Source organism: Saccostrea echinata, unplaced genomic scaffold, assembly GCF_033153115.1.
Source record: "Saccostrea echinata isolate AGI-Se365-2 ecotype Australia unplaced genomic scaffold, CSIRO_AGI_Sech_v1 ptg000006l, whole genome shotgun sequence".
NCBI lineage: Eukaryota > Metazoa > Mollusca > Bivalvia > Ostreida > Ostreidae > Saccostrea > Saccostrea echinata.
In genome coordinates this window covers 12,521,228-12,593,316 of record NW_026889755.1, presented here as the reverse complement: position 1 = coordinate 12,593,316, position 72,089 = coordinate 12,521,228, and the positions used below count along the sequence as shown (strand labels likewise).

The 72,089-nt window shown below is 33.5% G+C and overlaps 2 protein-coding genes and 1 long non-coding RNA gene across 3 annotated transcripts; all 3 read right to left on the bottom strand.

The window, feature by feature from the left end:
* Positions 1 to 23,163: 23,163 nt before the first annotated feature.
* On the bottom strand, positions 23,164 to 43,398 carry LOC133180400 (uncharacterized). Its single transcript, XM_061314935.1, has 24 exons — positions 43,389 to 43,398; positions 42,649 to 42,761; positions 42,303 to 42,537; positions 42,158 to 42,201; positions 41,206 to 41,334; positions 40,560 to 40,656; positions 39,678 to 39,719; positions 39,402 to 39,508; positions 38,609 to 38,712; positions 37,387 to 37,657; positions 36,936 to 37,021; positions 34,248 to 34,296; positions 33,884 to 34,012; positions 32,956 to 33,201; positions 32,665 to 32,842; positions 31,745 to 31,904; positions 30,828 to 31,105; positions 30,133 to 30,214; positions 26,873 to 26,906; positions 24,872 to 24,937; positions 24,619 to 24,673; positions 24,184 to 24,255; positions 23,444 to 23,533; positions 23,164 to 23,242 (listed from the first exon to the last, which is right to left on the bottom strand). The coding sequence occupies exons 1-24, from the start codon at positions 43,396 to 43,398 to the stop codon at positions 23,232 to 23,234; spliced, it is 2,688 nt and encodes an 895-aa protein (XP_061170919.1). The 3' UTR covers positions 23,164 to 23,231.
* An 18-nt stretch (positions 43,399 to 43,416) lies between these two features.
* On the bottom strand, positions 43,417 to 44,839 carry LOC133180286 (uncharacterized). Its single transcript, XR_009720317.1, has 3 exons — positions 44,754 to 44,839; positions 44,318 to 44,415; positions 43,417 to 43,479 (listed from the first exon to the last, which is right to left on the bottom strand). It is a non-coding gene; the product is annotated as an uncharacterized LOC133180286 (long non-coding RNA).
* A 426-nt stretch (positions 44,840 to 45,265) lies between these two features.
* LOC133180399 (uncharacterized) lies at positions 45,266 to 71,623 on the bottom strand. The gene is made up of 15 exons (XM_061314934.1): positions 71,573 to 71,623; positions 70,385 to 70,423; positions 65,813 to 65,887; positions 65,610 to 65,697; positions 63,712 to 63,948; positions 61,920 to 62,091; positions 60,767 to 60,864; positions 59,801 to 59,983; positions 58,330 to 58,409; positions 57,019 to 57,268; positions 56,257 to 56,428; positions 49,114 to 49,208; positions 48,916 to 49,001; positions 45,581 to 45,674; positions 45,266 to 45,315 (listed from the first exon to the last, which is right to left on the bottom strand). Exons 1-15 carry the CDS (start codon positions 71,621 to 71,623, stop codon positions 45,266 to 45,268), a joined length of 1,770 nt encoding a protein of 589 aa, XP_061170918.1.
* Positions 71,624 to 72,089: the final 466 nt, after the last annotated feature.

Here is a 72,089-nt window from a genome sequence, read left to right as displayed (position 1 = left end):
GATCATAAATGCAATAACATACACATTTAATATGTCTTCTGTCAGCTTCTGCCTGCACTGAGGGGATAATATCATAAACTATATCCTTGAATTAAGTCAAACGAAAATGATTGATATTCAAAACCTATATCCAATGTCAATTCATCACTTCAATAAAAATGACTATTGGCAGTATAGTATCACATTGCTATAGATTCACTGTTAAATTCAATGGTACATGCACATGTTACTGTTAAATCCAACAGTCAAATATATCACAATCTCATTTCCTGGTAGAAACGAATACAAAAGAACTGCCACCCTCAGTACCGCCGGACAGCACCCTCAGTCAGACATCTTTGTCAATCCTTTCCCCTAGAGGGAAATAAGGAGTCTATATCTGTATTACATGAACTTTCACAACAAACTTTATGCTATCATTGCTAATAAATGCAAGCGTCCTTACACTGCCCAAAAATGCAAGCGTAACTTTACTGCAAAAAAATGCTAACTCCACTTTTTTTGTCACAAAAATACCAGTGTCACACCACCAATGCTAATGATGCAAGTGAATCTCTTTAACCCTGTTACCCATTACTGTTTATAGTTACATAACTTGAATTACCTACGTACTGTGAAGTCGCCAATTACAAACATATATGTATTTTATGCCATATAACTTAAACTGAAGCATAAAGCAATCAATTGATACACTGTTCACGAATAACTTTCTGCAATCAATAACATCAACATTAACTATTTAACAGAAAAATTATGAAACACACATTGAAGACAGAGATGTTTCTGCCTCAATGACATTTCTTTCTTGTTCTTTGCTAATATAAAAGTTGTCAGTAAACAATAATAGATGCATAGCATACCACTTGCATTCAGTTATAAATCAGATATCATTCACAATGATCAATTAAATTAATACTGATTAATAAATCAAACTGTAGCAGTGTTTCCAATCGCGGTTAACGTACCTCATGACACGGAACATATCAAAGCAAAACCTGCTCGATATTCAAAACCTTTTATTACCTTTTTTAAACTTAGAATTGTCAATATACTTTACTATGGCGGGTAAACGTGTTCAGACATCCAGACTTGTAAGTTTGTAAATCCGAACTTGCAATCGTATCAGCTTCATAGTCTACATATGCAAGTAGGTAATTTGACATCTTAGCATGTTTGGAACGTACAGATGCGTTGACTTTTGAGTTTATTCTATGAATGTGTGTATTTTTGTTGTAAACTTTGCTTCTTCGGTATGGATGCTTCACTACTGGAGGCTTTTGGGGGGGATCGCTTCTTGTTCGAAGATGTACCTATCCTGTTTCTTTCAGGGTGATTATACCTAAATGTATCTGTGTATAAGACACATTATTAATATAAATCATTGTCATTGTCTATATTTCTTTTAAGCTAAGGTAAACTGTAAAGTAAACAAAACTTTTCAACTTTGTCTACATACATAGGCGTGAATCCAATAATTGCAACTGGGTTGGGAGCACCCAACCCGAAGTTCTATTGTCTGCAACTCCACCCCCCTCCCCCCGAAACACTTGGTCTCATCCTCAAAGACAATTGTCTTGACTTGATACCTCCTGATTACGCGCAAGGCGTGGGGAAGGATACCTCATGGGTCCTAAGGACCTAGGTTGAAAATCCCCATTGCTTGCAATTGAGTTTGCGTCTGGTACATAGAAAGATATCATTATAATTAACACAAAGCTTGTATACAATTCCTATTCAAATAAGAAATTAAACTTCTACAATTATCTTTAATTATTTACTGTTGAAAAATATACAACTGTATATGGAAAAAGTAGTGTCCAATGCAACTAAAATTAAGTAACAAATTCTTTCTTAAATATCTTTGTTGGAAGTTGTTGATTTCAATGTAAAACAGTTCTTACCTCTGCCGGAAGCCCTGGTTCCCGTATACATACCGATTGTTAGAGTTTGGTACATGGTCACCGACTCTAACAGGTGCCCTGGTAACAACATGGAGCTCGTGTGCCTCTATAAATGTGTTACAGAGGTAATATAAATGTGCAGTAAATTGCCGAAGTTTTATTTTATTGATTTATACACACTTGTCTTAATACAGCTTAAAATTACAAAACTTGAAAATCAAGGTGTTTTTCCTTCTGCCAAGAATCTTGATGAGGAGAGACTGGAAGTTTCTCTCCCCAGCTTAACATTTAAGGATTTCAGGGAAACCACCACTTTCTTAGGAACCTTTCCTACGAAGGTTCAATTTGATGACATCACCAACCAAGTTTACACAATGCGAGAACTTGCCAAAGACGAACAAGAAATGTATATAATGGGAAAGTTAAAAACTAAAAGTATCGGCGATGATCTGAGTAAAAAAAAAAGAGGCAAAGATCCGTACACAATAATGACGATCGCGAAATATGCAAGAAGGATGATTGTTTATCTACCACATTGTGGGGAAATGATCATAAAACATTGTTCAGCATTTAAAGAAAAATGGTCCTGTTCCAAGGTTGCATGTCAACAAAGGCAAAAAACTTAAGCATGCTTTGAAATTCCTAGATATTAACGGAGTAGTAAATTTTATTTTGAGATATGGCGAGGAAAATGGCATACCATTGCTTGCTGTACCACATGATAATGGTGCTTCGGAGATACCTATTTTACTAGCAGCTTCGACGAGGAAAGCAGACATCCATATAAAATACAAAGCAGTATGTGAAGAGAGACAGGTAAGAGCCGTAGTACTGTCATCATCCAAGGGGATATGGCTTACTTGATTACTTACTTACTGACAAAACATCAGAGATACTCAAGCTGTAGAAAATCAACTAAGAAGTGTCATAAATATTAATCAAAGTACTGAAAGCCGGGCTTTAATAGCTTGAGTATATTGTCTAATGCGAAATGAGAACATATTTCAAAATCTTCCTCTCTGACCATTGATGTGTAACAGGATGATAAGTTACTTTTCAGTCCCGAGTATAACGAGATTCCGAATCATGGTATAAATGAATACAAAAACTTTTATTGAATTTAAATAAGATTTATTGATAATAAGAATCAACAAAAACAAAAACAAAAAAAAAATAGAAAAGGAAGTGCAGTGGAAATTACCTGTAGACTTTGTAGATTATTGGAATTAATTTCAGGAATCAAATTTGGATGGCAAAATAGGTGAAATATACGCTATAATTAAGTTTTCAAAGAAATTGTATGGAGTCAAGCTCCTGCAAAAATAATGACGACTATATTTAACTGCAAACAAAACCAGACTGCGGCAGACAGCGTCGGGAACGCCCTGATCCTAGCGGAGGAGTACCGGTTGTCAAGGACAACCCCACTCCGCTCCTAGGATCAAAGAAAGATAACCCGCGTAAACGCTAGGTGTCTTCACTACAGATATTTAGCAGGCTGAGTTTGTATGATTATAATAATAAAATCTCTACCAATATTCAAAATTAACGGTCCCGAATTTAACGCTTAGACCCTAGACCCTATGGATAGGACTCGGTTGATCATATTTTTATTCATTCATTCATCATTTATTTTCTCTATTACAGATATTTTTTAACATGACAAATATAACAAATAAATTATGAATCAATCAAAGTGTGAGGAGAAGAAAGAATACATATTATAAGTAATGAAAAAAGAAAAGAAAAAAAATCAAACAAAGAACAAAAATACGCAAAACTGCGAATGCAGAAAATAATATACATATATTACACTATTTTGTGGTAAAGGGGGTGGATATGCGTTTGCATTGCCTGTTGTAGAGTGCACAGGAGGAGACGATGTGTATGGAATTCAGTTTTTTAAATTCGATTTCTTTTTTGCAGTCATGACTGTTTGTGTTGGTCTTCCAAGAAGAATGTTGAATAATTCGTCTTCTGGAAGACCGCTTAATTCAGCTTCAAGATGAACGGTAAACGATTCAGATAGAGAGTTCCACCATATGTTTTGTTGATTCGAAAGGGCTGGGCAGGATAATGTAGCATGGGAAAAAAAACGTCAGTAACAGGGTGACCACATAACACGCATGCAAACGGATTTTGAGCGGGTTTTGATACAATGAGTTTACAGATGAATTTAAAGTTTTGAATTTCACTGAAAGAATCTGCAATTTTCCACATGTTGATAGGCTTTGATATACAAAATACTGCATTAAATCTGAAAAAGTCCGGGTCAAACTCAGTTCTATCGGTACGTTGAAGAGTATGGCTTTTGTAAACTGTTGAACGCACTATAGATTTCCATGATAATTTTTATGGGAACGATCCAGAAGAAAGCCAGATATTCAAGTAATGGGAAAGTTGGTACGTCTGGAGAAGAAATAATACATCCGGGATGAATCCCATCTGGTCCTCACTTAGTTGATAGAGGAAGGAGAATAAGCGCGAAGTAAAGATCTTTTTTATAAGACAGTTGATATTTAGTCTACAAAGTCTGCCAAAGAAAAGAAGTTTTCTGGTATGAATTTCACAAGTATCAGATCTGGTAAGTTTTGGAAGGTTCAAAACTTGTTTGCATATGCCGTGTTGCAGGGTGTTAAGGCGTCTTATATCTTGGTTCACCGTATGGTCCACAGTTCGCAGCCATAAAGAACAGATGGCATGACTACAGTTCTGCAGAGATGAGACATCGTCCTTGGGTTTACAAGAGATATATCCATATCGTAGAATGATTTCCATCCCCTGGAGCAAGCATTAATGATTCGAGATCTTGATTTAGTATTACTGCTAATAGGTATTCCTAGATGTTCGTATACTTTTCCGTATTGTATTTTAGAGTCTCCCAAGTTAATGTCTTTTTCTGCAGGATGTCTTTCGCCTTTAGCGCGGAATTGCAGAATGCTTGACTTAGAAGCGTTGTATTCAAAGCGCCATAGACAGGCATTTCGATGCGCAATATTCATCATCGACTGCAGAGATGAGGGAGAGAGTGCAATGCATGCAATGTCATCTGCGAGCGCTGGAGAGTGGTAATTGTTATCGAATATAACACTGTGGTTTGAGTTCGGAGGTTGTAGCTCATTTAAGACGTCGTTAATGAAAACAAGATGGAGAAAAGTCGAGAGACCCCCCCCCCCCCCATGCCTGACACCTTGTTGTACGGGAAACCAACGAGACATAGTTTGATTAACAATTACAGCGCTTTCAGTATTGTAATGACAGTCGTCAATTATTTTCCAGATTTGACCTGAAATGCCTAATTTATGTAATTTGAACATCAAGCCTTTTCTCCAAACAGTATCAAACGCTTTGCTTGTATCTAACAAACTTATGTAAACATTACCTCCCATTTCAAGGTTGTGATACAGAGTTTCATGAAGATTAAATGAGGCTGTAAGACATCCTTATCCTTTCTGAAAACCTTGCTGTTGTATATTTGAGAAAGGTTGAGACAGTTGCAAGGAAGATATTTTGACAGATATGATTTTTTCGAATATTTTGAAGAGGCAAGGCAATAGGGCGGTAGCTGTTACATGAGTGTTTAGGTTTGGAACCTCCTTTATATATGGGGGCGATTAAACCGCGTTTCCACTGTAAGGGGACACATCAGACCCTTATTACAGCGTCGTACGGTTTGCTGAGACAATCAGCTATGGAGTTGCCAGAATGAAGAACATGTTCGTTGGTAATGTAGTCGACACCTGGGGCTTTTCTACGCTTGAGAGAGGATATGTCGGCAATGACGTCATCATGCGAAAAGAAGATAGAGTTATCGGAGTTGCCGCACTCTGCCTTAATGCGCATGTATTCTGAGATTACTAAATCTTTGAATTTATTGTCAAAATTTTTGTTCTCGCTGTTTCTATAGATATTTTCATAGAAATCGGCAAAGGCATTTGCTATGCCATCTGGCTCTGAATGGATTTCTCCGGAAGCTTCACGGATTTCAGGAAAATAGCTGGAAGATCTTGAGCGTCTTTGCTTGACTAGTCTCCAAAATAGACGCAGGTCAAGATCTGCAGCTTCGTCTATTTCACGGTATGTTGACTGGAGAAAGATGTCGTATTCTTTATCGTGGGCATTTCTGAAAGCGCGTTTAGCTCGCTTATATTCGCGGTATGAGTCGAACTGCATACCTCTGGGTCTCCCATCTTGGATCCAGCAGTGGCGCTTAGCTCGCTCTGTCGCATGAAATTCTTTGACAGTCTTCGTCCAACCAGGTTTAGTATGTGGGTTAAACTTGGATGTAGGAATACAGCGAGTTGAGACAGATGATAAAATGTCTATCACTGCCTGATTGAACTGTTCAATATCGTCAGCTGAGTGAATGTCGGTATTGGATAGTCTTTGCAGTTCAACATCAGTGCACAGTTTGTATTCCGTCAAAGCTTCTGTGCTAGCTTTATGCCATGCTAGGAGTTTACTGGTAGAATATATAATGATTAATGTCACTGACGTATGGTAGATAAACACAAAAAACATAAATAGGGGTGTTTTGCTGCAACATGACTTGTATACCAGCAAGACATTCTCTTTGAATACCCTCTATTTCTTTTACTGAAAACCTTAGATCTTTTTTTGATTAGGAGAGCTACACCCCCTTTACCACGCACAGGAGATAAAGATACATGCGATTGATTATCACTATGAAGTTTAACAACACTAAAGTAGTTTGCATGAATACTGTCAAGGTAAGTTGCAGAATAACTGTTAAGTTTATGTTAAGATATTATAGCAACATCGCATTGAGTTTTGTCTAGTACAGCACAGACAGGTAAGGTAGACGAAACAATACCTCTGACATTCCAAGTTAATATTTCAAACATTGGAAATGATAATAAGAGCAATAATAATAACAACAAAATATATGCTGTTAACAAGATGAATGAAAGAGTCATTTTATTTGTTTTCATTGCTGTATTGGGAGTCCCAGTCTTCTTCGGATGTGCGCTCTTCACAGATTTTGCTCCAATCGCGAATACTATGCCGTTTTCTGCAGCTGATGCTCTCTGGCCAGAAATCGGGTGCATCGACGATTGAAGCGTGTTGCGGGGACACATTGACTTTCGCCGATCGAATAGAGAATCTACCTTTTGGTTTAAATAGTGTCAGGTGTGTTACGTGCACACCTTTCTGTTGAAGGTAGTTTTTTATTCCATCATAAGATGTTTGTTTCTTTGTGCCGGAAATGTAATATCGCGCTGCCCGTTTGTAAGTCACCCTTAGGAAAAATCAGCTGATCCATGGTCCTTACTATTGATGCATGGTGCGTCGTTATTCGCCGGGCATGCAGGTTTGTTACTTGATTTCGTAGGTTTTGGATGAACAAATGTAGGAAGCGGATTCGACTGTGTGTTCCTGTCTTCCCTCGAGCTGTCCTTGATCAGGTGATCAGACTGTACGTTGTGTCCATTCAGGCATGAAGAACCGTTATACAAGTCTACCTGGACACTTTGCGTGACGCATTGGCGTGGAGGATCCACGCGGGTGGATTCTGTATTTATTTTCGTAGAAACGAGCTTTTGAAGATTACTGCACGTTTTGAATAAACGGTTAAGTTCACTGTTCATTTTGTTATCTTTCACTTGGCTTTCTGTAAAGTCGAGACCCTGGAGAGATTTCAACTGTAATTTTGAAGTTTTTCGAAATGCATCGCAAGAACTTGTATGAGAATTATATTCGGCTCGAAGTTTTTCAAAGTCAGCTTTGAGTGATGAATTCAGTGATCTCAAGTCGGATACTGATTTGTTCAAACATTGAATTGATTTTTCATTTTTTGACTGAATGTTTGCCAATTAACGAACTTTCTGAAGTAAATTCTGTATTGTAGATCTTAACTCAATGATAGGCGGTTTGGGTACCGTTACTTCGGACGTAGTATTGTTGGGCCCAGTTTTTGTTTGTTATCGGCTTTTCTGCCTTTCAGAATTATATCGTCAATTTTTACGTTTTCACCTTGCATGTACATATGTAAAGCATAACAATCAGATGCATATTTGGCTATGCTTTTCGAACTGCTGGTTGTTCGTCTCGTTACTAATGTGTAAGCGCCGGGCTGAGGTGACTGCACATTTTGTTGCATTATTATTGTGTCTGCCAGATAAGATCTGTAGTTAATGATACATTGCTCCGATTGTTCAGATATGTCAAGTAATTTCTCAACCTATAATTGTTTAGGTAAATTCTCGAGACAATGATAAAAGCTTTTATAGTTATACTGTGAGCCGGGTGAACGGAGTTCAGGTGTATGCAGATTGCATTCATCGTCGGTGCTTCCTTGCACTGAATCTAAGTTTATGATTGATTGATTGATTGTATATTGTTTTACGTCCCATTCGAGAATTTTTCACTCATATAGAGACGTCACCATATACCGGTGAAGGGCTTCAAATTTTGACTATTACTCGGCACTCGGGGCCATTGAGCAGTGAGGGATCTTTATCGTGCCAACGCCTGCCGTGACACGGGGCCTCGGTTTTTAAGGTCTCATCCGAAGGACCCGCAACTTTCACTTCAAAGTGCCGAGCGCATGGCGAAGGAACAGTTGCTATCTATTTTTTTATCGACTTAGGTCTGTCGCGGCCGAGATTCGAACTCACGACCTCCCGATCACGGAGCGAGCGCTCTACCACCTGAGCTACCGTGAAAGGTTCTAAGTTTATGAAATAGCCTGAACTGATGTTATAAGTGTCTAAATGCATCAACTCACTTACTGCATTGAGCTCAGGAATATTTGGTTGCACTTGATCACCAAGAATCTTCTCGACCAGAGAAAGGGACTGGACACCTTCCGCCATTTTTAATTGAACCCCCGCCATATTTAATTGAACCCCCAAAAAATACATTCATACTTTATTTTTTCCTTACTTAAAGACATTAAGCCACAAACTGTCTGCATTATGCTGAACATCAAATTTATAATATTCCTTTCCGTTTTAGTATGTTAGTTATTCTGATCATTAAACACACTATGGGTGTGCATGATGACAGTGAATTTTGGGTGGGTTTTGCTTATTATTTCAGGCACATAATATCGGAGGGGCTGGGGGCAGCACTCACCCCCCCCCCTCCCATTTTTTAAATCATAACCATTTACTATGGAAAATTAACATAAAAAGCTGACTGGCCCCTAACAATCGAATTTAAATCAGAACTTTTATATCGCTCTTGGTAAATCTCTTTTTCACGAGCGACAGACATACTTACTAGGAGCGAGACGAAAATATAATTTTTAATCAGATTGCCCCCACCCCTCCCTACTTTTGTTTTAGCATAGTTAAATGACAGTTATTAGGTAATGTATTAACAAAATTCGGATGTAAACGTAAGATTGAACTAAGGTCTCCTCCTTCTCCTTTCCCCCACAAAACAGGACTATTCGAGTTTGAACAATTTTTTCTTTCTGTTTTTTTTTTTTTTTTTTTTTAGACTTGTCAAAAGTTTTTCAGCAAAGTTTTTTTTCCTGCCCCCCCCCCCAATTTTCAAAACGATACTACGTGCCTGTAGTAATAAGGAAAATATTCCTTATTTTTGGACATCAAGGAAACCAGCTGCACGAACATGTTAAGTATGGCTCCGTGTAAAAATCATGCAGGGGGTGATACATGGGGGGTTTCAGAATTTTTTCAAACTTTGCATGTTTTTAGAGTATGCTAAGAAACTACAAAAAATAAAATGATTTTTTATCAATTCTGTGTCTGGTTGCCATGGCAACAGTTAAACTGTTTTCGGTAAAATATGGCTGAAATTTCCTCTAAAAATAGGCAAAAATATCAATATTTCAGATGAAATTAAAAGAAAATCAGACAATAAATCACATTTTTGTTTATTTCTCATTCAAATACAGCTCAAGTAGTAACTTTTCATAATTAATCAAAATATGTCCATGTCCAGTAAAATGTTCTAATTTTAAGCTGAAAAGGGGAGATAATCCATATTGACAAAAACAGCAAAATATCAATTTTTTAAGGATTTTCAGCTATCAAAAAATTAAAAAAAAAACCAACAGCCAAACCAAAAGGCCATGCTAGTTTCATAGACACCATACCCTATAGAAAATAAAATAATCAAAACATTTTTGTGCAAATGATTATTTTCCCAAAATGATTGACGAGTTTCATACAAAAAATGGCAATTTCCCTTTTTTTGTCACAGTCCAATATATGCCATATATGTATGCATGTAAAAGGAAATTGACATTTCAACACAATTTCTTTACATTTCCAAACTCAAATACAACACAATTATTTGCCTATCTTAATTAATCTAAATATATTTTCATGACCAGTAAGATGTTCCAATTTTAAGCTGAAAAGGGAGATAATCCATATTGACAAAAACAGCAAAATATTAATATTTTGAGGATTTTCAGCTATCAAAAAATTAAAAAACCCAACAGCCAAACCAAAAGGCCATGCTAGTTTCATAGACACCATACCCTATAGAAAATAAAATAATCAAAACATTTTTGTGCAAATGATTATTATTTTCCCAAAATGATTGACGAGTTTCATACAAAAAATGGCAATTTCCCTTTTTTTGTCATAGTACAATATATATGCCCTATACACATATCACAAATATATACCGGGTATGTATGTACGAATAAATTGACATTTCAAAAAAATTTCTCAATTTTCCAATTTAAAATACAACACAATTTTACTTTTCATTTAATCAAAATATTTTCATGACCAGTAAAATGTTCTAATTTTAAGCTGAAAAGGGAGATAATCCATATTTACAAAAACAGTATCATATCCCATTTTTGAGGGTTTTTTTTCAGCCTATAAATTTTTTGTAAGTCCAACAGCCAAATCAAAAGGTCACGCTTGTTTCATACATACCATACCCTATGGGTATGATACATAGGGTATTATACAAGAATTGAAATTGCATCTATTTTTTGGGGGGGGTGGGGGGTGGGTGGGGGTGGGGTGGGGGGTTAATATATTGATCCAACAACCATCGAGGGACAATATTTACTTCCTTCTTTAGGATCAGTAAATGCATACACCTAGGCAAGCCAAACCATTGTAAACAGAAATAATTGTATAATATACAACTTGACTTTTATTTTAATGATAATATGAAAATCATTTTATGTTTCCCTCTTGGTTACACCTTTCAATATACACCACAAGAATTTTGACTGAATTTTACCTGCATGCAATTACATGTGTTAATTAAATGAATGATGTCTTTTACACATCATTACCAAGTCATCTGCTTGTTTTCCATTCAATTTTATCAGTTTACCCTACATCAAAATTATTAATTACTGGTACATGTATCAAAATCATGAATTGATGGATGTAAACAAAATTTTAATGGTTTACATCTTTGTAAGATGCAATAATGCTGAACAAAATATCACTAATCTCCGATGGTTCTCTTTTGTAGTAACTGACTGTCCTTTGTTTATTTATGAGTTTCTTCTAGTGAAATATAAAACTGTAACCTAAAGGTGCTGAAGATCCATGGGAGATGAGAGTCCATGCCTGATTATCTTTATCCAAGTACCAGCATTGAATCCATTCTTTGAACTCTAATCTTTGTTATTCCTAAAAAAAATAGTTACATATAATTATCATTTACCACATTAAAACTCTTTGTTCTACATTGATTTAAAGGTATTAAGGAGGCTGGGGGGTCAACAAATTAACCATCAGATATAACTTATTTTTTTTAGATATGATATCTTAAGCTGTCAACTATCATTTGGCAAAGAAAAAATTCATACATTTTAGTTTTAAAATTTGATCATTTTTGTATATCTTTATATGGAGCTCTTCTTCTAAAGGAGATCAATATAGTCTAAAAATGTCCACGACCACCCAGCCCTCTTAAAGGGTTTTTTTTTTGAATTTATAAATTACTTGACATGGAATCTCAAGTTTATGTAATGCAGTAATTTCATGTAAAATCTCAAATGGTTGCATGTGCATGGCATGTGGTCCCCCACCTTTGGAGTCATTAGTTGATGGTGTGCAATGATGTTTTTCTTGCTATCTCAAAAATACTGTCAGCTTTTCCTTCATAACCATGATGCAAACCATCTTGCGCATTCTGTGAAAATGATATAGGGTTTCATTTCAAAAGTATATAATTCAAATTACTAATTTATGAAATATGTAAAATATCTTTACCATATTTTCTATCATTTATGTCAGTTATGAATTCTGTAATCTTGCTACTGATTAAAAACTACAAAATCAAATACCCGGTACTCTCACAGTATCTGTTATAAAACACTTCCCTTTTCATTCTATCTCTTCAGTCAAACAAGTTCTTGATCATTCTGAAAAACAACAAGGAATATTTTTCATCTAGATTTATATGCAATATGACATACATAGAGAGAGAGAGAGAATAGGTATAAAGAGAACTAAATATACCTATTTAACAACCTTAAATTAAATTTACCTGGTGATTACAAAGCACAGTACACTGTTTTCCAAAATACACTAGCTTGATTTAAAATGTTGTTGGGCCAGTAAAATGTAAGTCAGCAATATCTTGATAAGATAGAATTTTTTCAGTGATATATCTTTTACAAATTATACCATCAGTAATGTTAAAAAATGTGCATAAACAGCCTTGTCTGAAAAATTATATATTTATTAAATAAATCAAACTTTTTGGTGGTTTTTTATATCTTGCTTGATTTTTTTTTTCTGTCCGTACTTGATTTTGTTATTTAGTTATCATTTCTGACTAGTGCCATGTTGACATGGGTAGAGCAAACAAGAGGCCAATTGGCCACAATGCTCACCTGAGTCAATATCTTCATCAGCAGATTTTTCTAATATATATTTGTATGTAAAACTTTGATCCCCATTGTGGTCCTACCCTACCCCAGGGGTTCATGATTTCAACAGATTTGAATCTACACTACTTGAGGATTCTTCAATATATATGTATCTGTATGACTAATCATGGCTTTGCTGTTCTTAAAAAGAAGAATTATCACTACCTAGTGTGAAACTTTGATCCCCCATTGTGGCCCCATACTACCAGTATGTCTAGTTCTTGAGAAGAAGATTTCTAAAGATTGTTACCTAGTATCTACATTTTTTTAAAGTAAAATTTTGACCACCAATTAAAGCCCCATGCTACCGTCACTTTTCACAAAAGTTTCAACCCTTTTGGCCCAGTTTTTCATGAGAAAAGATTGATAAAGGTTTTTATATATATATTTCTGTATGTAAAACTTTATCTGCAAGCGTTTAGGAAAAAAGTGCGGAAAACCAAGTGGGACAGACTGACAGAGGGACAGACAGACAGCTGGACAGACGGACGGACAGACTCAGAGGAAACCTATAGTCCCCTCCGGTTTCACCGGTAGGGGACTAATTACCATAAACCTGGAGCCTAAAATAAAAATTAATTTGTTTGCAGTTGCCTACCCACCCACTGAAAATGCACCCGACCCAAACTTTTTTTCCAGCCATTTTGTATTATTATTAGTCCCCTACCGGTGAAAACGGAGGGGACTATAGGTTTCCTCTGAGTCTGTCCGTCCATCTGTCTGTCTGTCCGTCTGTCTGTCTGTCAGTCTGTCCCACTTGGTTTTCCGCACTTTTTTCCTAAACGCTTGCAGATATTGAGCTGATTTTTGGTATGTGAGTGTATCTTGATGAGTTACAGACCAAGTTTGCATTTCGTTCCGCTTCATTGATTTTTGACGGAATTACGGCCTTTTCAATTTTTAGGGGTTTTCCGCAATTTTCTTCTAAACGCTTTCAGATATTGAACTGATTTTTGGTATGTGACTTTACCTTGATTAGTTATAGATCAAGTTTGCATTTCGCCCCGCTTCATTGATTTCTGATGGAATTATGGCATTTTCAATTCTTAACGGGAACCAGATTACACTTGCCGGTAGGGGACTAGTATTGCTAATGCAATACTTTCAGAATGCTTGTTTTTTTTTTAAGTTTCAGTTTTTCAGGATATTGAAAATGTTCCATTTTTTTATTTTTGTTTTTATCAAGTGAAGCTTATTTATGTTTAGTAAGCCTTGAAGTATGAATATCTCTATAATTTGTTATCTAATAAAAGTCTGAAAAATCTGATATCTAATAAAAGTCTGAAGGCCCAGGCCTTCCCACTGAATCCCTTAAATTTGGCCACGTTCAATAATGGTTGTTGTGTGGGACATGTATTGATTAATGATGAGAGCACAGACAATGTTTCATACTTATATGATGATAAAACGTTCTATTGTTAAGATGATACTCTCCTACAGACCCAGTTTAATGATAGAATGTGTATTAGCAATGTTATGTAGCAAAACAAACCGGGCAATAAGTATTATTTAGAGAATGAGACGGGTTCTGTATCGTAGATACAAATTTGGGGGTGGACGAGTGCATAGCACTAGTCTCCACCCCCAAATTTGTATCTACGATACAGAACCTGTCGAGTTCTCTAAATGATTTGTGACATGATCAATCAAGAAAAAGCACCGCCCACTTTATAGCTGTGCAGCATCCAAACTTCTGCCAGAGTATGTTTGGTCTCTCTGTAGATAAGGCCTTGATGGGGAGTATGCCTCCGCAGTAGATATATATTTCCACGGACAACGTTAGATTTAGTCAGATTAGTTTTGACAATGGGGTAGACGTAGTCTTAATTGATAAGGTGGACAATTTAACCTTGCTGTAGATGGAGACTGATCCTAATTTATTTCAGGGGTCTTAAAATCTCAGTTTAACTAGATACACATGCAGGCGAATAAGGCGATACAGACAGTTCTTCAATGAACTTTGATGTCACGGATTTTTATTTTCTTATTGAAATGTGACATTAAAAATGAAGAGAAATAGATATGTGGCAGTCGTCAGCGATAAGAATTTAAGATGAAATAAAAAAAAAAATGCTAAAAATGGACTTGAATGAGTTTGTGTGAGAAGAGTAGAAAATGAGGGGGGGGGGGGGGTGACCGTGCGAAGTTCACATAATGTATGCTCATTGCTGCACCCGTGAACCCATTGGCTTAACTATTTTGAAGGGGACCCCAAAAAAGCAGGGAAAGCAAACAGGTTTTCAGAAATTTATTAAACATAGGATGCTTTCCATAACTGCGAATTTTCCTTTTTGTTTGGATCGAAATAACATGTAGATTCTGTGTGGAATATTTTTTAAAAAATTGAGAAATTTTGATATTCTACATTGCTAGGGATATATTTCTCCAAATTTTATAATAAGAAAAAACTCAGCATTTACTATTTGTACTTGCTTTTGATAAATTGAATCAGATTTATTTTTAGACCGTGCTGTATTTTAGATACAGAATAGTTGGCTAATACAAGACAGTATATAGGGTTAATACAGAATGGAAATCAGCTCTGCCGACTGTAGTCCTGTTCTGTATTGCTAATACAGAATGGCAAACTTCAAAGAAAAACACTGCAATCGTGTCATAACTCTAACTCTGGTCAGTGCATTTACTCTGAACAATTCGGAGATTTCTGACTGTCAACATGGCATGTAAATTTGAATCGTGTAAAAAAACATTGACAAAAAGTGTTGAACTCTTACATTATATGGATTAATTTTGGGGGGTGAAAGGTATCCCTGTGACAAAAAAAGGTTAACTTTGTTACACATGTATTATTAACTTGACGGTTATTTTTCAGTGCAATTTCATTTATTTTCTCCAAAATCATTTCAGAGTGTTTCCACCATTTTCTGCTACATTGCGGGAATATGGAAGGCATTCTAACTGTGGTCAGGGCCATATGGACACAAAACAATCTTAGCGAAATTGGGTATATAGTATACCCGATTTTGCTAAGATTGCCTCAAGTCCCTATGGTCAGGGCCTGTCCCAAGACACAGTACATTATTCTAATTATATATGTGTAAGATGTCTTTTTTTTTTTCAAAATGGACATGATATTGATACATGTAGTAACTGGCCATCCCCAATAATTTTCCCAATACATACTGTATAAAATATAATCAATAACCATATATAAGAAGTGAATTTAAATTAAATCCTACCTATTAAGCTGTTCAAACAGCTGTCCAAATGTACCGGTGGCGCCGGTACATTATCTTCCCTCTCCAAGTTGAGTAAGCTGACACAATCGGACTGCAACTCCTCTCTGAGGGCTTACTCTTGGATTCTGGTGGATTACCTTAGAAGCTAAACTTCCGACATAGACCATACTGATGTCAGTAGTAAGGAAAATTGCCGATACCCTGATCAACACGATGACAGTAATATTCCCAAACTACACTTTCTCGTTTCACGGATTTTTTTCCCTCTTAATTTACACGAACTCTATGTCCAATCTGTTCTTGTAAATTCCTTTCAATCATTTTTACTCAATTCACACGGATACTTGCAACGAACACCACATGATGCATCAAAATAACTTTGCAGAGTACAGCTTTCCATGGAGGCCGCCATTTTTTTTACTACCGCCACCTATATAAATTTGCTAAGGGAGATAACTCATACGAAGAATCTTAACAAATTCCAGATTTTTAACACCCTGTATCTTTTCAATCCTTCGTTTGCACAAAAATATTAGAGTAAATTTAATTTACACCTTCCATTTTCACTGTAATTATGTGTTTAGATCTTATACGTCTTCTTGGGTTTAGAAGAAATTATTTTCTGAAATATGCTTTATTTACACACTATCCATACAAAATTACCCCTGGAGTACCCTATCCCTAACTATATGAAAAAAGAAGAATTATAACAAATTCATTCGTTATCATTCATTTTAGACCCAAATTAATATATTAAACTCAGTTTTAATGAATTTGCTGATTATCGATGTAGCGCCTTTTCTGTGCTACCTGCATGATTTTTACGCGGAGCCCTACTTAATTATTTATTTTTTTTTACATGATTATTTAGTCCAGTTCCAAATTGGGCCAAAATGGTCACTGCCTGTGAAACTCATGATATTCAGGCCATCAAAGCACATGCATATTGGACTCTTCGTTTAAAACAAAGTTTTGTAGCAAAGACTAACCAACTATTGATAAAAATGATAATGTATTGTATTTTAATCCAGACTGCTAAACACTTTTTTTAGGTTGTATTTAAAAAAAAAATATTAATATTACATGAACGATTTTTATTCCCAGCACCCTCGGGAGCTTGCATATATTTTAGACATTTTTTATCGGAATGCGCACGCTTAAATTACTATAAAGCCCTCGGGGAGCACATACAAGATGAATCCTAAATGAGAATTCTAGATCAAAATTTTCACAAAACATATCGCTGACCTTATTAAAATCTCATTTCAAAGATAAACCAGCTCCAAGATTGCTCTTAATGTTTAACGTAATGGTAAAATACAAGTACAGTGGCGCCGCGGTAATCCGGACGTCAATAATCCGGACGCTTCACCTTCCGGACGATATTTTTTGGGAACCGATTTTTTCCACGTTATTCTGTCTCATTAATCCGGAAATTCGCGTTCCGGATCCGGACGGTCAATTTCTACTACAAAACGCAATATTTCATTGAAAAATGACTCGTTTATCCGGACTGTAATTTTTCGAGGAACGACTTTTCACACCTTCCTTGCAGTAGTGACAATTATTGTAAAAACATTGTCCGTGGAGTCAGTTTGAAGGCGGTTACCAAAAGCGTCTATAATTAGCGTGTGTTTACCTCAGCTAAAACACACGTCTTTTATATTATAAAGTGCGAAGAATTTAGCTTATACTGTGCATTAATTAAATTGCTAACGTATATAAATTTATGATAATTTTGGAGAGTTGTAAATAAAATTTTTATTGAATAATAAATCACGAGATTTCGTTGTGGTATCGAGTTACGTAAGTTTATCAAAATACGATCGTACATTATTTGAATTTTTTTTTTTTTCATAAGACAATTTATTATGATACATAATTCAAGAAAATATATTTCTATTAATGCACTAAGAAATACGTAACTGGCGCTAGTTATAAATGCCGATCACGTCTTTTCAAGATATATAACTTAGAGTTTATAGAAAAAGTATTAATAATCCTGAATATGGCTTGTGTTTACGTTGAATGTTTGCAATACGTACACTGATTGCAGTATTTAGTAAGTTACTTCCCTATGTAGTGAATATATGCGGTTAATCATTTGAACATTCTCAATGGTGATAATTAACAGTTCTACTGAATATGAGCTTGAATAAATATAAAAAAAAAGTGCCGAAATAAAAACAGTAGCAGATCAAAATTTGGTCAGAACATGTAACTACATGTCAAATAGAAGGCGAGTAAAGTTTCCTGTGTTAGAAAAGAAAGTCTCAACATAAAACTGCCTATCCATTTTTCATCCTGTAAATTACATTTTAATTTTTTTCTTTTTTTAAATATCTATTATTTTTTTAAAACTATAAAAATAAAATCAATAAGTCAAGGTAAAATAAAGGAGTTTTCTTTGCCTTCACAATATTTGATACCACTATGTTCATATGTATATGATTTAAGAGGGTACGCCTTTTAAGAAGTGATTCACTTATCCGGACGATTCATTTATCCGGATGATTTCGTTGGGGACGGAGGCGTCCGGATTAACGAGGCGCCACTGTATAAAGTTCATTTCCGCTGCTCTTTTATAAAATGTCCATGACAACTTAGTTAAGATATATAATTTACATGTCAAGAAATATTTACAAGGTGGATTTTGAAAAAAAAAACATTCTCTGAATTTCTTTTTATTAAAATGTTTATTTTTTTAACTTTCTTACATGGTCAATGTCAAGAATAAAATTTCAAGATACCGAGCACTATAGTAATTTATTAACATGCATGTACAGATTTGTTTTGATTTTTATAAAATGTCACAAAATTATTATTCCAAGAAATTTCTCGCATATTTTCTTTTAAATTAAAGCCATATATGGCATATCTGAGCTAAAAATATTAATACGAGATTGTGTGTAGATATACATGAGATATGTTATGTACGTTCAAATTAAACTTAAAATTCACCGATTTTGAACTCGAATAACCTCACCTTTCTATAGATAAATTGACATTAATCTTTGTTGTAATGCGATCAAATTTAGGCGGAATTATTCAAATCTCTGTTATTTTGTGGAGTCGGTAAATAAATCGTTTTTTGTTTTAAATTTTTGATATCTTGGAAACGCGTTTGATTGGTTTATTCATATTTTTATATAAAGTAATAAAATATCTTTTTCACCACTGGCCTATGCTACATGTGTACCATTTATCTTTCCATTGATAGAGTCTTCCGCACAAATACAAAACAGATATGTCAAGTTCCAGTCCTTTTTTATGTTATCGAAAATAGCACAATTTTTTAATTACAAGTTCTAATTACATAGTTTTATTTTGTTTTCTATACTATGATCATTAAGGCAGATCAAGTAAAACTGAATGAAGAAAGGCAATTTTTTTAAGGAAAGAAATATAATATTTGCTTTAGTGCATACACGAATCCAGGAATTTTTCCAGATGTTTGTATGTGGGAGGGTCCACTCGAAAAATCGACTCGGGTATCTTTTAACAACCCCCCCCCCCCCCCGTCGCCCGCGTGGCGCAGTGGTTGGAGCGTCTGCTCAAGAGTCGCGGAGTAAGGAGTTGATCCTTACGTCGCGGGTTCGAATCCCACTGTGGGACGTGGAGACCGGTCCTTCGGATGAGACCGTATAAACCGAGGTCCCGTGTCGCAGTAGGTGCTGGCACGAAAAAGATCCCTCACTGCTCAATGGCCGTAAGTGCCGAGCATAGGACAAAATTTGCAGCTCTCCACCGGCAAGTGGTGGCGTCTCCATATGAGTGAAAAATTCTCGAGAGGGACGTTAAACAACATATCAACAACATTTTACACCCCCCCCCCAAAAAAAACTTCCTCAAACCGGAGAAACTTTTTGTGAATGGGGGGTGCCCCCCACCCCACCACCACCACCAACAATTGACTCGCACTCTTTAGATCCGCATATGCAGTGTATAGACATTATTTGAAAATAATAATGAAATCTTGTCTCAGGTGTTGTGTAGTGAAAACAAAGGTCATTTAAATGAATGTTACAGCTGTAGCAAAGGAATTCTATGCCACGCAACGTTATATTTTTTTTAATTTGTAACGTCAAGGCGGTTTTGAGGCGTCTTATTAAACTGGTTGTAAAATTTGTGAAAAAAAGGATATCTTTAAAACCTTTACATATTTAAAGTCAGTAAATTTTACCAAAAAGTCAATTTTGAAATTTTGACCTTTTCTCGTGAAGGCAGTCATTTTTTTAAACGCTAATCCTCCTACAGTTTGTCTTATTTCAATAAGATTTCATACACAAGTAGACTATACTGAGATACATAATTCTATATATCGATTTTTTTATTTTGATAAAGATGCTGCCATGGTTACAAAAAATAGAAATTTCTGTGGAATTCTTTCATAACGCTACTCCTCCAATTTCAGGCTGATTTCAATATAACTTGGTACACAAGTAGACTAAACTAAGATATTGATTCTGCTTTTTGGTTAAGATAATCGGTGTTGTCATGAATACTAAATATAGAAATTTTTGTTAAATTCTTTCAAATTGCTACTCATCATACATGTGCGTAGTAAACTACACCAAGATACATAATTATGATGATCGGTTTTTGATTTTATTGAACTGTGTTGTCATGATAACTAAAGATAGAAAATTCTGTGAAATTCCTTCAAAATGCCATTCCTACTACCATTTTTCTCTTATTGTAATTAAACTTGACTCGGCAAGAGACTTAACCAAGGATCATTACCTTATTTATCGCTGTTGCCATTGTTTAAGTCAAAAAGCTACCTTTCTCTACTTTTGCTAAGTAAAAACCAGTAAAGCAACAGTCTCGTCAGAGATTTCTGGTAATCTTACCACAAGTTATAGAAATGAAAAAAGGGCCAAGAAAACAAACAGTGATCGATCTAAAAAAAAATCTATAAACAATACAAATATGTGAAGAGGGCATAAAACACGGACCCCTGGAAATTCCAGAGGTGGGATCAGGTGTCTAGGAGGAGTAAGCCCCTGTTGACCGGTCACACCCGCCCTGAGCCGTATGTATAGATCAGGTAGACCGAAACATTCCGTAATAAAATTAAGTATAAAAACAAAGGCATAACAATTGATATGACGCACGTCAACCAACATACGACCCAATGACAGGTTATATTTGCGGACAAGGTCATTATTACGACCATAGAATTAACGAAATGCTGACTTTAAACGAGGTTGTAGAAATTCCTTTAACATCAACTTATCTGTCAGTAACCTGCCTCGGTTTAATAATTGATAGTATCGGAGCATGCTCGTCAGTATCGAATACTGATGTAAACACCATATGCAGGTGATGGTGGGATATTACTACTTAAATAAGGAAAGTTGACGACGGAAAAGCTGAAGTCATCTAGTTTGTCATATAATCTAGTTGTTAGGTTTTTTATCGTTGATAGTCAGTAAAACATCCAAATATGAAACATGCGGTAGACTCTATGGTGTCTTTCATTTCAAGTTCGCTGAAATATCGAGTCAACATATGAATGAAAGTAACTATTGTTAATTGATAATACATCTGCCATATATCTAAATGTCGAATTCCATTTTTATCGACGAAACACTTGTGAATAATATAAAAAAAACCTCGTTTTAAATTTATCGTGAGGTGCTTGTATAAAGTGTAGTTAAGTCATACGTCTTGATGTTACCGACTTTTGAAAAAAAAAATGGCGATTTTATAAATTTTCTAAAAGTTCTTTGGAGTTTTTGATAATCCACGTCTGATTTACTCCACTTATACGTCTGAAGTTTCTCCACAGCAGTGCCGGGCTACATCACTAGTTTGTAATCTGTAGTTGAAGAATCTACGTATGGACTTGCTTTAGCTTCTTCAAATACATGTAGTCAGTTCTAATATTTCAAGGTAACCGAGTAGAGTTTGGTGCATATGCGATGAAGGCCTAATATTATTGTTTATCGACGCAAGGCAAAGGGGACATCATATATATTTGATCTATTGTATGACTGATGTCCATGACCGCCTACGTGTAGGTGCATTGTTTAAAGTTCCATTGCATTCTCATTTGCACAATAATGGCTTGAGAGATTCCTGTATCATTTATATGGTCGTTGCAACCATACGGAAAGGCCATGCCTAGTGTTTCCTGATCCAGTAAAGCTCTGCTCTAGTTCTTCGAATTGTTTGCGTTTTGGGATATATGTTTAATAGATCGTTATGACTGAAACTGATCACAAATAAGAAAACAATGAAGACAAGTAATGTAACTAATGACAGGTGAATATCAATATTTATTTCACATCAAACAAATATAAATCACTTATGTCAACATTTAAGCGCGCTTCGATAAAAAGCATGGTTTACATTTTTACAGATGATAACATATAAACGTAATTCTTATTCCTAAAATACCAGTATAAACTTTTGTAATTACAAGTTGTATAATTTTGCTGTGGTTTAAACACAGTTTAAGAATTAAATTTGTCTGAGGCTTCTAATAACAAGAGATTGTTTAGCGAAAATAAAGCTAGAAACATTTAAAGTACAATTTTATTTTCCTCAAAAATATTTTTTATTCTACAATATGTTAGCCGAATGCCTCAAACTAAATACAAAACACTAAATTTACTATCATACAACATGATTGAAAAAAACGTAAACGTGGCGTTTTATAATATCTTTCATTCACCACAAACACATGCAAACACAGATTCGTAAACAAATCTACATATGCAAAGTTTTTTTTACATTAATCATTACATTCATTTCCGTATATATATATATATATATATATATATATATATATATATATATATATATATATATATATATATATAAAATACCTCTGTGAATTTTTTCTACATAAAAGTATGACAGAGAAATCTTCTATTTTTTCTAAACAGCCCCTACCGTGGAATAGTTTTTGTGCTATTTGCCCATGGTAAAATAGTCATCAAAGTATTCACCGGAAGCATTCCATTCCCCTCGTTTTTCATCTTAAACCTATATGGGTTATTATATTGTGACGTACCTGGTTTGTGACGTAACAAAAGTAAAGTCGTCTTACGTATAATAAAACATCTATATACTGACTATTCGGACAATAGCAAGTTTATCATCCCCCTCGACAGCAACTATTTCCCTCGGCTGCGCCTCGGGAAATAGTCGCTGTCTTGGGGGACGATAAATTTGCTATTGTCCTCATAGCCAGTAAACAGGTGTATAATATATATTAAGTATTGAATATTGTGAAATTTAAATGAAACACTCCAAGGTTCAAGTGGATTTTTAGTCCGTATCTGAAATGATATAGTAAAAACTTAGCTTTGCGGATAAAATCTGACCCTGTAGCTCTGAAAATCGGATAGATATTTCAAATCAAGAGTAATTTCAATTGAAATACAAATCGTTTTAGTTACTATAGTATTGCACTTATCATTCAAGATATATTTGAAATTAAAATTGGGGGAAAAAAATTAATTACAGTGTTAATGCCTTACCATACTTTTCAGAATCGTCCGATGAACCGGAGTCCATGAAGGAATCCTCCCCCGATAGCATATCCATGAGACGTTGTCTTCTTAAAGTATCTAAGTTTAATGCATATATATACTTTTTTCATGGAATAAATAATACATGAATGTTGTTAAAATGTGTTGGGTTTATTGCAACCGCAAAACTGTTTGCAGGATTAGGGTATATAATAGATCCTTTTAACTTTTAAATACACTAAAATATTTTTGAATTCCTTTTTACTGTTTTTCCCTCTAATTATCTCCCCTTTTTCCATGACGGCGGTATGGGACACTATATACAGCTGATAACTACTAATTAAATCTGTAAAGAATGATTGCGAATTTACGAATCGGAGTTTTTGTACCTTACTTTCTTAAGATGTAAAATTCAGAGAAAACTAATATATCACACTCGCAAGGGGGATATGTCTATTAAGAGTTTATAGTTTTGCTTCAATTAATAAAACCATTTTATTGAAAAATTATTTGAAGTGTAAAGTGAATTGATGTAATACGTATATGTAGGTCACATATATCAGAAAGTCTCATCCTAGGTGTCTATGCAGTCGCCGTTGAGGATTAATCTTCCCTATATTTATACATTGCAATGCTTTGGTCATATTTGAGATTTTTTTTATAGGATATATATGGTTTTGTTAATTTTTATTGTTTAGGTGTTGTTTGGATGCAAGTTGTCAAGGTCAGGAATAAAATGTACACCTTACCTATACCCCAGATGTCATTGAACACTCTTGAGTCACTCCTTTCGTATTCCTCTGGCATAGTATTTGGAGATACTAAAAATATATTTCAGACATATGTTTTATTTTTCAAATTGGAGGAAATTCGAGTTGAAATCTACAATGTTGATTAAAAAAAATTATAATGGACACAATATACAGTTGTCTTGCTGATTTTAGTAATTTCGTTAGTAAAAAAAAACAACAACACATTTTTCAAATTAGAACCTTATTCTGGATTTTAGTCATTCAAAAATTCCTCAGTGTTTTGAGTCTGATGAAATTAGGAAAGATAACTTTTTAAAGTGAACTTAAGACTTTTTTTTCCTAATTGGAATTTTCATTTCGATGAACTTCAGATTTACTGTAAATTCATTCAAATTAAGATATAAGTTGTCTATTAAAACATTATGTACTCACTAGCGTGATGCAGGTCTCTTATATTTTTCTTTATCTGCATTATCTCTGACATTATCTACAAGGAAAAGATTGCAAACTAATAAGCGTTCATTATTCTAATTTAAATTTTAAACTTCAGGATTTGTATTTATTACAATTTAATCTTGGTACACTTTACACAGATTTCTGAACAAATAATAAAAACTGCAATCAATTATTTGCGCAAAGAAAAAGAAGAACAAGTTGTTATCATAAATCACATATTGAAGCTGACCTTGGAGGTCCTTCCATCAATACTTCTTGTGATTTTTTTGTGTCTTTTCATTTTCCTTTGAAGAACCTGGTAGAAATACATCATTACACAATTTTAATCAACTAAGAGAAAAGAGAGACAAAAATACAGAGACACTTATTTTCTTAATATTAAATCTGTTACAATTACTTTGCCTGAACTCAAAAAAGTTTTTGGTTTAAATATTTAAAGAATAGTCGAAATGTTCAACACAGCAAGGAAATTTGTATTATGTACATTGTGTATATTGTATTTGAAAGCCATGTTTTTTTACGTTTCACAATACCTCTTACATTATGAATTATATCTATTTTGTAATAAGACCCTCTGGCACCAGTACTGTAGGCCCTATTTTCGCCCCATCATGAATATGACCAGGGCATAGAGCGTTTGTCATGTCCGTCTTCCGTCCTACCGTCTGTCTTTCCGTCGCGCTTGCGTTTAGCTCAATTAAAAAAAAAATTTCAAGATATTTTTATCAAAATTTTTATGCTGAAACATTGATTAGAGCTATTCAACTGCATCAACATTTTTTAACCTTAGTCTTTCCTTTGACCTTGACCTTACTTTTCTGAAGTCAGTTATACGGAAACCGTTCAAGATGTTGTTATCAAACTTCAGATACTGATACATACTGCTGTTAGCTATTCAACTGCATCAACATTTTTTAACTTTGATCTTCCCTTTGACATTATTTTTCAGAAAAATGTGCTTACTTCAATTTTAAGAAACTATTTATGATACTGTTGTCATACTTCATATGCTGATACATACCGATGTTCGCTATTCAACTGCATCAACATTTTTACCTTGATATTTCCTTTGATCTTGACCTTTCCTATTTTATATTAGTGTTGAAGATATTCTTATCAAACCTTGCATGCTAATACATATTGATAAAAACTATTTAACTGCATCAACATTTTGTTGTCCTTGACCTTTCTTTGACATTGAAAAAACTTTTGTTAAATTATGTTTACCTCAGTTTTAAGGAAACCATTCAAGATGTTGTATTCAAACTTCATATGCCGATACATACTGATGGAAGCTAAACTCATCTGCATCAATCTTTTTGACCTTTTTCCTTTGACATTGATCATCCTTTTTTTTGAAATTGGTGTTTATCTCAGTTTCAAATAAACTATTGAAGATATTCTTATCAAACCTTATATGCCAAAACTTTTTGATGATAGCTATTCAACTGCCGGCATCAACATTTATTTTTCTTGACCTTTCCTTTGACCTTGACTTAAAATTTCTTAAATAAGTGTTTAGCTTAGGTTTCAATATATTGTTAGCAAACTTCATATATTGATACATATTAGTAAGATAATTGTACTGCATGTAAAAACTTTGAACTTTACTTTACCTTTCTTAATTTTGCATTTTCTATTTCAAAAATATTCAAGATATTTTTATGTAAACATATGCCAATGATATAAATTGGATTAGAATTTATCAACAATATCCCCTAAATTTTTCATAGACATTCCCAATTATCTTTGACTTTATTATTATTTATTGTCTATAAACTTCAGTTTTAAAGAAACTGTCTAAGATATTTTTATTAACCTTCAGACACTAATACAAATTTTCATGTTTAATTTCTGGTGAACTCTGGGCTGGGCATTTAGGCCTATGGATATATTTCCAATTTAAGAATATCTTCCTTTTCTCCAGAGAGTTAATCACTACCTTCTTTGTTTACATCAATTTGAAAATATTTTTATAATTACTACCAAGAATAATATTTCTTAATTTCGGGTAAATTCAGTTTAGTAGTGGCTTTGAAATCTTTTATCCAAAGAAGAGCAAATAAAACAATTTGTACTTTTGAATAGAGAAAAAAAAATCATCTTTGGTTTGGATGCGTATTCTTTCTTTAATGGCAGCTTGTAAGAGAATAGTCAAGTGTATGTCTGGTTTTGAATTTTTTTTATTTGGGGGGGGGGGGGCATTCAACATTATTGCTAGAAGATTTACCGTTATTTTGTCTTCATCTTTTGTGTCCAAATCACTGGAATGAAACATAAACAAAAATTCATTGCAAAGTATCAATACAGATATTCATGAATCAACAGCTTTTTTCCGTTTTGTCATTATACAAGAAGAATAACATTAATGGTAAGGAGAGGCCGCTGCCTGAAATGAAAATATAGTAGATTCTTTTTTGACACAAACTTTACCAAGACTGTAACTTTATTATCATTATTCATTTCAAAGCATATTTTGATATTACTTATACATCCTACACAGCAAGAACGACGACTTTTTTGTTGGAAATGTATGACAATGGCTACATGGGCCCTTTCTTGTACTGTAGACGTACTTTTTCCGCGTGGGATTAATTAATGCTATGGACTTGGTCAAGAATTTCCTCGGAAATTTTCACAGCGTTCTTAAAAGTTTATTTAAGACATAAAAAGGCAATCAAAGACAGTCCCGTAATTTACTACTCGCGAATTACACGGAAATGTGATTCCGCGGAATTATAACCCCGTGGAGAAAAGTACGTTTACAGTATTTAAAATTCAGAACATCTTTTTTGCAATAACAAGCATACAGTCCCTGAAACGTTCTACTTTCCCACTTGAACGGTGAGTGAACGCTGAACGAACGGTGAACGAACGCTGAACGAACGCAGAGCGAACGGTGAGTGAACGATGTGTGAACGCTGAACGCAACTTGGTGAACGATGTGTGAACGGTGAACGGTGAGCGAACGCAGAACGCGAACGGAGCGCAAACGCGAACGCAAAGTGAACGGTGAACGAACGCAAGATGAACGATATATTCGGAATGCCTCTGATCTTTTCCTTGCATTGACTATTTTATTGTATTATAATGTCAGGTGCCAAAAAAAAAATAAATAAATAAATAAGTAAACCAATAAATGAATGAATACATAAGTAAATAAAATAAATTCTCCAAAATTGTCCTAAGAAAGACGATTCATGCACATTAAGTTTTTAATCATACGATTTTTAACGCATTAAAACATTGCAATTGTTGCCGAACGCTGAAGTATAAAAGATATATAAAAGATATTTTTTTTAGTTGGAAAATAAAAATGTTTATTCTTATTTGATAACAAATCAGAGAAAACTTCTGACTTACAGAATGAATTAAAGCGATTGTAACATCCATTCATATATCTCCATGTCAAGGCGATTTCATGTAAAGTAATGAAAAAAATTAATTACAAAGGTCAGTGGACGGTTTGCATTTATACGCTCGTATTTTAAATTTTTAATACAATAATATATTATGTGTCATTTCTATTTTTCATGATGATTTATTGAGCAGACTTCTACATGTATCTGTAGATGGCCGTGATTATACTCGGACAAGAAAATACAAAGATACATATTCATTTTATTTGTTATAAATTCAATTTTCAGAACTTGATATTTAAGTAATATGCTGTTATAATTTTTATTAAACAGACAAATGAGAGAGAGAGAGAGAGAGAGAGAGAGAGAGAGAGAGAGAGATTCCGTTTTAGCCCCCCCCTTCCTTTCAGGCTTCACTAAATGTTTGTACCTATATCAAACAATAACTCTGAAATTTTTTTCTAAATATATTAGACATTGAAAGTAACATTTATTTTTAATCAACAAATCATATCCATCTGTTTGACAGTATTACTCGTTTTTATTTTCCTGCTTCAAGTTCACACGAAGTCCACGTGCTTGTCCTGTCAATCAAAATCATTCGACCCTGTGCAGATGTGAAAGTTTCGTCACATCGAAGACGAAGTGCGAGTATTTCCAACAAGTTATAACATTTATTTTTATCATTTCTAGATTTGATACCAACATTTGAATAATAAATGAATAAAATATATTGGGCATTAACACTTGAATTTGAAACATACTCTCTGCCAATTTCAAATACCACCGCCGACACTTGTACATTGTGAACTACTATTGTTTTGTGACTTTTTTAGATGCATGTTTGTTTTGAGACTGAAATTTTTGTTCTAAAAAAGACCTTAACTTTTTTTTAACAGGTTAATTAAAATTTTCTGGAAATACAGTACTGACTAAGTAACCGATTTAGGGGAAAAAAGGGGGGGGTAATCATATCGAATGGCAAACATATAAAGTTACGGTGAAGAAAGAATTTTTTTCTCTATAACTATAGACTTTACATACATGTATTATAGTAGCGAAAATTCTGTAGTGCATTACATTTTAAATAAATATTTCCTTTAAATACACTATCAATTTAATTCGCTCAAAGATAATAAATTAACAGTAATCCGCAGTACTATGTATAACTCTCAGAACTAGTTCTATCATATTTTCTGTAGTAATTGAATTAAAAAACGCGTTAGAAACGCGTTAGAAATAAATATTTTCGTAATTTTGCTGCGTAATTATTTGACTTGGATAATTATATCTCCATTAACGATTTGTCGTCTTTAACAAAACAACAAAATTGCCCTTAGTTAAATTTAATATTTCAGCATCGTTCTACATAGGTACAGAATGTGCTTATAACAACATTTATTTTCCAGAGTAATTTAATAAATAACCTAATAGCTAAGTTAGAATAATAAAAATATATATCTTAGATATTTTCCCCCATGAAATAATGATTCTTCAAACACGATATGTTAGTTATTAAATTAAAAAATCTGTAACTCCTTACCTACAAAAAGATAAGTCCTTTCACTTGGGAGTTCCGAATGGCAATGAAAACTGAACGATAGGTGAACGCTGAACGCAAGGTGAACGCAAAGTGAACGGAACGAAGAGCGAACGCTGAACGCTTTGTGAACGGTGAACGCGAGCGCACGGTGAACGGTGAACGCAAAACTGTGAACGGAGAGCGAACGGTGAACGCACGGTGAACGAACGGTGAACGCACGCTGAACGAACGGTGAACGAACGGTGAGCGAACGGAAAAATGGGAAAGTAGAACGTTTCAGGGACTGTATAGGAAGAAGTTAGCCTTATGTAAATAAGTTTTTTTAAATTATGACGAACTCGGTACTATCTTATAAACACTGAACTCATGTTATTTGAATTAACAATTTATCCAACGGGCCACGACTATCTTAATGATCATCTTAACCCTACTATTCTGAAGATAAATTACAAATATGTAACTGTTAGATTTTTTTGGAAAATCCCCTCATATTAACATAACACTCAAACAAAAAAGGCATATATGAACCCTCTTCATTTCAAAATACATTCCAATAATACAATAAAGTTTGTAACATGTTAAATTTACCCTGATGCTTTCAATGCAGCTTGTCCTTCGGCATCATGTGTTTCCTTCAAATTCAGGTCAAAGTTTTTGTCATATAGGAACACTGAAAATAGATAAAAGTGTTTTAAATAGGTATACAATTTCTACGTAATGGGGAAGTGGAGTGAACAATTAGGTATTTACTTTTGAATTGCATTTATCATTCAAGCGAATTCTTGCATATTATTATAACTAAATGTGGCCTTTGTAGCTGTTTTATGAAAAGAGATTTTTGAAACTTCTCATTGAAAACTATGTTTCAATTTTCTGGCAGTCCAAGAGAATATGAATTTTTGAAGAAATTGAAGTATAGCGGATTGAAGACAACATATTGATGTATTCGGATGCTTGCAAACATGTTTTATGATTTATCTTTCTATGCTGTTCTAGTGAAAAAATAACTTAAATATTGTTTCCTATATAATTCCGTGTAAAAATTTGAGCCTCTCTTTGGAAACTTACCCCTGGACCAAACTCTTAAAAAATTTGCATATAACTTTCTACGGAGCTTGCATAATCTATTTTATGGTAGAATAAGATAAAAAGGCTAGAGATGTTAAGAACGACTTACTGCTTTTTTAAACTTGTACACTTGCATGTGCATCAAATAGAAGACTTTCTGAAACTTAAAAATCAGCATTTGCATACAAGCAAATTGTATAACTCCAAATGTCTACCTCTAACAAACATTGGGCTTTTATTGAGTTCATCATCATCCTCATCATCGAATTCGCTGTCGCTATCATATCCATCGTCTCTACATATACACTTTTGTATTTTCTTGCGTACAAAAGAGAAAGGGAACCATATAACAAAATGGATCAAAGAGACGGGTAGTACTAAAAGTTGGAAGTGAATGGGGAAAATTGTCTTCACGCTGTATTCTTCCAGAAAATCTAATTGAAGTTGTGACCAATAGAACTTGCTTTTCTCGTGGACGTCTTCAAAAGTATGACTGAAACAGAAAAAATATCATTTTAAACAATGAATTGTGCTTTTTAACAAGAAAGTACGTTTTGATTATTGTCTTTATATGAAATATAGAAGTTTCCAGTAAGTAAGTAACCCGTAAACTTTTCCTACAATGCTAGCAACAATCAGTCACGTGACCAACCCAGTTTACTGTGTGCAATGTGAACGATGTGTAAGCTGTTTAATATTTTACATGTACGTAACTCACATATTACTAATAACATATTTATGAACACAAGGTCCGATTTCAATAAAACTGTACTTATATTTGAGCTTTTATTGGATGCAAATGTCAACTTTTTACAAGAAGATATCTTAGACTTCGAAAAACCTTAATTAATTTTAAAATGCTTAAAATGAAAATTGTTGCTTGAAAAGATTTCAATTAATAGCTTCGTTTTAAGAGTGTTTATATTTAAATAAAATAATTATTCTCCTAGACTGGGAAGCTTCATCATTCTACTAGTATAGAATAAAAATGGCTAATGAACATACATCATGAATTCAAAGAGAGAAAAAAAAGTTCATTTATTATGAGGTTGGCCAAAAGCTACAAATTAAGGAATTTTTAAAAATACATGTTAATTTAAATCATTCAAGTTAATTTTTTTTTTACATATACCTGTACATCGCAATCAGAAGATTCAGAAGCAGAATGATAGCGATTAATGCATACACTGCTTTTAGGTATGGTGCTAGAAACAAGCCCAGCTCGGACGGACAACGTTCCATCTCACCACTGTTGTAAATTTCTTTGTCGAGCGTACAATCAGGTTCCTTCACTGAAATATCAAGCTTTCATTTTTTGCCCATTGCCATGTTCTTATTTTTTTATTACTTATTAAGCTTGAAAATGATCAAAGAGCTTAATTGTTAAATTCGAGTATTGTCCATTTTCCAGTCAACCTGTATCATTGTAAGCAGAAATATTCAGAAACTACCCTAAGAGGACGTGTACCCCCTGCAGGGCAACTAAGGAAAAGCATACTTCAAATAACATACATTTTTGGTATCAGAGTAACGTTTAGACGGGAAATTCATTCCTTATATTTTTGTCAAATAATTAACATCCTAAAAACACATCTTCTAAGGTCAGACAACGCATTCCTCAATACTATATAATTTGTGATTGAAGTAGTGCTACTTTAAGAAGTTACCTAAAAAAAAACCGATATACCTTACCAGGTATTAGTGCAAGATACCAGAGGGTGATGTTTCCTATATAATCAAGATCACAATTTTGGTGTACTTATTTTTTAAAGACATTTTGAAAACAATTTTGAAATAACAAGAGAATGACAAATGTGAATACTTTTTTATATATTACAAAGAGATACAAATAAGATATTTGAGGAACGTGTCGTAAGACCTAAAACAAAATCTTAATTAATCAAAATTTAAAATATCAGATGCACAACTTCAAACTGTGAATAAATTCTTCAAAATTCGTATCTGAAAAAATGATTACAGACGGACATATTGACATGACGATTCCAATATAACCTTGTCGTTTTTCTTTCAAAGGTAGTGATAATTACTTACATCTATCATTTTCCAGGGACAGTTCACCAAATAAAATCCAAAATCCATTTCGAACAATCTTTTCTATCTGAGAAAAACTTAAGTCCGAATCATCTGAATACAAAATGGCGAAGTATGACACGCTGTAGCAAAGCGTTATTACCGTTGTTATCATAAGGAATGCAAAGGTGTCCACAAACTGCAAGAACAAATTTTAGCATTCCATGAAGGAATAGTTTTTTTTTTCAAACTGGTGAGAGTTAAGTGTCTAACATTTCGAGTAAAACTATTCGTATTTTCTTTATTCTTTACCATTTTTCTAATGATCACAAGCTTTGCTCCGATGATCTCCGAAATAATCAGTAGATTAAGAAATCGAATACACATTAAAATGAAAGACAAAACCAAAAGGCATTTTTCAGCTATTCGATAGGTATCCCCATTGCCACATTTAACCAGCATTCCACAAAGGTAAAAGACCATTATACTCCACTCTAAGTAATTAGTCCAATCAGTTATGTATGTTTTGCCTTTCTTCCTTTTTACTGCAATAACAATCTAAAAAAATGTGAAAATTATGTTGATCATATTTCTATTATTCAAATAAAAGATAATATGGATGTATGAGGACGAAATTTATAAACAGATCCTTTGTTAACTAAAGAAATATTCATCAAAAGATCTTGATGTTCCTCCTCACTCAATTTTTTTTAACAATCTCATACTTTAGACAGACCACTATATTGACATATAAAAATACACTAGTACTTGTTTTTGTTGGGGAGGGGTGTTAATAAAGGAAAAACCCGACCTCAGATCTATCAGGAATATAAATCTTAATTATTAAAGAGTATACTGCTTTCTTGACATTTGAAATAAATTCTGGAAGCTGATGAGCTTTCATGTTGTGTATAGTATTTCAGGTCCCCGCTTTACAATATTACTCACGATTAATCCTAAGTGTTAGTAAGTAATTAGTTTTATTTTAAATCTAGCTAATTTTATAATTTTTGAGAGAGGGCTAAAATAGGCTATATCTGCTGTCCAATCCCATTCCCTTTTTGCGAATAAAATTATGTATAAAATATATAAATTACATGAAAAAAAAATTAAATCACAATTTAATAAGCATAATGAAGTAAAAGGCGAAAGTAGATTTCGGTTTTTCAGTGTAGTTGTTACGCCTTTGTTTGCAAAAGGTACAAATTTATGTATCTAAAATAAATTGAAATTCATTTACCTGTTTTATTTCATCAATAAACAAGCATGCCATCCATGCTATTATAAACCAATGCGTTCTTGAAACTCGACCAGTAAAGTCAAAAAGCAGCATGTAAGAATATGCTACTAAAATAGCAAGCCAGCCAAACTATTTTAGCATGATCCGCAAATGAAAAAAAAGAAGAAAAATATGGAAATGAAAAGAATTTTTACACAACACATATATAAGAATCATTTTAAATACTACAATATTCAGTAAATAATAAATCATATATATGTAAATATATATACATACATACATATATATATATATATATATATATATATATATATATATATATATATATATATATATATATATATATATATATATATATACAAACCATGTTTAGAAGAACTTTCATGACAGGGACCTTGTACAGTCTATAGAGCCTACAAACATACAGCAATACTTGTCTATGTAAGTGTTGAAATGCAAGTAAAATTACATGTAGTTGTTTTGCTACGTTTTCGTTACTTATTTAATAATTTTACAACAAAATTTACCTATAATACTTTTTATATGTGCTCCTCGTACCAAAAAAGGAGAGGTAGATATTCAGTAAAATGTTAATACTCAAGTCATGTGTTGGAATGGAGGATATAAAATTGAGGTAACACTTCCTTAGAAATGGAATCGGATTTATTTTAAAATATTTTCATCAATTATTTCTAAGTATGTCTGATACAACTTTTTTAAGATACGAGTCATACAATTTATTATTTTCTTTTTTACATTATGCCCATATATTTTATGCCGAAAAGGACAATGGAATCTGCCCACTCCAACGATTATATAATGCACTGAGTTATGGGAAAGTGTCTTATTATTACTATTATTTTGCAATATCTATAAAAAGAAGGTTGAAAATTATACACCACCCCTTTCGAGAAAACTTTAGATACCAATACTAAAGAGTTGATCTTTTCATTCTGGGATGCATTTCAATGAATGGAAAATTGGGTGTAATTCTATTGATATGTTCACATCATTGAATTTAGACCAGATCCCAAGACCATAAACTGAGAATAGACTCAAGTCAAAAGTTTGATTTTTAATATCATGAGTTTAATATAATAATATTTTTGCTTAAAAATTTCCAGTTTGATATAACATTTAAATTCAAATATATGATGAAAAAGTTATATTGGTTTGAAATTTTGACATGTCTGTTCTCAGTTTATGGTTTTAGGGCCAGTATTTCAGGTATGTAGATATATTTACAAGATTAGATACATCTTCGTGGAATTCATGTGGTGAATATTTAACTTTTCTTCCTTGCATCGAAGGTATTTTAAATGTAAATCTAACTAGATTTCAAGTTTGTATTAGTTCTTAAAGTAGCATGATTACAAGTTTAAAAACATGTTTTTCATTCAGTTGATATTTTATTATCGGAGGTATGGTGCATGTGAAGAGACAATCCAGAAAATCGCTCAAGTGTAGCAATGCATCGGGGTTTATATAAGAGGTAGAATAAGAAAGCACATTGAGAGGAAAAAAACAGAGAAAGGTGAACGTGGATATAACAAGCTTTGTAGAATTATTTAATGTATACATGTATATTGAAGCAAATTTAAAAAAAAAAATGCCAATATGGATATAAAGATTTCATTGCTTATTCTTTAATATGTGTATAGAAGATTATTTTTAATAAACAGAATATTTATCACACTGTTATCATGATTTTATGAGTTTGTACACGCCAGACATCATAACTTTTTCATTTCACATGTTTAATAGAATCATTTAGTAAATCCAAAAAAAAAAAAAAATAAAAAATAAAAAAAAAAGAGAGAGAATCGTCCGGGGATTGAACCCTGGCCTCTCGCTTGCTAAGCGAGCAACAAACCACTAGACCACGCAGGTACTCGAATATAGAGCAAATTAAATGCAAATATTAACTCACATATAATGTTTATATTGACGTTTGATATCGTCAAAATTTTAATCAATACATGGTGTCTAATTTAGCCTTTACTTAACAGTTCTAATAGATGTAATAAGAATATAATGTCCGCCGACAACCTGTATTATGCGTAATAAATCTCCACAAGCCCCTGTGTTAAAAACATTGCCATGCGACTTTAATACATGCTTGTTTGTTTGTTTGTTGTTTAACGTCCCTCTCGAGAATTTTACACTCATTTTGAGACGCCATCACTTTCCGGTGGAGAGCTGCAAATTTTGTCCTATACTCGGCACTTACGGCCATTGAGCAATGAGGGATCTTTTTCGTGCCAACACCTTCTGCGACCCGGGACCTCGGTTTATACGGTCTCATCCGAAGGACCGGTATCCACGTCTCATAGTGGTATTCGAACCCGCGACGTAAGGATCAACTCCTTACTTCGCGACTCTAGAGCAGACGCTCTAACCACTGCGCCACGCAGGCGATTACAATACATGTAAATGATAATTAAAAAACGAGGCGGGACACTTTGAGAGGGGTGAGAGAGGCCCTAGGAAGTTATGGTACAAAATTTCATTGCAAAAGCTTAAAAGCTTCTTAAGATATCGCCCGGAAACAAAAGTGTTACACACAGACGGAATGTATAAATTTACGACCTTGAACTCAGACCTTTTGACCTCAAAATCAATAGAGGTCTTCCTTAGGCTACAGGGAGTTGTTATGTAAAATTTCATTGCAAAAGCTCAAAGGATTCTCGAGATATCGCGTGGAAACGAAAGTGTTAAAACAGACAGAATTTATGACCTTGACCTTTGACCTTTTGACCTCAAAATCAATAGGGTTCTTCTTTTGGCCATTGGGAGTTGCTATGCAACATTTCATTGCGAAAGCTCAAAGGGTTCTGGAGATATCGCGCGGAAACGAAAGTGTTACAGACAGACAGAAATACAGACGGACGGACAGACAGACCCAAATTAATATCCCCCACTTTCAGTGAAAGCGGGGGACAACAAATCCTACAAGGATGAAATTGTTGCGCATTTGAGAATTAATGACAACTGAAACTCATTAATGTGCATGTATGTGTTAAGTATTTATTAATTGTCATAAGGAAATTACCTCTGTAAAGGTCTGGTCTCCATTGTGATCATCAAAGGAGGCAATAATAAGAGATGGAAGACTGTCAAAAAGGCAAAAAGCAAGCCCTAAAATATAAAATCAGTGTGAGATTTACCTACATCTTACGTCCTTAGTTAGTCCAGTATGATTCAGAAAACATCTCTTCGGGATAGGCTTATAATTCTTTTCTTTTTTTTCCATTGTCTATTGTCAGTAAATGTAAGTTTTGGTACCATCTTTCCAAAGGGATTAAGGAAACGAATTATACAATACCTCTTTGCCAAGATATGTAAGATAAAATATTTAATCAAAATGATTTAATTGTTTCAGAGAGAAAGCTAAAATGATTTCGAAATTTATTATCAACTTCATAAAGATGCCAGCAATAGATAAACTACCAACTAGTAAGATCAAAAAAGAAAATATACTTTATTGATAGATGAAGACTCACCCTTCGTAATGAAAGATTTTCACGCTTGTACCACATTTGATTTATAACTTTCTTGACAATGTCGTCGTTTAAATAGACCCTGTTCTCTGTTTTGATGGCATCTGCTAGGTATCCGTGATTCAGTAAAAGTCTTCCAGCATGGTCAATTCGTTTCCCCAATTCCTTGGCTTGTACATCTGGATCATTCCCCTCTTTATACCTTTTCTTGTAGACCTTTGTGTCACTCTCATGAATACAACTTGTAATTCGTAAGGCCTGTTGTGTGCACAACCTAAATTACGATGCATTTAAGAATCAAAACATACCTTAAGGACAGATGATACAAACGAAAACATGTATTGGTATATATTTCTGGACCTATTTTGTTGTAAATGATGCGAATATTACATTTCTTGAATATTAAGTAATTGTAAACTTTTTAAGATGTTCAAAAGTCTATCTTTCTGCTACCAGTCTTATTAATCTATACAAGTTGTTGTCACTTTAAATCACATTATTGTGAAACTGAGAGAGAAAAAATAAAATTTATGCGGTTAAACTTATTCATTTTACTTATATAAACATGCCTTAGTTGTTATTTTAATAAAATTTGATAAAGGTTTTTTGGATCATATGTCCTTAAGAGATACGTGTTTATTACCCAGCTACCTTCTGAAAGATTGAAGGAGTTCTTTCTATATGAATATAACCCTCATTAGTTCTCTATTCCAAGTTTAATCATTATTAATGATCATGTTTCTGGCAAACAATTTATGCTATATATCTTATAGCTTATAGTCTTATTTCTCTTGGATTACATACTAAAACCTAACAAAAAGTCCAAATATTTCCGCTACACATGCCAATACATATGGCTCATTGGTAATAATGTTCATTTGAGAGCTCAAAGGTTTTATCAAGTTAGGCAGCTGTCACGACAAAGAGATTTCCTTATGTACAGATGTAGTATAAGTTCATTAGATATTCTTAAATTTAAAACAATGTGCAACTGATCAACTGAAGTTCCGGGTACAACATTCTCTTTCTCGGGGGACTTAATTTCAGTCTACAATCAAAGAAACAAACAGTCGTTTATTATCCAGCATTTAAACTAACATAAGCTTATACTAGGTTATATTCACACAAACATTAGAAAAGTATTCTGAAACGTCTTTTTTTGTTCAGATATATTGCGATTTAAGTTGTTTTCCCATAATGAAAATTGTAATTTTTTGGTACTTACATTTTCATCTGTAACAACTTGTCTTTTTCTATCTGGCTGGTTTGCCAATCGTTTGCTATATCTTGTAAAATGACACAACCAACCAATAGGTGGGGAATACGAACCTTAAAGATAATAATTACATAGTATAAGAACTTTATATTAAAAATGAATCCCTGGGATGGGTAATTGAGAAATAAAGCAAAACGTGTTCAGTTTCAAAAATAAAACCTCTTTTTCATACAATGGATCAAATCATGTTACTGTTTATGAAATGAATGTAAGTTTGACTCCTTGATAATGGAATAGATTCTAAAAATGAACTGTAATTTCAAAGACTTTACCATGCTAGTAGCACGCTGAACCCAGGAGTCATGTATTTCAGTTTTTCTTAGGGGAACATATCTCATTAAAACATGTCAACAGTTTAACTGCTTGATATCATAAGTAAAGAAGGTTATCTAAAAATTATTTCATTTTCAACATATGATTTACTAAGCTCCAACCAACATCTTAACCCAATGGAATTAGATATTTCCAATTTTTTGTCAGGATTAATACCATGAAATTTTTATGTTGTCTTTACTGATAAATATTAAATACCAAAAATGGTTGAAATCCCGTTCTGGAGAAGAACCTGGAAATTGTCAAGCGTTTACAACCAACATTTGACGACAAGCAACTACAGAAACTTAGAGAATTATCTATTTTTTTTCATGAAAAAACATCTTTGTGGACTTATCCTTGATACAAGATATCACATATCTCTATGTACATGTAATAGTAACTAAGGCTTCAAATAAATTATACTTACACTTCCTGTCTCAATAAGCTGCTTGGCTCCTTCATAATATTTCTTTTTCAAAAGGGCAAAAAAGATTAATCCAAAAAGTCTAGAAATTTTTATATCTAGTCTTCCAACTGAAAATTCAAGAAAGCAAATTTAGAGATATTATGAATATAATATAACCAACGCATGGAAACAATAAAAAAAAAATAGCTACGCCTGTTATCAGTAATGAATACGGAATCGAAAATACTTAAATCTGTTTGGAAAAATTATCTTATTCGTTAAAAATTGGTCGCCAACCCATTTTTGAATCAACTACGTCCTCTTCTTTTTCATCTGAATCTACAAAAAACATTAATAATCAGTCATTTATATACTTCTAAAAGTAAGAATTAAGTACAATACCTTTTTTTTTATCCCTGAGAGCCATTTTTGGGAATTCTAACAAAAAATATACAATATATCTCGATATGAAAGGTAATATTTACATAATTTTTTAAATGTTTAAATTATTTTTGGTAAATGTTAATACCCTTTACCATAAGCAAACTGTACAACATTAAACTGTAAAAGATAAAGATAAGGAACAGTGATAATGCTCATAAATGCAGTAAAAAATCAAATCGTAAACAGGGCAAAAACAAGAGCTCCTGGAAACATCAGAGGTCGGATCAATTGCTTAGGAGGAGCAAGCATCCTTACTCCTGTCGACTGGACACACCCGTTGTGAGCCTTTCTTTTGATCAGGTATGAGGTGTTATCCGTGTCACATTAATTATAAAAGCAATGACCTAACGCATGTCGGACAAAAATTACCCCAAACGATAGGTTGTATTTCCGAACAAGGTCATTGTAACAATAGTAGGATTTGCGCAAAGCTGACTTTAAATGAGAATGTTGGAATCCTTGTAATATCAACTTATTTGTTAGTTTCTTGCCCAAGTTTAAAAATGGATCGTTCTCGAAGCATCCTCTTGGCATCGAATCAGTGTGGAGCAAACACCATATACTGGTGATGTTGGAATAAAACTAAATAAATTACGGAAGTTGCAGATTGGAAAGTTGAAGTCATCCTCTGTGTGATACAGTTCAGTTAGTTCTCGGCTAAAAGCCCTTTGGGGTACAAATAGAAAAGACAGTAGTGTTGATTTAGCGAAAAAAATGATTGTTTTAATATCTTACCTGACTCACCACCTTTCCATTTCGGTGCTGTATATGCTGATTTGGTCATTAGTTCTAACTCCTTCCAAAGACCTTCTTTAAACTGCTCAATCATTTGCTAAAAAAATAAGAAAATGAAATTGTTTCCACCTGTATTTTTTGAAGAATCCAAGTGTAGATCACGCGTAATTCAGTTCCTGAAGCAAGATTTTTTTTTCGAACTTGAATGAACATGACATTTTTAAGTGTTATTTGGATTATCCATTATATAATATCAAAGACTTATTTTGTTTATGTAATGCACGTCTTTTGCTTTTGCAAAATGGTTAATCCCCAAAAAAGGACCATGGGTGCGACGGTCATTTAAGGCATATTCACATTCTCTCCTGCACGAACGATAACTGGTATCCGTATAAAAGGCGTATATTACTCTTCTACACATTTTAACTTTCTCTCCTTTTTCACCCTTATGCATTTTTATAGATATAATTTCAAATAATTCTGGTATTTCAGAGAAAAAAGAAAAAAAAATCAAAACTTTTCCAAACTTGCCGGGCTATGTTCAATGAGGGATTAAATCGGATAGCTATTGGTGTAATGAGAGTGATAGGTGACCCTTAAACATGTATATGTTTGTTTATTATTTTTATTAAACTGATATACGCACTTCTTCAAAGATGAACTCGATTGATCGATAGCTAAAAGATTTTATGATGACATTTCGTGGAATTTTCCAGTTCCCTGTTTTCAATAAATACATGGACAATGCATTTGGGTATGTATCAGTGAAGTTTCCCTGTAAAAAGAAAATGTTTATGAGTTCAAGAAAAAATGCAAAATTTATAAATACAATTATGGAGAAAAAGATAACAAATGTAATTCCAGTGCATCCCCTCTATTCTGACCTTTTATCATATATACTCCCAATACTCCTTTTATTACTAATTATATAATTATACTTCCAATACTCCCCCGTTATTCAGACCATGTATAACTAACCATACGTCAATTTACTACATATTATCAGGCCGCCACTGACATTTTGTTTCATCCCAGTAACATTGGTTTGAATAGTAATCATTCCAAAGTTTTTGTTTTTACAGATGTGTACTACTGATTACCAATCTCTGAGTGAAGTGCATGTTTGAGTTTTAAGAATTTTACTGTACATACTTATAGATCACAGTTTTTCTTTTATTGACATTTAACCTGTCCATGAAATAAAAACCTCTGCCTGTGCTCAAAAGCAATTTTCTCAAAGTTTCCTGATCGCTGAAAAATGGTTAAGTGATGATCTTTTCTGCCAATGACTTTGAACTTATCCAGATTTATAATCTTGAAAATCAGAAGTAGGTTGGTCATAAGCAATGCAATGTAAATCATATACGCTATGTAATGTAATTATAAACTTAAAGACGACCTTGAAGATACTAAGTATCCATATGACATTGGGTGAAAGTGATGATATACCTGCATTTCATTTTTTAAAATCATGATAGACTATTGTGAATTATATTTATATTATGGGCATAAAAGCACGCAGACAAAGTTATTCTAACTAAATTGCATAACCTTCATTAAAAAGGTGTGTTTACAGACATCGAGTTCTGTGTACTTACAAAAATTTTATTGTTTGAGCCATTTGCATTTTGGTACATATAAACTGAAAATAAAGAAAAGTTTATAGATTATAAAATTATCTATAGATTATAAAGCATTTTAAAAAAATCTTCACAGGAGAAATACAAAATATACACAACAAACCTCCAATCAAAAGATAGCAAACCAGTGCGTCCACATTTTCGAGGTCGTAAGATATGTCCTCGAGTTTAGTTATTTCATCTTCCAAATCATCTTGGTCATAACACCCAATGTCGTAATCTTTGGGAAAAACCTCTATAACCTTCCAGGGATTTTTCAAATCCAGTTTATGCTCAAGAGCTTTAATATAGTATCCTTTATCTTCCATTATCAAAATGAAAACATCTTTTGTCTTTTTCTAAAATAAGAAGTTAGAAGCAAAACACAGTCATGAGATTTCAATTCAGAAAACATAGCACTTTATAAACTTCTGATATGCAATTCATTGTACATTTTAACTACTGATAACCTTGAAGCTTATGACAGGGATTTTGTTCATGGACACACTCCTGAGGACATCGTCATGGGTGACTCCGTTCCTAATTGAAATACATGCTGGTAATGGAACTCTTCCACTCAGATCTAAAATATAAGTATTGGTATTCAACTTGTTTTAAATACATGATGCACTGAACAAACATCCTGATTGGTAATTTCGTTGGATATAACGATATTAGCGTTTCCTGCAATATTGACTCCAAAGGAAAAATTGAAGATGGTACCTGATGTTCTTAAAACTGGATATAGGTATGTTATTAGTAACTGGCAGATCCCCTCAATTACATAACATATTTTCATATAATTAAATACGAAACTAAAACATCTCAGTTGTATAACTATGAAATCAATTTTTTGGAAGAAATATATTCCTGACCAAGGGTTTATAAAGAGGACAGAAGTGAAAATTAAACCATCACAAACGCTTAAAATATATATCAATTTTTACAATGCTAGTGATGGGTAAGTATTTTTCATGTGTTAGGTGGATCCTTTTATTTTTCATTTATAGAACAATGCAACTTCTATAATGGACTTCTTTTTGGAAGCTGGAATATAAACAATTATTACAAACAGGTTATGAATGTACAAAAAATATATCTAGTAGAATAGATTGACAAATCGCGTCCCTAGGCTCATGTCGGATGTTTTATTTTCTATTTCAAATTTTTTTTTCATAATGTTACTTACAAATACAAGTAATAAACTTACGTTGAAACATACGCTGAAAATATATCAGCTCGTCTTCATCCTCGGATGTGTCTCCCCTGATAAATTTCTTTAAACCCAATTTTGTCAGCTCCTGATATTAAATGCCAATAGATATTTGTTGATTTCTGTGTTTACAATTTTTAATTTTAATCATAACGTTCATTGAATTAGCTCCACTGCATAAGGATTAAAACAGAAGAAAAGAAAAAAGTTTTACTCTGAACTTAAAAAGGCATTTTAAGTTGCCTTAAAATATTTATTCTTAATGACATGCACATTGCCAAATTTCATCACGAAAATTATTTTTTGTTTGTTGTTTAACGTCCCTCTCGAGACTTTTTCATTCATATGGAGAAGCCACCGCTTGCCGATGGAGGGCTGCAAATTTATACCTATACTCGGCACTTAAGACCATTGAGCAGCGAGGGATCTTTCTTGTGCCAACCCCTACTGCGACACGGGACCTTGGTTTATACAGTCTCATTCGAAGAACCGGTCTCCACGTCCCACATTGGATTCGAACCCGCGACGTAAGGATTAGCTCCTTACTCCGCGACTCTAGAGCAGACGCTCTAACCGCTGCGCCACGCGGGCGACATCACGAAAATTAGATTTTTTAATACTTGAAATATGGCCATCCTTCTTGGCTAAAATCATGAATAGCCATCTGCCCGTCCGAATACTGAATTTTAAAGTTTCAATTTAGAATCTTTTATAAAAATGCTAAGTTGCAGAACGAAAATATGTATATTATGATGATTTCTTTCTGATACTTTTTCAATTCACAAAGGAGGTAACCGGAATACATATGTTTGTGCAAATACATAAAGTGTTTTAAACTGTTTACAACCAACAGGAATTTAACATTCAAAGACAAAAATAGCGTCCTTATTTTCACCTTAAAGAAATGAATTCTAGCCTGACATTACCTGTATTATGACATTTTCTGTATTTTTATGGATAACAACTACTTCTTGAAAAAATAAAACCCTTTCAATGGCTAGCTGACATGGCAAACGACTTTTGTCTGTAAATTATGCATATAATTAAAAGTCAATTCAATAAATCTAAGCCAATGGAGAAAAACAAAAATGCGAGCAAATGAAATAGTTTGGAGCTTATAAATTGTGGACGTTCATCGTGTCGAAACACGGACGTGTGCTGATAAATTAATTAAAAAAAATTCTTTGTTGCACACTTCCCCATAGCTGTCCGTATAACGACACGATGAACATCCAACATTTACAATTCAATGCTTATATTTACATTTAGAAATACCTTAATTGAAGTGTAATCTTACTTGCTGAAAATCAATTTCTGTCAAATGTTTTACACAGTGAATATAATTGGATTATTGGTACCTACGAGCAAATTTTCTCACATCTGCCAGAGCTTGAAATATATGTTCATCGCTGTTGGGTTGTTCCCTTGAAGTGTCCTCGGGAATATTTGCAAAAATCAGATAAAGACTGTGTTGTACTCCAAATGAAGACGACAGATTCTCTCTTTGATACCAAAGCTCAACAACAATTGTTGCCTGCAGAAATTATACGATTCACAATTTAAACACAAAGATTGAATGTAAATATTTGGAAGATATTTACATTTACGCTATAATAAAAATTATGTTTCTAAGAAAAAATGTGTCGCCTGCGCTTGATATATCTTATTTTAAAAAGAAATGGGATGTTTGTTGTACAGGGTCAAAGGTCCCGTTAGTAATTACAAATTATTTAGAGAGTTCCTCTATTATGCTAAAGTATAAAGTCTATGTGAATAATTGAATATTAAAAAGAGAAGATGCTACATACCATAGAGGTACCGAAGATTACATATTAATGCTGCATGCAGAGTAAGAATGGCGAAAATAAAATTTTTTATACCTGCTGTTTTCCTTCCTGTCTAGCTTTGACATATCCTTGGATATCTGAAAAAAATAAGCATTTTTCAGAAGAGAGAATTAATATTATATTTCTTATATTCATCTTTTTTTTCATTAGATCTTTAAAGAATTGAGGAATATACATAATATTTAAAGAAAGCAGAATTGACAAGGAGATCATTAAACAACATGGTAAGCTCGGCCATAAACTCACAGCCATAAAGCTTGAAAATAATTTGAATATTACTTTTCATTTTTTAAGCTACACAATGGTGATTTTTCCTCTATATAACCTAGTTTTCATAGTTACCTTTTCCCAAATCAGGTAGATGGGTTGGATAATAGCAGTAATATTTCAATTCCTTCTCAATTTGAAAATCAGTGAATGGTCCTCTGGCTTGGTTCTGAAATTGGAGTGAATAGTATCGTTTATGATGTTATTTACATTCACAAAAAATTGTAAGGGAATTCTAAGTTTAAAACCAGTTCATCTACTCTGGTACATTGGTTCTACATGGTTTCATCCTACTTTCCTTTAATCCCCCCTTATAACAATGGAAAATAAATATTTTAAACAAGTTTAATCCCTTTCAACAGGAATTGTTTATGCCGAATTTATTGGAATATATACTAGAGGTGTTTTCATAAGGAAAGTTCCCTTGAGTGAAATAAAATAAACTGAGCAACAGAAGCTGACATGAACTTCGACTCTGTTAATGTGATTCAACATTTAAAATCAAATCCCTTTTGAGATCATCAACCAAATACCTGATGCAAATTTAAACTAGTGCTAATTGTAACGGGAACCGTTACAGATGTTCCCCAAACGGCCTCCCAAATCCCTTATGATGCCCCATTTTCTACAAGCTTCAATAAATTAGACAATACTTTTGTAATATAGATGGACACTTTATTTTTAAGGGTATTTCATTGGAAAACTACTCCGATATAGCCATATGGGTATTAGCCAATCAAATTTCAGCGCATGTGCTTGCACATGTTTTCTACATTTTTCACTTTAATTTTCTTATAGTGTCTCACAATACATACAGTTGTGTTAAATATTAAAGAATTTCATTGAAAAATAAGAGAGATGTAACCCTTTAAGTATTAGCCAATCAGAATTCAGCATACGCACATGCAGGTCCTTGCATTCAATTTTGATAGTATTATAATGTAGGAGCTCTAAGTGCCTATCCATGTCATAAATTTCATCCTGTTTTGTTGAAAACCAAGGGAGTTATAGACATTTAAAGTTTCAACCAATCAGATTGCAGCACACCTGCATGCGCGTGTTTTCAAGAAATTTCCTATATAACATGTTGTAGCACCTTATAATATATACTTATATTCTAAATTTCAAAGTATTTTGTCAAAAAAAAAAAATTATTGAGATTTTTGTATCAGCCAATCAGAGAAGAGCGCACGTGCATGCGCGTGAGTTCACGCTAATTTGACCATGTTATCTTGTCTAGACTACTAATGTATCTTTATATTTTGAGTTTCAAAGCAATTCATCAAGAAATATCAAAGTTACGGCTTCATCAAGTATATCAGTCATTTCACTCATTGCACGCGCGCGCACGTGCATGCATGTGCGCGCAAAATGACCTTCGTTCCGAACACCTACACAACATGCCTATTAACCCTAAAAAGGTTTCATGTCAATCGGATGAGTGGTCCTATGAGAACACTCGCGGACAAAAAAGTACCGGAGAAGAAAGTAGAAAAAAAGAATAATAATAATAATAATAATAATAAGAAACAGAGTAAAAACAATATGTTCCCAAACTTCGTTTGGGGAACATAAATATCCCATTTTCAACCTTTATCATGATATAACATGGAAATAACTGACATTTTAGCGACAGTAGCCAACCTTTTATCCCTTGATACCAGATATAATGATCTTGATCGACCATAGAACTTATGAAATGATGACTTTAAACGAGACTGCTGATATTCTTGTTTCATAAACTTGTTTGTCAATAATTTACCTTATTTTAAAAATTGAACCTACGTAGAGTATGCTTTTGCGTATCGAATCAACTGAGAGATATATACCCCGCATGAAGGTGGTGAAGGTATATTGCTGCGTAAGTAAGGGAAGTTGACGATTGAAATGTTAAAGTCATCACGTTTATCACAAAGCTTGGTTGTAAGATTACCATTAACGTCTTTTTCAAGTAAAATATCCAAATATGAAACAGATGTGTCAGACTCTGTGGTATCTTTTATCTCAAGCTCACCGGGATATATTGTATCGACATAAGAATGGAAATAGCCATTGTTAATTGATAATACGTTGTCGATTTATCTAAACGTCGAGTTGAAGGCCACAGCAAGTGTTTTCTTCTTTTCACGTACAAGATTTTGGACAAAAACTGCTTCATACGAATACAAAAAAAGGTCTGCTAATAACGGGGCGCAATTGGTACCCATGGGAATTCCAATAGATTGTTGGAAGACCTGGTCTCCAAAAACCACATAGATATTGTCAATCAGAAACTCAAGCATCTTTTTAATGTCAATTTCGGAGTACTTTTGTGTACAATCAGAATGTTTTTTAACAAAATAATTTTGTCGCCCGCGTGGTGCAGTGGTTAGAGCGTCTGCTCTAAGAGTCGCGGTGTAGGGAGTTGATCCTTACGTCGCGGGTTCGAATCCCACTGTGGGACGTGGAGACCGGTCTTTCGGATGAGACCGTATAAACCGAGGTCCCGTGTCGCAGTAGGTGTTGGCACGAAAAAGATCCCTCACTGCTCAATGGCTGTAAGTTCCGAGTATAGGACAAAATTTGCAGCTCTCCACCGGCAAGTGGTGGCGTCTCCATATGACTGAAAAATTCTCGAGAGAGAGGTTAAACAACATTCAAACAAAACAAACAAACGAAATAATTTTGCAAATGACCAATGACAAGGTAAGTAAATTTACGAGTTCCATTTTTATTGAAAAAGCAGCTGTCAATGATATCAAAAAGCCTGGACTTTAATTTATCGTGGGGATTGGTTGTGTATAAAGATGAAAAGTAGTAAGTTTTTAAGCTGTTGATTTTGGTAAAATCTTGCGATTTCAAATTTTCCAAAAGTTCCATGGAATTTGTAAGTATCCACATCTCATTTACACCACTTCTCGAATATATTGTTGCACAGTATTCTTGAAGTTTCTCCTTCACTACTGTTAAGATATTAGTAAGGAGTAAAGAAAGAGGCTTGGTTGAAAATTTACTGGAACCCCCTATGTGTCTTTGTTTGTAAGAATTTTTATGAAGTTTCGGAATCCAATATGAATATGGTAATTCAAATTCATTTTGGTTGTTTGGAATATTAAATATATTCAAAACTGACATATGATTTTGAAGAATGTATTCCTTAGAAAGGGAAATATGAGTATAAGTTGGATTACCACTTGTAGAATTAAATCCAAGTTCCTTTAAAATACATTTAATATAATGAGCCTTACAAACAAAGACAATGTTGTTACCTGCTTCATTTCATCCAATTTCAAATTTCTCTTCTTCGTAATGCTCTTAAAACAGGGTAGAATGTTGTTGACCCCATGCCCCTCCCCACGTTTGAAATGGGATATAATAAGATGAATTGAACCTATTTTGCTAGCCCACTTATTTGTTAAAAGAATGAGTACCTCGTCTTTCTCTCTGTCCACAACAACAACACATCTGGCATTGTTTGTTTTGTAATGGCATATACTCTCTACAGTACCAACTACTCCTGAAAAAAAAAGAATACTGAAAAAATCAGTATTTTGATAGTTGTATCTTTTTTGTCGGATAAGGTGTACATGAGAGACAGCATGACTTCTTATAATATTGTTTTAATTTACCAGTTTCATCTCCTATTTTCTGTACTATGGCTCCTCTGAATATCCCAAGGGCTGTTTTCATTGTTAATGATTGCCGCGTTGTCTTTAAAACTGTTCTGTAAAAAATATCGTCGAGCTATTTCATAGAAAGTTAAAAGATGTTCTCGGATGTGAAAGTTGATCATGGGTTGATGTGTTATTAAATCTCATTTATGTTATAACTTTCTTGAAAAGATGCAAATAAATTAACAACGCAGAAGAAAAGATTCACTGATTTCCTTTTTTCACTCATTTGATATGCTAACTCACTAAGAAATTCAAAGGAAGCTTAATATATGAAGTCAGTTAAATATTGAACATTACTGGCTTTCATAAAATTTCAGGGGGGGGGGGGTCTATACACTGTTCATATCGTATGCTTTCTTTTGAAAAGGGATGCAAATTCTAGTGTATTTAAATAAACAGGTTTGTAAAAGTGTCAAATATCAATAACCAAAATATGTTATGCTAATTAGGATGTCAGAATCTCAGATACTAGTAGACCCTAACCATATCTACTCTCTTTTCATGCCTTAAAGCCTCACTGGTTGGGAACCAAGAAATTCACAAGATACGTCTTTCTTTTATTGTTTAGTACACTAGGAAATTCAAAGGAAGCTTAATATATGAAGTCAGCTAAACATTGAACATTACTGGCGTTCATAAAAAATTCAATGGGGGTGGGGATGATTGTCTCTATATACTATTCATATCGTTTACTTTCTTTTTAAAGGTGCTTGGATACAGATTTGAAGTTAATATTTTCTCAAATTTTCTGTATAATTTCATGACATATATGTTGCTATAGTATTTTATACTAAAATATAATAAAAATCTTATTTCATCTCGAAGTTATTAAAACTTCGAATTTCTGGACGCGTTGGACTGACACATCCCAGCGCTTTCACATATTTTAATTTTATTCTTAATACTTAAGAAAAGTGGCAATTTTGTTGTGTATTAATGAAAAATATTAAAACTATAACCCAGAAAATTCAGAGTAGAAATGTTCGAAAGCAAAACCCACTCACAGTATTGTAAGTCCGTGCTCAGTGGTGTGTGCAGAGTTTAACAATTGAACATACCCGGTGAATCGTAAACAATAACAGAGCTCGTGCCCTGTTTGCAAACACAGTTTACGTTTCACGGGTGTGTTCAACTTGTTAAACTCTGTACACATCACAGAGCACGGACTGACAATACTGGCGAGTTGGTTTTACTTTTAAACATTTCTATTCTGAATTTTCTGGATTATAGATGTAATATTTTTGATTAATACATAACGAAATCGCTTCTTTTCTTAAATATTAAGGATAAGGTTGCAATTTGTGTAAGTGCAAAGATGTGTTTATCAAACGCGTCCCGAAAATCGTAGTTCCAATCATATCCAGCTAAAATAAGTTTTTAATTATATTTTCGTGTGAAATGCTATTGCAATATATAAGTCGTGATATTATACAGAAAGTTTGAGAAAATATTAAGTTCAAATCTTTAAAAGGGATACAAATTCTAGTGTATCTAAATAAAATCAAAGTACTGAAAGCACTGGGAAGCGCTAAGCATGTTGCAATTTGAAATTCATCAGAATTACTTTGAATTTAAATTGCCTGTTGTATTGGAATTTAAGCAATATCTTGACAGTGCGGCTGCGCTAGGGCGAGCACAGCTGTTTGATACATAATCAAACATGTGAGTCATGAAAATTTCCCGTTGGAATATGAAATTCAACATTGTCTTATGCCTTTTTATTTTAAGCATTTTACATTTTCTTCCTCTGTCAAAAGGTCAATCAATTTCACATACATGAAAAAAATATTCCTCAGTTTCTTAAAAAAAAAACAAATTAAATGGCAGATATTTACTCCTGTCCAAACTGCAACGTATTTCTCAAACTTAATGAAAAAAAAAAAACAAACAAAAAAATGTAAACATATTATGTTTCTCCATCTCCTTATAGGAGTCGATAAGAAGTAGCTTTGCGTATATATAGCAATTTATTGGAGGGGGATGGTCGACGAGTTTTCCGACCAAATTTAGACTATACATGTTGGTATACATTTGCTGGAAAATGTAAATTTCTAAATAATTTGGAACAATTGAAAATATCGCTGAAATTCCTCTCATTTATGTGCAACACCGACAGCTAAAATGTTCTGGTAATAATTTTTAATGATAAATTCATTCCGTGTTTTCGAGTGTTTCATATTGAAGATTGGCTGTTAGTGACTGTGCTTTAATTTTAGAAACTGCACTCGGAAAACAAAGATGCCATTTGTTTATTGCGTCGATAAATATTTCCTAATTGATAACATATAAATAAAACATCTCAAAAATATCGAATACTAGTATTCTCACTAAATTCTTTTAATTAGTATATCTCTTTTTTTTCAAATTCATAAGCGATTTATAAATATACGTTTTACAGCAAGGATTTTACAACAAATACATTAATGGAGTGTGCAAGATATTTACACAATCGCTACGATTGTCCAGTATTTATTAATGATAAATAAAACTTAGACTACATGTATATATTACATTTTGTTTTGAAAATGCTACAGCTGTGTATTATACATTCATCGTGCTGTGTAGCATATCGGCATCATGTTTGTAACAACGTCATTTGACAAAACCCTATATCAATGAAATGAGCACCCGTAGAGTAAACGTCCTTTTGTCAGAGATAATTGGTAAATATACATTTTGAGTATAAAGATATTATATTTGTCTTCTTCGTTTGATGATAAAACATTCGGTGCTATCCTTTTATCTCTGATAATCATATACATGATTTATAATGTATTTGCAACAGAAAATTGTCTTTGTTGGTCTCACATTATGTATATCTGATTTGTAAATATTACTTTTTTAAATTTAAAATTTTATTATAATACTTTTCTTCTTCAGATTAAAAATATGTCTTTAAACCCCCAAAAGTATTTTGGACTATTGTTGAAATACTTTAAAATGCCTCAGTATTTTTTTTTTTACGGACGTTTGATGCTTTACACCATTCTTTACTTGTTTATGTATGATTTTAACTACCACGCAAAACGTGTTTAGAAGAAAACAAGATGTGTTTGTGAAACACTGATGCCCCCGTATGGCAGCTTATGGCGAAGATTAAAGTTTCTCAAATGCAAGTCAAAATCCAGGCCAAAAGATAGAAAACGTTAAATTTGAAAGCCCTAGCTGCAACTGTTCAAAAGTTACGGCGAAGGTTAAAGTTTTTTAAAAGTAAGTAAAACATCAAGGTCAAGGTCAAAGTTGTTGGTATCCAAAGGAATGTCTTGTCACAAGGATTATATATGTAAAGTATGAAAGCCCTAGCACCAACCATTCAAAAGTTACGGCGAAGGTTAAGGTTTTTTGAAAGTAGACCAAAATCCTATGTCAAGGTCAAAGGGTCAAAGTGGTTGGTATCCAAAGGAAGGTCTTGTCATAAGGATGACATATGTGAAGTATGAAAGCCCTAGCACCAACCATTCAAAAATTATGGCGAAGGTTAAAGTTTTTCAAAAGTAGGTCAAACTCCTAAAAGTAAGTAACTTAAAAGTAAGTAAAACTCCTAGGTCAAGGTCAAAAGGTCAAAGTGGTTGGTATCCAAAGAAAAGTCTTGTCACAAGGATTACATATACGAAGTATGAAAGCCCTAGCTCCAACCATTCAAAAGTTATGGCCAAGGTTAAAGTTTTTCAAAAGTAGGTCAAACTCCTGGGTCAAGGTCAAAAAGGTTGATATCCAGAGGAAGGTCTTGTCACAAGGAATATACGTGTGAAATTTGAAACCCCAAGCACCAACTGTTCAAAAGTTATGGCCATGGTTATAGTTTTTCAAAAGAAGATCAAACTCCAAGGTCAAGGTCAACAGGTCAAAGTTGTTGGTATCCAAAGGAAGGCCTTGTCAAAAAGAATACACATATGAAGTTTGAAAGTCCAAGCACCAACTGTTCAGAAGTTATAGCCAAGGTTAAAGTCTCATAAAATTTTGCAAAAATGGGTCAAACTCCAAGGTCAAAGTCAAAAGGTCAAATATGATGGTACCCAAAGAAATGTCTTGTCACAAGGAATACACATGTGAAATATAAAAGTCATAGCTCCAACCAATCAAAAGTTATGGGCAAGGTTAAAGTTGACAACAGACAGACAGACAAACAGATAAACAGACAGACAGGACAAAAACAATATACCCCCGGGATCTTTCGATCCAGGGGCATAAAAATATCCACAGCACCGTTGTGTTAGTTGAAAAGAAATACTGAAAATAATTGCCCGTAATTTTTCTGCTATTTCCATGATAAATAATTCAACAGCCCAAGAAAGAAAATACAGTATATTAATCTCAAGTATTAATAAATCTTCATGAAGGTATACAACATTGTTTTATTCTGTTTTTATGGAGTCCTTATTAAGTTGCTTAGCAGTCAAAAACGGTAAACACGCGCACATCTTTACATAAACTATTTCTTCCTAGTTTCCTAATACAAGTATTACACTGTTTGCTTAACATTTCGTCGGCGCTTTCCTGTCCATTGCTAAGAACGTTTAATTAAGGTTTTTTGTATTTTTGCGTACTGCACACACAATTTTAAAGCACAGTATACCGAAAATTAGTTTTCCTATTTGAGTGATTCGCTGAAAACACAGCCACCACGTGCCCTACATGTACATACAGCCGCAAACTTCCTTTCCTTGCGAATTATTTACATCATATTTTTTACCCATATTACAAGTATAGAGTACAACACAAGTATAGACAGTCCATGAATGCATTCCAATATGTTACTAATTGATACTGAGATGCGAAAATCCATTTCATTGATAGCTCTCTGCATGGTGCAAGGGTGATAACAGGAAGATTTGTTTTTAGTTACCGGTACATTGTCTGAACTAAAGGTCTACAAGAAGAAATAATAGTTTATATGGATATAAGTTATATAGAACGTACACATGTAAGTACATTTGAAATCAATTTTATACGAAATTTTCTACTAAATAACTCAATTCCAGTTTGAGTTTTAAATACTTATTAAATTCCCATCTGAGTTTTAAAAGCATGTACCGGTACTCATTCAATCACTACATTACATGTACATGACATATAATAAACCGTTTTTGATTAATTATTTGCGTCACAGATGCAGCAATTGTTAGCTACATGGTACACAAGTGATGAATGCCGACACGATTTTAAATGAACTACAATTTTTAGAGATAAGCATGACAAGAACCGCCCTTATCTACTAACAGTGGATTTTCGTACAATGTACATGCATATCTTTACCTTACTAATTGATTCCTAGTATTAGAGCAGCACGTAACTCAGTATTACACTAAAATAGCCGAAAGAGAGTCGGGGATTTCCAGCTGTATATTTTTAGAAAACCCGGTGGAGTTATCTAACATGCTTAGTGGCACTGGATCGCGAACGGACGTAGATTTACGATGACAGAAAGCGCTTTGCGCTGCGCTTAGCGCTTAAAAAGTTAGTGAAAGTGTCAAATATCAATAACCCAATATATTTAGCTAATCACGATGTTAGATTCTCAAATAGACACTTATCATATTTACTCCCTTTGTGATGCTTTAGGGCCCAACTGGTTGGAACCAAGAAACCAGACCTGTTTACCCATATTGTTGTCTCTCAGTATTTTTCATTAGATTTGTCAGTGAGATTTGGCATTTGCCCGTAAGATTTCACTTTCAATCGATTTTACATCTTACTAGTGAACAACTACATTTCTGATTACCAAAACATGGTTTAATAACAAAGAAAATCTTTTCAAAGAATTGTTGTTCAGTTGCCCCCTCCCCCCCCCAAACACACACACACAAACACACTGAAACAACATTTTATGGGCCTGGAAATGTATATAAAATCTTGCAAGGTCCTTTTGATGTAAAATTATATTTAATTCAAGGTACATTCGTTCGTTATGAAAAACAACGTTAGCTTTCCATGAGATGCACTTTGAAGGTAAACGACGATCGAATTATCTATACCCCCATAAACCTTTAAGTTCCGGCCGAGGAGACCTGGTTTGCAGAGAAATGCTAGAAAACGCGTGAATGCGACGGACGTACTGCGAGATTCAACCTGATTTGATTTTATTTCAATAAATGACAGCTTCCGATGTCTGAGAAAAGTCCGACTTGGGCGAGAAATTCTCGCTATTAGTCAGAAAGTGCCCCTAAGCGGAATCCAACATGGATGCTAGTTTCATGCCTTGTTATGTTTATAGTATAGTAGATATATATTTTTTAACAATTAAGCTGGGGAGTGCCTATGAGAAAAACATCATACCTGGCTTTCTTTCGATGGGTTTCTGTCATTTTTTAAACCACAGCGATTTGGCAACCCAAATCACTTAAGTGTTTTAAATCTGTCTTTTTTGTAGGGATTAAAAAGCGTCAAACTGAGACAGATCAAAACGAAAACTAACTGCTAAAATTCAAATGAACGGATTTCTGATTTCCTTATTTTCATAATAGCAAAACGTGAGACGTATTTTGGACTCAAAATCCGTACAAAATACGGGGAAATCTTAAGAGTAAACAGGTCTGAGAAACTCACAAGTTATGTTCTTCTACTACTGTTTAGTACATATGTACATGTATTTGACGTATTATCATGTTCATTGAAAATGGCATTTCATTAGTGTTCCATAGATCGTTTGTTTACATTTTCTAGAACAGAACTTGCTAGAATGTTGTTTAACCAAAATATACTAAACACTTTTGGGTACAAAGCCTTGTGTATTCGTCTACACTTACTATTGATATTCTGTCACTTTGAAACTTTACTCATTTGATATTTACATCATACATCAACGGCACCATTAACCATCTTATTTTTTAATTCAATAAAGGACTGATCGTTTTCAGGGATTCAAACTTGTCATTTAAATGAATTGTTAAAATTGGAATTGTGTTATTGCTTTTTACTATGTTTTGGGGTTATTTTGACCCATAATAAATATTTATAGATGCTACATTCATAAATAAATAGAGGTGTCTCAGATAAGAAGCTTAAAATGTTCAAAATCAGTGATATAAACATATTCCTGAATCGAAAAATTACAATGTGTTCTTATTAGAAGTTTTCAGAAAATTATGAAACATATACCTTTTTGTTGGCTCTGTAATTCGTTGAAATATGTGGCCAAGGTGTCCATCTGTTCCAGACATATAACAAGGTGTACAAAGATCATAGTTAGGACACTGAGAACATTTCCATCTCACTCCTTTTATTCTCCTTCTGGTTGCACATCCATCACACATAGCATCTTGTTTAATCCCTATAATGAGAATGATTCAATGTTCATTTTGCAAAAAAAATATTGGAACTATATGAACAATAAAGATTTCATTTATGCTTTCATAAGTAGCTTTATTATGTTTACTTATTTGTCAAGTCTAAATTGTACAGCTCTAAGAAAAGTCGCAAAAACAAAACAAAAACACGTAAAAGACGAATAGAAAAAACAATGAATTACTTTTTTAGTCCTCTACTAGCACATAGTTCGAGTCTTGGGTGCTTTTAATTTCAGTCAAGTCGCCCGCGTGGCGCAGTGGTTAGAGCGTTCGCTCTAGAGTCGCGGAGTAAGGAGTTGATCCTTACGTCTCGAGTTCGAATCCCACTGTGGGACGTGGAGACCGGTCCATCGGATGAGACCGTATAAACCGAGGTCCCATGTGGCAGTAGGTGCTGGCACGAAAAAGATCCCTCACTGCTCTATGGCCATGAGTGCCGAGTATAGGTCCAAAATTTGCAGCTCTCCACCGGCAAGTGGTGGCGTCTCCATATGATGGGAAAATTCTCGAGAGGGACGTTAAACAATAAACAAACAAACAAAAATTTCAGTCAAAAAGCATGTTGTGTACACACCTGTCTGACTATTATCCAGAAGCAATACCTCCCCAGAACTGGTGTCAATATTTTCAGATATATCACCGTTATCCCATTGCACAGTTACAAGACAATGTTCAATAATCTTGGAATCATCTACAATGCTCTTAACCTGAGATAATCTTCTTTGGCGTCTGAAGGATGCCCGATCTATTAAGTTGTGTGCAGAATGTCTATTACTTTGGCGCCGAGGTCCTCGTTTAAAGCCCTGTGTCTCCTTTTCTATGTCCTAGTTTTTTAAGAAGAAACATGTCAAGTACATTGTCATGTCAATTTAGTGCCACCTCATTAAAAGTTCTTTTTTTGTTCAAAGCAAAACTTAAAGATCACATGCGTACTATACATGTCAGCTGGTCTTCCTTTATTTGAAGCGTTATTTTGTTTGAGCAGATTTGGAAAAAAATGTCCATAACATATCAAAAGTTTAAAATGTTGCAGCTGCCGCAGAAAAAATACATAACCAGCGTAAGCGAGTCATGTAATTTTTTTTCTGCAATGGCTGCAACGTTAATTCCCATACTGACAATGACATTTTTTGTTTATATTTATATCTATATAAATAAATCATATTAAGTAGGATTAAGTACGTTAAATTATTTATTATTGAAATGCATGTCATTGAATGTTTCATTGATGGAAGAACCGCTGCCAAAGAAATCTATACAGATGCCTTGCTTAGCGACATTTACTGATTAACAACCGTTGTTTGCATAAAGAAATAAAGATAATATTTAGTGGATGTATATACAAGTTTTATCCAGCATATAGTTATATGAAATGTCACACCTTCTTATTAATCTTATTCCCTGCTCCTGGGGTATAGGTTCGATAATATTTGAATCTACATAAATGATTTCGTGACATTTCGATATTTCTTATAAAATCTTATGGAGATTGAACCTTGCATTGGCCAGAATCACCTTTCTAATAAATTTGAATTTTGAGTGTGTAATGACCCTAAATATATCTTGAGAGTAAACAGTTTAATAAGAATTATATATGAAAATTTAATTTAAAAAATTTATACATTGCAGTAATGTATAAGTTAAGATCAATGTTCAGAAATGAATGAAGGTTTCTTTCTATTATTGATTTAAAATACGGATATTTTTCTTCTAAAAGTCTATATTAAGATTAATTATTTTCTTTAACATAATAAACTGTTATGAAACACTATTTCAATCAATCGTATAATAGAAAAAAATATCCATGTTTCTTTTTTCTGTCTCACTTGAATAATTGCTTATTTTACCTAAAATGGATTGATGCATTTGTTTTATAAAAACAAACCTTTACGAAAGTTATCGTTCCTACAATTGCTTCTCTCAAGTTTGTTTTCTTCAACACGCGTACTCCTTCTGTTGCATTAGCTTAAATGATAAAGAGATTAAGAGATTAAATTACAGAAATCTTAACACTTAAAATTTTTAAGGCTATCTGATCTTACAAGAGGGACATGAACTCTGACGTATATCTGAGAATAAATTTTCTTTTAATGGGATCAATTTCACCTCACTTTGATATATTAAGTATAATTAACACAAACAATTTTTTTCCTTAGAAACTGGATAATCTTTATGTATTCGGAAGCCTTTTTCACTAAAGAAAAAGTATCTGACCATCTTACAACTTATGATTGAACAATTCACCAAAAATGGGGGAAAGTGAGAAAATGTATGTTTATGTTTCAATTTTTAAAAAAAAAGGATCCAATATATTCTCTTCAATCTTTATGAACAATTTGTAATTATACAGTTATGAAGAACATTCTCCTGGGTCAAATATTTTATTGAAGACAAACAAAATTTTCTTATTGGCTTTCAAATGAAAGCAATATTGAAAAAAAAAATGATAAAAATTGATGTAAAAAGTGTATAAACAATCCTAAAATATGTTGATATTTTTATGAAGTCTTTACAATAGTACTGATTTTGAAGAAAAAAGGAATTGGGTACAATTTCCACACTAATTAAAACAAGAAAAAATAATTTACACAGAAAAAAGAAATTTATTGAACAAGGTCAAGAAACAGTTGTCCCCTCTAAAGTCTGCATGCTGTCCGAACAAATCTGATTATTATCGTCAAAATTGATTATTGTGATACCGTGCTGCTTCTTTTTTCCTTCAAACGCCTTTCTTAAACGCTTATATTTGGATGTGCTAGTAAATCTCCCGGACTTACTTCTGCACATGTTAACATTAACTACACTTTCCGGTTTTATAAAATAGGAACCAATGTTAACAAAAACACTGCGAATTCCGGAAAAAATGTTAGTGTAACTCTTTTATGCGGAAGATAAGAAAATTTGTTTGTGGTATGTATCGTTAACTTATATATTAAAATGTACCGAGGACTTCATAAACACTTTCAAATTCATTAAGCTTCTTCCTAGGTGATCAAGAGTTGCAAAGATTTTAAAAAGGAAAGTGAGTTATCTATTATGGCAGACTCCGTGCCTTCATCAATTCTAGTGCAAATAGCTTTCTGTCTCCATGTGTAAACATTACTGGCTAAATAACCAAAGAACCATTTTTTATGTTCTTACAGTGTATCAAAGCTTCTCGTTTGCTCTTACTTGAAATATATTGAGTATTCATTCTAACTGTGAATCATTATATACATGTACGGTTTGGTTTACATTTGTCATGTGCTTATAAAGTAGATTATTATGTAAAAGGATTGTCATGCGTACCCCAGAAGAAATCCAAAATGCATCACTCTTTAAAATGAAAACTTGGACAAAAATGAAAAAAAAATTACCTTTATGGATTTCCTGCAAATGATCCTCAAAGTACGGCACTTCCCCGGGCATTTTGTATTTGATATCCACTTTTCCTTCCCGTCCTATCCTGTATTGCTTGGTGGATACTCCATTGTTCCATGCCACTTTGGCATCGCAATTATAAACAGTAGCTATGTCATTATCAATACAGTTGACAGTTCCTACAAAAGAAGTCACTTTATGAAAACTTATTTTATTCATCAAACGACAAAGCCTCTTACATTTAATTAAGGAATTCTTTCCAATTTTCGTTCTCATTCATTTAAGAATGTGGTAAAAATATCTTGCATATTTTGGAAAAAATACTGCTGAACAAGACTAAACCGGTATAATCAAAAAGAGTTCATTATCATATTGATCGTCAATTAACAATGGTTATATCCATTCTTATATCAATACGATATATCCAGGTGAGCTTGAAATAAATGATATAACAGAGTCTGACACATATGTTTCATATTTAGATATTTTACTAGAAAAAGACGTTAATGGTTTTCAAACAACCAAGCTTTATGATAAACGTGATGACTATAACTTTTCAATCGTCATCTTCCCTTACTTATGTAGCATTATACTTTCATCACCTACATACGGGGTATATGTTCAAAAATCCCTCAATTTATTCGATAAGCAAGAGCATGCTCTACGTATGAACAATTTCTAAAATGAGGTAAGTTATTGACAAACAAATTGTTGAAACAATGGGGATGCTCACTCCTCCATGGCACCTGATCCCACCTCTTATGTTTTAGAGGTCCGTGTTTGCTGTGCTCCCAAATTTGTATCGTTTAATGGATTTTTGAGCTTGAATACTGTTCATAATCTCCATATATTTCATTTATGTTTCTTTATTCAAAATGAATTATTTCATGCTGTATTGAATAAAATGCTTTAACGTTTAATTTTCATTATGTGAAATGATCGATGTAGACACAAAGAGTTACCTTTCAGTTTTGGATCTTTCCTTGATTTAACATTCACATCTTGAAATATTCCATTTGCTACAAGGTAATCTAAATCAGCACGCATTCCTACGCTTACACTGTAACATATGATATCTATCATGATAATTAGAAATATTATACATATGTGAAATAGTATCGTCCTAAAAATATTATCAAAAGAATTGCTGTTCACGTTTGAACAAATAATTGAAGGTTCATATTGACTCGAATTTATATTTCAATGACCAATTAATGTAGATGTATGATGCAAATAAGAAAGGAAACACTTGATGTGGCCTTCAAGTCCACATTCAGATATATAGACAGTTTTATCAATTATCAACCAATTATATGTCGAATCGATTTATCCGATATATTGCAGTGAATTTGAAGTGGCACACACCATAGAATCTCCCACATCTGTGTCATATTTAGATATTTTACTGACTTAAGACGGTAAGGGCCAACTAGCAACTAAACTGTATAACAGACGAGATGACTTCAGCTTTTCGATCGTCCAATTTCCTTATATATGTAGTAATTCCGCTATCACATGCAAAAGGTGTTTGCTTCACCCAACTTATTTGGCACTAAAGAGCAATCAATTTTCAACTGATCCAGGCTACTGAGAGATAAGTTGGCGTTACAGGGATTTTAACAAGTACGTTTAAAGTCAGCATTTCGTAATTTTTTTATGTTATTTATAATGACCTTGTTAGCAAGTATATATCATTAGATCCTATTTTGGCTGACGTGTTTTATACTAATTGTTAGACCTTTGTGTTTATACTAATTTGCTTACAGTATGTTCCATAAACCTTATCAATACATAGGGTTCAGGGCGGATGTGACCGGTCAATAGGGGATGCTTACCCCTGTTAGGCATATGACTCCACCTTTGGTATTTAAGGGAGTCGGTGTTTTTTTCTCTCAAAAAATCGAATTAGATTCAACATGAACAAAAACAGAAAGTTTTCAATGCCTACATTTGTTTATTCAAAGTTTGAAGATAATAGAGTGTGACTTTCACTTGATACACTGAGAGTCACAGAGAACCTGTTTTCTTCCGAAATTTTATCAAAAAATGTACTCGATCAATGACCAGGTTATTTCATAAAGCTATAATGTGAAGATAAATATGCCAAAACTACACCTCATTGTTTTCATTCCCTGGTGTCTTTCGAATGCATGGTCTAAATCATGCTCATCACACATGTAACAGTCTGTACACAAGTCAAAGTCTTCACAATGCAAGCATCGCCACCTCATTCCCCGTAGTGGTGTCTCGTCACAGCCATCACATTGAACAAATTTGTGATATACGCCTAAAAATTAAAGATTCATGTAATTTCGTTCCATATTTCTAATAGAACAATTACGCAGTTTTGTTATGGCTTCCTGGAGCTTTCAAATTTGTTCAAAACATAACACTGCATTATGAGGTCAGTTTTGATTTTATTTGTGGGTTATGCCCTGAAATACTGCCATTTCATATAGAGGATTCTCTCGGATATATATATTTACATAATATCGCATGACCTCGTTGATCAATGACGGTCAATTATAATTCTTTTAATTGTTTCACGTAAATCGCTTCCGTGCAGCTGATCAACACATCATTTACTTTTTAAATAAATAAACTCATCGTACCCTATTGAACCGAAAATTTGAATGGGAAAAATATAAGTATTACTTGGGTAAAAAATATGCCAGAAGTTAAACTTTACGACTCCTTCGAGGGTATTATTCCACTCTTTATCATAATCTGTCTCAAAACGTTTTACGAAACCATAATACATTTTTCCAATGCAAGATTTTTCGTATGGATTCCCACCAAGGACCTTAAATTAATCTCTATTAATCTCCAGTGCCAGACTCTTATATGCACACATTATAAATTCTACATGTAACCAATGATATGTAACTGAGTTTGTATCAATGGTATATTTTCCTAAGCATTTTGGACATGCTGAATTTCAAAAAGGTCGGTAAGCGAAGTATTTTAAAATATTCGGATATGCAAGATTTACATTAACAAGATAGAAGAAAATATTTGACTGAACAAGGAATCGAACCCTGCATCACTAGTCAGGTGCTTTACCAATGAGCTACCAAGGCTGATATGTACGGCCCAAACTACTACATCCCTCCCTCCTTAGATTGTCTTCGCCCTCAAACACAAATTCTTTTTTTCACTGGCAGGAATTCCCCCTGGAAGTCAAGGGATGGTCAAACGCTCCAAATTATATAAAAGAAGAGGGAAAATTATATGGTTGGACCGGTAATAAAACCCAGGACCCCTGCTTTACATTCTGGTGCTCTACCAATAGAACTATCAAGGCCGATATCAACGACCTAAACCACTACATGCAAATATAATAAGATACCTGAGTTTTGCTAAAGAGTTCTTAATTTCTACATGCAGTTTGAAACAAGGTGTAAAGTTTATGACACTATCCTCGTCATAACAGTTCAATTTTGCAGTTAATTGACGTCCTTTTCCATTATTACATCATACAGAGGCACTTGTGAGAAGTGAAGGCACAGAGTACAATGTGATATTCTATGGGAAGACTTAACCTCCTGTGAATTAATCAATTAAATAATTTTTTCGGTGTAAGACCTAGACGTTTTCGAATAAATTGCTTTTGCACCATTTACACTTGGTGATAATAATGCCTTAAATTTAGTATACCGAGAAAGGTAAAATATAGTTGAATCTGTTTAATTTATGGGTTTAATGAACGTCAGAAGGCAACATTTTACAAGAAGGCAACAATGTTATATTTTTGTTAACTTTTATGTACATTATTATTATTATAAAAGATTTAATTAACCGTTATATTCAAATTGCTTTTTCGTGTGGATAAAATTCATGCGTAAGATTCATCAAATAGTTCTCGAAAATTGCTCCCAATTATGTTCGCATACATTCAATAGTCTACCTGTCTGCGCGTTATCAAAAAGGCGCAGATCGTATTTCCTGTCCTTCCCCGTTCTATAAATAAACTTGTCCGGGTTCTCGTGACAGTTGGCCGTCTCCTGGGAGTCCCACTGAACGCGCACCTGTTGAGAGTTATCCAGGACTTCTATAACAGTTCCAACATTTCCTTCTCCTCCATCTTCATCTCCTTTATCCCAATCCACTCCACGAACTACACGTAATCCCGCTTTTGTTTTTTCTGGAAAATATCACAAACTATCAAAGATATACATTCATCGTCAAGCCATCTTTAATGAATGTTTTTTGCCATTTACAGAACGACTGACCAAAAAAAGCCCAATTCAAAACTTTATTGAAACATTCAGGAAACGATTAATGTTTTATTAAATCCAGGATTTTATCATCTGACAAAAACACATGTTGAAAATTTCTTTTCAGAAATGTTCCTACCTAGCATTTTTGTTTTATCCAGAGTCGGGAGACAGCAAGCAAATTTTTATTTAAAAAAAATGGTCTGAGTTTACATTACTTAACTTTGATTTACTTTATCATCTTAAATAAAGGTCCCAAGGAACTTAGATATTGTACTCTAATGATTTAACCCAAGAGATCCCTTCATCTAAAAACTTGGTTTTACAATTAGCATTCTAATTGATTATTATCATGCTATGATAATCAGGCACCATTGCACTTTAATGGCAAGAAAAAATAGTTGGGATTTTTTTTTGGCGATATTGATGATTATTTTTCATAAAAATAAGTTTCCCAAATAGTATCGCGTAAATAGGGAATTCCATGCAGGAATACATTCTAAAAACTATGTTTATCGAACGTTTTAATTTTTTTTTTACCTCTTTGACATTATATCTCCATTATATCTACTCAAGTCTGATTGAATTATCTGGTAGTCAGCGGAAAAGTCCTAAATAGTTAAAGTCCTAAAACTGTGATTTTCTGGATTTGGAGTAAAAGAAATAATTTACCTGAGATTTTCTAAGAATTTCTTTCTATACAATTTACAATATAGATAGATAAGTACCTAAATTCCCAATAAAGCTGAAATAGCTTCTTTCAGCTCAATTAATTGCAGCTGAATTCTTGAACATATGCTGGTTATCCCTGTCGCCTTTTTTTTTCAAATTCATTTTCGGCCGGTGTATAATAAATAAATTTGGATAAGGTGTTCGTTACTCTGGGCACTGAACTAAAATATTGCGTAATAAAGGTTTATCTACCCATGTTTTTCTTTTAACGATTTTGAGCAAATCTATCAACTTTGGATGGAACAACAATGATCTCTACAATATTGGTTACAAAGTTATGTATTGATCGCGCACAGGATGATGCCTGATTGATGATGTCATACTCCAGCGAGGTGATTCCAGATACGTAACTTATTTACCAAGGGGTCGTAATATAAAAGGTACTTCAGTGTAAGACCATGCTCAAAGAGTACTACCTTAGATTTAGTCGGTAACTAGAAGAGTCCTAAGATTTGACAATCTACGAAAAAACTTAGTTATAACTTAGAGTTATTTTAAAACTAGATAAGCATGTGTATACGTGGTAATGCTAAAAGGTTTTAATATTTAAATTGAAAGACATAGTGTTTAGAGGATATACAAATGATTTATTGCTTTATAGTTGTACCATATAAAATACAAATATTACATAAAATGATTACGTTTAAAATTATTGATCTTGTATTTCACATAAAAATATATTGTCTCTGTCATATCTTTTAAACAATTTAAAGCATTCATGATTTATTATTGATATGTATAGTTTTATTAGGACTGTTTTTGAACTACAAATAATTGGTAGTACTTTTTAATGAGACAGCAGCTTTATATTTTAATGATATTACGTAATAAAAAAAAGTTGTCTTGAAACACCTACCTCTATCAAAGTAATCAATGATTTCCATTCCAGCAAAGGTGCAACAGTTCTGCACAATGTCGTGTACCGAATAATGATCTTGGATATCCTAATAAAAACAGAACTATGCAATGAGTAAGATATGACGTTTTAAAAAAAAAATATTTCAACAATGAAAACAAGTACATGTATATTAATATGATGGAATAATACCAAAGGCATACCCCTGCATTCTTTTCTGCATTATCATTGTCACTTTCTTCCGATGAATCTGATGGACTGTCATCAACATCAGTTTCCTGCAAAAGAAAAAGAAACATTGCTGTGGACTGATTCCTTTCCGGGCTTCATTTTTGAGGATAAAATATAATATGCAGATTTTGAAAAGTTTTATACCTTGTGATATAATTCTTTCAAAAAATTTAAAAATCATAAATGATGATTCATAAATAGCTTAACATGATGATTGATGCATAAGAGATACTTCTACTTTCTTGGATACCTCAGGTATTTAGTGAAATGTTTTCATCTAAACGTGCCCATAGTTACATCATTAAAAAAAGGAACATGTGCCACAACGCTTATATGAGAAGTATTGGTCTTGTCCTTTTTAGAAGACATTTTAATGGATTTTCTACTCTTTTTTGCCATCAATCTTATATGACTCTATTTTTTAACCACTGGCCAAGTCCCAAGGGGCCATGGTATAACATTCCACACAATATAGGGATGTTTAAGTATCAGAATAAAATTGTTTTGCTGTCCTTGAGATAAAGATTTGTTACTGAAAAATCTCCTGTATATATTTATTGTTTAATTTTCTGTATACGCCTCGCTCTCGTCGTAGGGTACTTAACCTCAACCTATTTTGCTTAATTATCTCTCTTGTATCGCATGTGGTTCTTCCTTTTTACAATTCTATACCTTCTGCCCATATATTCTAGCAAAAAAGCCGGAAATTTATTACGTTTTATAGACTATCAGACAGATTGACGGTTATTAGACAACAGGTGATCAAATCAGTTATTAGGTAAGGCGAACTTCAGACCTGTTTTACCATATTGTTGTCTCTCAGTATTTTGTATTAGATTTGTCAGTGAGATTTGACATTTTCCCGTAAGATTTCACTTTCCTTCGAATTTACACATATTACTATAGAACAACTATATTTTTGATTACCAAAACATTGTTTACTAACAAAGAAAAACATCATACCTTGCTTTCTTTCGAGGGGTTTCTGTCATTTTTTAAACCACCGCGTTTTGGCAACCCAACATCACATTAGTGTTTGAAATCTTTCTCTTCTTTAGTGATTAAAAAACAAACTGAGACAGATCATAATGAAATCTAACTGCTGAAATCCAAACGAATAGATTTCTGATTTCCGTATTTTCATTAAAGCAAAACGTGAGACGTATTTTGGACTCAAAATCCGTATAAAATACGGCGAAATCGTAAGAGTAAACAGGTCTGGAACTTAAAAGAAAACAGTACCACGAAGACATAGATTTCACAACTTTGGTAGGCGACTCAATGTTCATCATAATAAAGCAAGACGCCAAAAGGATAACCTGCTGGGTTAAAAGGAATTAAAGAAGAAATTTCCAGAGACACGTATTATGCATTCCCAATATATTACTAGCTCACAACTGCTATTGGACCTAAACAAATCACCCTTAGCCTGTCATGGTTAAAAAAAAACATGAATTTTTTTCAGGTAGAGACTTTTGAGTGAGGATTTAAAAAGTGTTCAAACACGTAAATACAAGGCACGACGATTGACTGAAAGGAACAATGTTTGGACTTCGGAGTAGGCCATGCAACTTAAAAAATAAAAACACAAGTATATTGGTAGTAAGGGTCCTCATTTTTCTTGAAAGGTATAAGAATATTTTCTACAAAACCAGGAATAAATTGAATGGTGATTCCCGGAATACCCAACTCATTTAGAACAAGATGTATTTGTGAAACACTGATGCCTCCGTAAGGCAGCTTATGGCGAAGGTTAAAGTTTCTCAAATGCAAGTCAAACTCCAAGGTCAAGAGATAAAGAAATGATGTTACCCAAAGAAAGGCCTAAAGTTTGTCTCAGGGAATATAACTGTGAAATATGAAAGCCCTAGAACCAACCCTTGAAAAGTTGTGGCGAAAGTTCAAGTATTTTGAAAAGTAAGACATATGTCAAGGTCCAATGGGCAAAATTAATGGTGCCCAAGGAAAAGTCTTGTCACACGAAATACATATATGAAATATGAAAGCCCTTGCAACAATCATTCAAGATTATGGAATTGGATAACGTTTTTCATAAGTAGGTCAAAATTCAAGGTCAAGGACAAAAAGTCAGAATTATTGGTACTCAAGGTAAGGTGCTCTCACAATAAATACATATATGGAATATGAAAGCTCTAGCATCAACTGCTCAAAAGATATGGCCAATGTTAAAGTTTTTTTAAAGGTAGGTCAAACTCCAAGGTCTAGATCAAAGGCTCAATATTATTGATATCCAATGGAAGGCCTTGTCACAAGAAATACACCTGTGAAATATGAAAGCCCTAGTTCTCATCAATCTAATTCAATTTAGATGCTCCGAATCCGTTACCGCTTCTCAAACATCTAACAACATCCCATTTGGGGTCACGTTAAAGAGACCTTTCGATTATGAATAAATATAAAAATTTTGGCCAATCAGATTCAACCTTCTGTATACGATTCTAAAATTAGTTACACGGCTACATCTTAACATTATTGATGTTCAGTAGACTGTCTTACGTTGAATTAAAGTAATTTTGGTATAAATTGAACGTATAGTCCGCCAATCTGGCATTCTTACCTGAATAACGCAAAAGAAACTGCACAAACTATACGTCTATATATCCCGCACGTCACATTCATATATATCAAGCCTGCACAGTATTTACTATGCATATTTTGTTTACTACGAAACCCCTCGGGCGTTTAGGTTTGGCAGTGAAAAAAGAAACGCATCCGAACTATAAGCCAAAATTTCGGAGACGGCGATTTCACTGGGTGATCGAAAGGTGACGTGACCCCGAATGGGCTGTTGTTAGATGTTTGAGAAGCGGTAGCGGATTCGGAACATCTAATTTTAATTAGATTAAGTTCTCATCGTTCAAAAGTTAGTGCCAATGTTAAACTTTTAAAAATGGGTCAAACTCCAAGGTAAAAAGGTCAATAATATTTATACCCATAGAAAGGTCGTATCACAAGGAATGTAGATGTGACGTATGAAAGCCCTAGCTCCAGCTGTTCAAAAATTAATGCCAAGGTTAAAGTTTGGTCAAATTTTGCAAAAGTGGGGCAAACTCCAAGGTCAGGGTCAAGAGGTCAAATATGTGGAACCAAAAGAAAGGTCTTGTCATAATGAATACACATGTAAAATATGAATTCCAGAGTTCCAACAAAAAGTTATGGCCAAGGTTAAAGTTTTTGCGGACAAACAAACAGACAGACAGACGGACGTACAGTACAAAAACTATATGCCCCGAATCTTCGATTAGGGGGGCATAAAAATTCCTGATCAAGTCCATGTACATATTATTACAAATGACAAGTGTTGTCCACGAGAACATGGTTAACCGGTTAACAGTCGAAAGATGTATATATCAGTTAGTAAAACGCCTACTCAGTTACTCGGATATATCCACATTTTCCAAAGTATATCAGTGGGAAAAAATGGAACATGCATAAATGCCCCACCCCTTTATTTACTGTTAATACGTTCCTCAAATATCTGTTTTGTATGTCTTCGTTATGTATGAAAAATATTCAAAATTTTAATTACTTTATTTCTTAACCGGTTTCTGATTGTCTTTAAATTTAAAACACTGAAAAAATTGTCAAATAAATGATATTGGCAAATAAAGTTTTCTTTCCAAAAGGGTTTATATAGCAAACACCATCCTCTGGTATCTTGCACAAACGCCTGGTAAGTAACTCAATTTTTTGTAATTTTTTTTGTTAAAGTAGCAATACTTTAATGACAAAATCTTGGAAAATATTATATATTATGAGAAACGTATCATCTGTCCTTAACTTAGACACGAAGCTTTTTCTTTTCAAATACGTACAAGTTCGATATGTATTGGTTAGTTTTTCACAGTTTATCCACTTGATGGCTATGAATGCCCGGGGGTATTCAAGTTCTGAAGACTTGAGTAAAATATAATTGCCTCTCATTAACCTGTGCTAGTCGGCGAAGATGCCGTCAAAAGCATGGGAATATGTTTAAAAGAATGGCTGATTTTAATCCCCTAAGGTGTAATTTTTTAAAATGGCATTTAACTTACGCGGGTGGGGCAACAAATATGCTAAAACACTTCAAATTGAATTTTAATTCTAAAACTAGCGATATATAAGGGAGATCCCGCAAAACAGTCACCTATTTCGGAGTGTTTTAGAACAAACTTTAGAAGATAATATGTGTTTCTTATTGAAAATAAAGTTCATATGCAGAGAATAAATGTTTTATATACATATAGGAATATAATACGTGCAGTTATTATTGAATATACATGTACACCTCGCGAGCAAGGATGCAAGAAGACTAAAGAATAAACCATCCGAGTAACCAGTTACTCGAACGGAAAAGTAAGCGATAACCAGTTACTTAAAGTCTCTCGATTTGACAACATTACTAATGATAAAGGCTTCGCCGAAATTTGTGCTCTGTACAGAGACATTTGTTTCGGTAATGGGGCTTACATAATTACCAAGATTAATTTGCTAAAAAAGTAAAAAGTGCATTTTTATGTACAGAATGTAAATTATAGTCATACCTTTTCAGCGAGGTCTGTAACATCTTCTGACTGCATTCCCTATAAGATTGTGAAGTAAAAGTAAAACAACAAAGCATTGTTTGTTTGTTTATTGTAATTTAACGTCCCTCCCGAGAATTTTTCACTCATATGGAGACGCCACCACTTGCCGGTGGAGAGCTGCAAATTTTGACCTATACTCGGCACTGAGGGCCATTAAGCAGTGAGGAACTTTTTCGTGCCAGCACCTACTGCGACACGGGACCTCGGTTTATACGGTCTCCTCAGAAGGACCGGTCTCCACGTCCCACAGTGGGATTCGAACCCGCGCATAAGGATCAACTCCTTACTCCGCGACTCTAGAACAAACGCTCTAACCACTATGCCAAGCGGGCGAATAAAAAAGCATTGTACGAAATAAATCTAAAGTACAAGTTTTACAAAGTTTAGGCACAATTATGAATACATTTAAGACACGGATAAAATATATGCAGAAGGTGAATATTCCTACAATTACTGGATAATGCTTTACGTTCACCTGAATACATCTCGTCCAAAATAAGGAAAATTGAATTAGGAACGTCCTTTCGGATATTTAATGATACGATTTTAACATCCTTTTCACATAATATTCATATATATTTTACGCAAATATATTGTGGTTAAAATAAGACATGCAGTCAGAGAATTTAATTAACCAAGGAGAATACGCTCTTATGTGTAAAGTTAAGAAGAAGCCCACCTCCAACCCCCCCTTTAAAAAAAAATATGCTATTTAACTGATAATAATCAAAATTGTTGATAACCTATTGTCTCTATTTTTTTACTTATATTTTAATTTCTTTTTTATCTTATGTATTTTTAATGAATTCTAATTATTCAAAATTCTGACTCACAGGATACAACTGCCATAGAGTTAACTGACAGAGATCTGCCATTCGGCCACCTTTACAGACATTTCAGTGACCATACAGTTTCCTAAATGGAACAGTTTTATCCTGTGACCCGCCTGGGGCCCCTGGTAATAGGATTTTTTTTATGTGCCCATTCTGTTTTATATGTAAAAAAAAATTTAAACTTTCAATGTGGAAAATTTTCTTCTCGTAATCTGAATTAAAATTCATTACTTTATAATATAATAGTCTGTAATCTTTCGTGTAATTTATTTAATTTTTAATTTCATAGAAATAGCATGACATTCCTAGATACCTGAGAGATGTCAGCAGAACTCATTTCTATCGTGATCCCCTCTGTGTCCATCGTCAACTGTAAACAGATACATGTAAATAAATTCAAATATTTGGGGGGGGGGGGGGGGTATTTTGAGTATGATTTTCTTCAAAGAACATGAAATTTCTCTACTTGTTAAAAGTTCAAGGGCAGAAGACAGAGCTTACCGCCAAAAAAATATATACATATCTAAAAAAAAAAATGAAAGACTAGGCTTTCCTTCTTCTTTCTCCTATTACATACTTCCTCATCTTCTTTCTAACATACTTATTTGATGTATATGATTTAGTATAAGCATATCTACACTATACTCAATCAAAATAACTCGAAAGGCCAATGGGCCACAAAGTTCACATTTCTGAACCCTCCAGTTCTTCAAAAAAAAAATTCTTCCCTTTTATAAATCATTACACAAATTTTACACCTATAATTATATACCGTACAGCGGCAATCTCTAAGACTTAACAAAACTGAAAATGATATCGTGTATTTTTGC

Bases quoted from the DNA above. Each gene is read 5' to 3' on its own strand.
- LOC133180400 (XM_061314935.1), bottom strand. The intron at 41,335-42,157 runs GTAAGTACACAG...TTCTTTTTACAG, and splicing joins GCTCAAACAATAAAATTTTT to GGAAACTTCACTGATACATA. The intron at 31,106-31,744 runs GTATATGTAAAA...TTTCTGTTTCAG, and splicing joins CTTCTGATTGCGATGTACAG to TCATACTTTTGAAGACGTCC.
- LOC133180399 (XM_061314934.1), bottom strand. From the start codon at position 71,623: ATGGACACAGAGGGGATCACGATAGAAATGAGTTCTGCTGACATCTCT. The intron at 63,949-65,609 runs GTAGGTGTTTCA...GATATTTTCCAG, and splicing joins CATTGATTACTTTGATAGAG to AAAAAACAAAAGCGGGATTA. The intron at 60,865-61,919 runs GTGTAGTTTTGG...CATATGTTACAG, and splicing joins CAGGGAATGAAAACAATGAG to TGTAAGCGTAGGAATGCGTG.